Source organism: Stomoxys calcitrans, chromosome 1 (genome assembly GCF_963082655.1).
Source record: "Stomoxys calcitrans chromosome 1, idStoCalc2.1, whole genome shotgun sequence".
Lineage (NCBI taxonomy): Eukaryota > Metazoa > Arthropoda > Insecta > Diptera > Muscidae > Stomoxys > Stomoxys calcitrans.
The window spans coordinates 196929781-196999564 of NC_081552.1; the positions used below are offsets into that span (position 1 = coordinate 196929781).

General features: G+C 40.9%; 1 protein-coding gene across 2 annotated transcripts; it reads left to right on the forward strand.

Annotated features, from left to right (window-relative positions):
• The first annotated feature begins 4322 nt into the window (after window positions 1-4322).
• Window positions 4323-57406, forward strand: LOC106085782 (proton-coupled amino acid transporter-like protein CG1139). Of its 2 annotated transcripts, none has more exons than XM_013250195.2 (9): window positions 4323-4644; window positions 25559-25693; window positions 25763-25913; window positions 25987-26108; window positions 34471-34697; window positions 34785-34915; window positions 44467-44645; window positions 50140-50315; window positions 57136-57406. In XM_013250195.2, exons 1-9 carry the CDS (start codon window positions 4640-4642, stop codon window positions 57378-57380), a joined length of 1371 nt encoding a protein of 456 aa, XP_013105649.1. In that variant the 5' UTR covers window positions 4323-4639; the 3' UTR covers window positions 57381-57406. The 2 variants fall into 2 exon arrangements, with proteins under 2 accessions (XP_013105649.1, XP_013105650.1); XM_013250196.2 differs by lacking the exon at window positions 4323-4644 and adding an exon at window positions 25383-25463.
• Window positions 57407-69784: the final 12378 nt, after the last annotated feature.

Genomic DNA, 69784 nt, shown 5'->3' on the forward strand with positions numbered 1-69784 from the left:
AATCAACCTGCACTAATAAGAAGTATTTGTGCAAAATTTTAAGTGGATAACTTTACTCCTTCGACAATTAGCTTGCTTTCGACACACAGACGGACGGACGGACATTGCTAGATCGACTTAAACTGTCATAACGATCAAAAATATATATACTTTATGGGGTCTTGGACGAATATTTCAAGGAGTTACAAACAGAATGATGAAATTAGTACACCCCCATCCTATGGTGGAGGGTATAAAAAGTAATGTTACACTGTGACTAACCTCTATTCCGCAATTGATTCCATACTCATTGATTCCCAGAAGTGGTTTTCGTATGAATACATCAACACAACAACGTTTTCCGCACAAGAGACTACCATGTTATTGATGTAGAATGTCCTTAGAATTTGTACTATTTCCATTTTCACCACCACGCACTCAAATTGTATTCAAACATTTTATTTATTTGTCAATATTTAAGTACAAAGCTCAACAACACTTTTGGCGCTATGACAAGAATACAAATGTGACGCCATTTAGTCTTAATAGCATCCTTTGTCTCGGATTGAATTGATTCCAAATAGTATTAAAAATCTTTGCCAATGACGCGAACAAAATAATACCAGGTGGTATTGGCAAAGTACTGTCATTTTTCTATCAGTGTAGGGTCTGTTATGACTACGGTTCACTTCGGTCTATAACCTATTGCCTGATTGCTCCCATATAAACTGATCTCCCGATTTGAATTCTTGAGACCCTGGAAGGAAGCTGCAATTTTTGTCCGATTTGGCGAAAATTGAGCATGTAGTGTTCCGTTAAGACTTTACACAAGTGTGGTAAGTACGGTCCGGTAAGCACAAAGCTCAACAACACTTTTGGCACTGTGACAAGAATACAAATGTGACGCCATTTAGTCTTAATAGCCTCCTTTGTCTCGTATTGAATTGATACCAAATGGTATTGAAAAGCTTTGCCAATGACGCGAACAAAATAATACCAGGTGGTATTGGCAAAGTACCGTCATTTTTCTATCAATGTAGGGGCACAAAATTTTTTTTCATGAGTTCAGTTGATATGGGAGCTATATCTAGTTATGAACCGATCAATCAGTCACAAGAAAATTTCATCTCATTCAAAATTTTAGACAAATCCGATAAGAATTGCATCCTCTAGAGGCTCAGAATGTCAAGATCCAGGATTGGTTTATGTGACAGCTATATCAAAACATGGACCGATATAGCCCAGTTAAAATCGACCCACAATGTCAAGACGATCAAGAATATATGTACTTTTGTTGGGTCTCCGATCAATATTTCGATGTATTACAAACGGCATGACGAAATTAGTGTCCTGGGGGTATACTATGTTGGAGGGGGTTCCAATTTGATCTACGATTTACCATAAAGTGTTTTGTTTTGACTTCTAATAACAATCCAAGAATGGTCTAAATCGGTTCTTAGCGTGATATAGCTTCCATATAAACCAATCACCCGATTATAGTTCTTAAGCCTCCAGAGGACGCAATTCTTATCCGATATGTCTGAAATTTAGTATGAGGTGTTTTGTTATGACTTCCAACAACTATGCTTCGAATGATTGCTCAGTTCATAACTAGATATAAGTCTCATATAAACCGATCTCTGATCTTGAAATTTTGAGCCTCTAGAGGGCGCAATTTTTACCCGATTTGGCATATTTATGTTCGTCCGATTTGCAGTAATAATACAGTAAAATCGTGATTTGTTAATCGATTCTCTTGAAATTTGGTAGAAAGGATTTTCTCTTGACTCCCAATATTACTGATGAATTTCGTAGAAATCGGTTCAGATTGAGATATAGCTGTAGTATATATATATATATATATATATATATATATATATATATATATCGCCCGATTTTAAAGTGGATTTATTGACCAATCTTGCCAAAACTTTGCACAACGCGTTCCTCGACGACTACCACAATATCTGAGCAGTTTGCTCGAAATCGGTTCAGATTTGGATATAGCTCCCGTATATATGCTCGCCCGATTGTGAGAAATATTGCAATGAAGAGTTAATTTGTCAACCGATTCTCTCGAAATTTGGCAGGAGGGATTTCCTTATGATCTTCGACATTACTGGGGAATATCATAGAAATCGGTTAAGATTAAGATATAGCTGCCATATATGTATATCGCCCGATTTTAACTTCTAGAGCCACTGTAAGCTCATTCATTGACCAATCTTTCCCAAATCTTGTGCTACGCTTTTATCGACGACTACCACAATATCTGAGAAGTTTGCTTGAAATCGGTTCAGATTTGGATATAGCTCCCGTATTTATGCTCGCCCGATTGTGAGAAATACTGCAATAAAGTGCTAATTTGTCAAGCGATTTTCTCGAAATTTTGCAGGAAGGAATTCCTTATGACTCTCGACATTACTGGGGAATATCATAGAAATCGGTTCAGATTAGGATATAGCTCTCATATATATATCGCCTGATTTTCATTTCTAGAGCCACTGCAAGCTCATTCATTGACCAATCTTTCCCAAATCTTGTGCTACGCTTTCATCGACGACTACCACAATATCTGAGAAGTTTGCTTGAAATCGGTTCAGATTTGGATATAGCTCCCGTATATATGGTCGCCCGATTGTGAGAAATATTGCAATAAAGTGCTCATTTGTCAAGCGATTTTGTCGAAAATTTTCAGGAAGGAATTCCTTATGACTCTCGACATTACTGGTGAATTTCAGAGAAATCGGTTCAGATTAAGATATAGCTCTCATATATATATCGCCTGATTTTCATTTCTAGAGCCAATGCAAGCTCATTCATTGACCAATCTTAAAAAACTTTTTAGAATGTTTTTATCTAGAAATAGCTCCGATATATGTTTGTACGATTTTGAGAAATATTGCAATAAAGTGCTCATTTCTTAACCGTAGTTAGTACAGTTTGAACATATTTGCTCGTAATTTGATCCGGATTGTTTAGTACCATCCGCTGAGGTCCATCAAAATTGGTTCCCAATTTGATATAGCTCCCACATTGTACTTATAGGGTAGGTGTAGGGTATTATACAGTCGACATAGCCCGACTTTTTCCCTTCCTTGCTGGTTTTGTTGTCCAGAATTGGCTAAAATTTGATATGTGACGTAAATTTATGCCCTCCAACACCCAAACGAAACACCAGCACCATTTTAAAAACCAATTTCCTGATTGTAGTTCTTAAGCCCCTAGAAATTCCATATTTTGTCAGATATACCTGAAATTTGGTATATTGGGTAGACATATGACTCAAATAGCCTCAATATTTGCACATTTGGTCACACGCCCGTCAACACCCACACCAAACACCGCATAGATGTTCCATATTTTTGTAGCCAAATGTTTCTTTTTAAACCAATCAAATATTGGGTTGCCCAAAAAGTAATTGCGGATTTTTTAAAAAAAAGTAAATGCATTTTTAATAAAACTTAGAATGAACTTTAATCAAATATACTTTTTTACACTTTTTTTTCTAAAGCAAGCTAAAAGTAACAGGTGATAACTGACAGAAGAAAGAATGCAAAAAAATTTGTCAACGCCGACTATATGAAAAATCCGCAATTACTTTTTGGACAACCCAATAGATGACGCGTGTGTTTTCCTTCATAATTTGTCAAATATCCACAAGTATGTTATGAACATTATTGACACATTTACTTATTTATTAATTTAATGGCAATTATGGTGTTGTTAGGAATGTCAATATCAGCATTTAGTTTAGACAACAATGAAAACAGCTTGATTTGCGTATGCAAATGAGTGTCTCAAAAATACGAATATTTTCAAATATTTTCTAGGCTATTGCCCATTGGAATATTGCGGCATTCCCAAAGTGCTTTCAACTATAAAGACAAAGTTAAAGCCTAAACCTTCTACGACTCTCTGTAAGTTCGGGGAATTTGCAAAGACCCAAGCCAAGATAATAATTGGCTATTATGGTATTTTCAGTATTTTTTCTTTTTATCACAAACTGTTGGTGATAACATTTCTATTGTTTTTATAATTGCCCACATTTTTCTCGGACTGAGATTACAGAATGATCATAAAGTTTGAAAAAAAAAAATCACAAAAACAATCTAAAATACAAAAAATAACCAAAACCTCCACAATAAAAAGGTAAGGTATATAACATTTAAACGCGACTAACACATTTAGCCCAGTTTATAACGGCCATATTTATTTATTTATTCTATTCGACGCCCGTGCTGCTCCCCTGCCGCCCTTCGCATTTCACCTGACCCGCATTTCAGTGTGTCCACGCCGAGTGCCGTGCCATAAAAAGACTGATTAAAGTCAGCCGTATAGCATCGACAGTTTGAAATTTTTTTTAAGCATCACCACAAGCGACTCAGTATTAGCCCGAAACTGTAGCGGCACAGAACGGTTCGGTTCAAAAATACTGTTCTCGACAATCTCGAAGTCAGTGCCTTAGCGTTTTCTTTTTTTTGCAATGGAGTGAAACGGCTGCAAATATAATTTTCCTATACCGCATAAAAAAAAAGAAATTGTGTCTTATTGCGATTATTGCATTCCTAAATCAATGTCTATTGTTATGCAAATTAAGGTGTTTTGTATTTAATAGCAACAGAAATCAACAACAACAACACTAATAAAATCCAATAAAATGAAGTAAGTCCCTAGATTAAAAATGGCAAGTTTATGACATTGTAAACATGAAAATAAAGTGCGGCCAGAGAAAAAACAAAAATATTTTTTTTGTGTTGTTAGAAAATAAAGGTTAAAGTCGAAACGAATGACGCTTTAGATGTTTCTAGAAAAGTGAGGGAATGACAAGAGTCTTGTCTTGTCTCCTTTCTTGTGTATGGGACATAGTATGCTGAGGTTCCAATCATCGGGTATGCGTTCTTCTAGATGTGAAGATAAGCTGATGCATACGCCTTATCAGCATGTCGCCTCCGATCTTAAATAGTTCAGCGGGTAACCCGTCGGCTCCTGCTGTCTTGTGGTTCTTTAGTCGGGTCACTGCTACTTGGACCTCATTCTGACTAGGAGGTAAACATTCTATACCATCATCAGGGATTGGTTCTACGGTATCCTCTTCGCCGCCATTGTCGGACACTAGCAGTTGGGTAAAATGTTCTTTCCATATCCTCAGCATGTTATCTGTGTCAGTTACCAGATTTCCTTCTTTGTCTCTGCAGCAGGATGTGCCTGCACCAAAGACATCGGTTTGATGTTTAAAACTTTGGTAGAATTTCCGGACTTCATTCTGACTCCTGTATATCTCATCTAGACCTGGTGTCATAATTTTGAAATTCATTGCCCTTCGAGCCTGATCCTGAAGATCCTGATTCTGATCCTGCCAGTGACAGCAAGGCGGTAGACCTCTTCAAGTCTAGATTAGGCCACATAGTTTTGGAATGCTCACAGCCCACTCTTTGTGGCCATCTATCATTAGTTATCCTTCTGGCCTGGACCTGAAAACTTAGCTTACATGTCGCTAGAGGCACACCCACAGATTCTAGTTCCCCTGGAATGTGTAGGGTAGTTCCTAGTTTCGCAAGCTCGTCCGCTTTACAATTCCCTGGGATATCTCTGTGGCCCGGCACCCAGAACAAGTGAATTTTTAACTGCTCAGACATCTCGTTGAGAGATCTGCTACAGTTGAGGGTGGTTTTTGTGTTCAGAAATACGCTCTCCAGGGATTTAATGGCTGACTGGTTGTCTGAGAAGACATTTATGCCAATCGTCGTAATGACATTATATCTTAGCCATTCCACCACTTTCATAATTGCTAAGATCTCCGCTTGATACATACTGCAGGGGGCGGGTAACCTTCTCGATATGACCAGTTCTAGATCTTAAGAGTACACCCTAAAGCCCATCTGGTCGATTAATTTGAAACCATCCGTATAGAAGTCTATGTAACTTCTGTCACCAGGCATGTCGAAGTTCCAATCGGTTCTATCTGGAATAGTGGTACAGTAATTTTTATCAAAAAGTGGCTCAGGTAGGGTGTCATCCACACTGCCTGGAACACGAATGTCGAGTTTTACGCAGATACCTGCTATCACGGCCCAAACCTGCGAGGCCCAAGGCCCAAGGGTGAATACCATGCGTCTACCAACGCCCCCACATGTGGTAACCCACACATGAGTACCAATTTGATCCCACGTATTTGGACGTGTTCACCTCCTTGGTTAGGAGCGGAGCACTACCTAAAACTCCTTCCGATCTATGGGTCACGGCACCCGGTTGAAAACGCAACTCCACGCCGAGCTTATGCTCTACCCGCGATTTGGGTACAAACCACAGCCACCACGTTGCTCCCCACTGGGGCCTCACCATTGTCAGGCTGGAACCAAAGTTCCAGGGGCTCCTGACACCCGTGGTACCAGATTAAAGTCTCCGGTCAGACTTCGTAGCCTTAAAAGACTACTACCAGTTGAACCCCAAACAGTTCCGGACTGGTCACCTGAATGGGAGAAAATAACCCTACGCCGACCTCAGCCAACATACAAAAGTATGCATCAAACATACAGCCAGATGACACAGTGTGCGTTGCCGCCACATGATCAATGAGAAAACTCCCTTAACCTCGCGGCAGTGGTCGCGGGTAACCTTTTCAATATGACCATTCCAAATTCTTCAGAGTACACCACAAAGGCCACCCGGTCGTCTATTTAGGAACCATCGTATAGAAGTAACTTATGTAACTTCTATTACCAGGAATATCGTAGTTTCATATGCCTATTCTATCCGAAATAGTGTCACAGTACTTTCTTTTTTCAAAAAGCGACTCTTGCAGTGGTCGCAGCAATTTGTCTAGCCACGATGTGCAGAGGCATTAGGTGTAACATTAAATTCAGTGCATCAAAAGGTGTCGTTCGCAGTGTGGCTGTTATTCACAATCAAGCCATCATTTAGATCCGGCTGAGTATTGAACAGTGGGTGGACCTTTGAAGCGGCGTCCACCAGACCACAACACCATATAACACTAAAGGTCTGACAACTGCAGTACTTACCCACTACATGACACGCGGTTTAAACCCTCAACTTTTGCCAAATGCTCTCATGTTTTGATATGGCTGGAATATAGACCGATCATGGATTTTGACTTCTCGAGCCTCTAGACGACACAATAAGTGTTTTGCTACAGCTTCCAACAACTATGCCAAGTATGGTTCAAATGGGTTCATATAAACCCAACTCCCGACTATATTTCTTGAGCCTCTAGAGGGCGCAATTCTTATTCGATTTAGCTGAACTTTATCACATAGACTTCTTCTATGGTCTCCAATATCCATACCCACTACATTATACTCGGTTTAAGCCCCCAACTTTTGCCAATGCTCTCATGTTTTGATATGGCTGGAATATAAACTGATCATGGATCTTGACTTATCGAGCCTCTTGACAGCACAATTTTTATGCGTTTTGGGTGAAATTTCGTAAGAAGTGTTTAGCTACAGCTTCCAACAACTATGCCAAGTAGGGTTCAAATCGGTTCATAACCTGATGTAGCTGCCATATAAACCCAACTACTGATTATATTTCTTAAGCCTCTAGAGGGCGCCATTCTTATTCGATTTATCTGAAATTTATCACATAGACTTCTTCTAGGGTCTCCAATATCCATACCACTACATGACCCACAACATGACACTCGGTTTAAGCCCCCCAACTTTTGCCAATGCTCTCATGTTTTGATATGGCTGGAATATAAACTGATCATGGATCTTGACTTATCGAGCCTCTTGACAGCACAATTTTTATGCGTTTTGGGTGAAATTTCGTAAGAAGTGTTTAGCTACAGCTTCCAACAACTATGCCAAGTATGGTTCAAATCGGTTCATAACCTGATATAGCTGCCATATAAACCCAACTCTGGACTATATTTCTTGAGTCCCTAGAGGGCGCAATTCTTATTCGATTTAGCTTAAATTTATCACATAGACTTCTTCTATGGTCTCTAATATGCGAACCAAGTAACCTGTTATAGCTCCAATGGCATAGCAATTCAGGTCCATTATCCTTGGTTTGCCTATAGAGAGATACCAGGCAAAGAACTTGACGAACGCGATCCATGATGGAGGGTATATAACATTCGGCTCGGCCGAACTTAGCAAGCTTTTACTTGTTTGTAACTCATCGAAATATTCGTCGTCGTCGTCTCGACATTCCGAGTCGAACTAGCCATGTCCGTCCGTCTGTCGAAATCACGATAGAGGTCGAATGCGTAAAGCTAGCCGCTTGAAATTTTGCACAGATACTTAAAATTGACGTAGCTCGTAGAAATGGGCCATATCGGTTCAGATATTGATATAGCTCCCATATAAACCGATCTCCCGATTTGATTTTCGAGCGCCTGGAAGCTGCAATTTTTGTCCGATTTGGTTAAAATTTTACTTGCGGTGTGCTGTTATGACTTGCCACAACTGTGCCAAGTACTGTCTACATCGGCAAAGAACCTGATATAGCTCCCATATAAACTGATCAAAACAATTTATAACTTGATACATCTCCCATACAAACCGATAACCCGATTTGAAGTCCTAAGTCTTAACAAGACGCAACTTCTGCTCGATTTAGCTGAAACTGAGCATGTGGTGTTTTGTAACGATTTTCAATGACTGTGCCAAGTACCGTCTGGAGGTCACCGTAGCGCAGAGGTTGACATGTCCGTCTATGACGCTGAACGCCTGGGTTCGAATCCTGGCGAGACCATCAGAAAAATTTTTCAGCGGTGGTTTTCCCCTCCTAATGCTAGAAACATTTGTGAGCTACTATGCCATGTAAAACTTCTCTCCAAAGAGGTGTCGCACATTGCGGCACGCCGTTCGGACTCGGCTATAAAAAGGAGGCCCCTTATCATTGAACTTAAAAACTTAAATCGGACTGCACTCGTTGATATGTGAGAAGTTTGCCCTGTTCCTTAGTGGAATGTTCATGGGCAAAATTTGCGAAATTTGCAATTTGCCATGTACCGTCTAAATCGGTCTGTAACCTGATATAGCTCCCATATAAACCGATCTGCCGATTTGACTTCTTGAGCCCCTACAAGCCGCAATTTTTGCCCAATTTGGCTAAAATTTTGCATTAAGTGTTCTGTTATGACTTCCAACAACTGCGCTAAATATGGTCAAAATCGGTCTATAATGTGATATAGCTCCCATATTAACCGATCTCCCGATTTTATTTCCTGAGCGCCTGGAAGCTGCAATTTTTGTCCGATTTGGCTAAAATTTTGCATGTGGTTTTCCTTTATGACTTCCAAGAACTTTGCTATGTACGGTTCAAATCTGTCAAGAACTTGATGTAGCTCTCATATAAACCGATCTCCCGATTTGACTTCTTGAGCGTCTGGAAGCCTCAATTTTCTTCTGATTTAGCTGAAATTGTGCATGTGCTGTTCCCTTATGACTTACAACAACTGTGCCAAGTACGGTCCAAATCGGTCTAGAACCTGGGGTAGTTCCCATATAGACCGATCACGCGATTTGGCATCTTGAGCGCATGGAAGCCTTGATTTTCTTCTGATTTGGCTAAAATTTTGCATGTGGTTTTTTTTATGACTTTCAACAACTGTGTTAAGTACGGTCCAAATTGGTCTATAACCTGATATAGCTCCCATATAAACCGATCCCCCGATTCGACTTCTTGAGCCCCTGGAAGCCGCAATTTTTGTCCGATTTGACTGAAATTTTGCATGTGGTTTTCCTTTATGACTTCCAAGAACTTTGCCAGGTATGGTCCAAATCGGTCAAGAACCTGGGGTAGTTCCCATATAAACCGATCTCGCGATTTGGCATCTTGAGCGCATGGAAGCCTCGATTTTCTTCTGATTTGGCTAAAATTTTGCATGCGGTTTTCTTTTATGACTGTCAACAACTGTGCCAAGTACGGTCCAAAGCAGCCTATAACCTGATGTAGCTCCCATATAAACCGATCTCCCGATTTGACATCTTGAGCGTCTGGAAGCCTAAATTTTCTTCTGATATGGCTGAAATTTTGCATGGGGTGTTCTGTTATGACTTCCAACAACTGTGCCAAGTACGGTCCAAATCAGCCTATAACCTGATATAGTTCCCATATAAACCGATCTCCCGATTCGACTTCTTGAGCCCCTGGAAGCCGCAATTTTTGTCCGATTTGACTGAAATTTTGCATGTGGTTTTCCTTTATGACTTCCAAGAACTTTGCCAGGTATGGTCCAAATCGGTCAAGAACCTGGGGTAGTTCCCATATAAACCGATCTCGCGATTTGGCATCTTGAGCGCATGGAAGCCCCGATTTTCTACTGATTTGGCTAAAATTTTGCATGTGCTTTTCTTTTATGACTTTCAACAACTGTGTTAAGTACGGTCCAAATTGGTCTATAACCTGATATAGCTCCCATATAAACCGATCTCCCGATTCGACTTCTTGAGCCCCTGGAAGCCGCAATTTTTGTCCGATTTGACTGAAATTTTGCATGTGGTTTTCCTTTATGACTTCCAACAAATTTGCCAGGTACGATCCAAATAGGTCAAGAACCTGGGGTAGTTCCCATATAAAACCGATCTCCCGATTTGGCATCTTGAGCGCCTGGAAGCCTCAATTTTCTTCTGATTTGGCTAAAATTTTGCATGTGGTTTTATTTTATGACTTTCAAGAACTTTGCCAAGTACGGTCCAAAGCAGCCTATAACCTGATGTAGCTCCCATATAAACCGATCTCCCGATTTGACTTCTTGAGTTCGCAATTTTTGTCCTATTTGACTGAAATTTTGCATGGGATGTTCTGTTATGACTTCCAACAACTGTGTCAAGTACGGTCCAAATCAGCCTATAACCTGATATAGTTCCCATATAATCCGATCTTCCGATTTGAATTCCTGAGCCCCTGGAAGCCGCAATTTTTATCCGAGTTGGCTGAAATTTTGCACATAGTGTTGTGTTATGTCTTCCAACATTCTTGTTAAGTACGGTCCAAATCTGTACCTGTGGTAATTTCAGTAAATCGGGTGATAATTGCACCTTCTAGAGGCTCCAGAACTCAAATCTGAAGATCGGTTTATATGACAGCTTTATCAGGAGGTGAACCGATTTGAATCATACGAAAGACGAAATAAGTATACCCCGCTCCTATAGTGGATGGTATAACAATACTATATTGCTTTACAAATGGAAAAGGAAAGTCAGAGATGGCCACACACACGCGTTTCGTAATTTGGCTTTGGAATTCCTCATTAGTCATATTAGGTGTGAAGGCTTCATTCTACTTGTACAGAATTTATTGCGAATCGCCTCGCCAACTACTATGGGACGCGTTTCGTAATTTGGTTTATAATTACTCATCAGTCATATTAGGTGTGAAGGCTTCAAGGTCCGTACCTTGGCATGTTGTACTTGTACAGAATTTATTGCGAATCGCCTCTATGATACAAATACCACATTAACCACTCTCCACAACCCTGTCTATTGGCTGTACTTTTCCCAATGAACGTGCGCTTGTGCATTTGAATTTTTGAATCGTTCTCGCAATTTGTTGGCTTTGAAATGTTTGCGCAAGTAGTACACCATGTGATGGTGAAAGATAAAGTACATCACTCCAACCACCCTACACTAATTAACGTTTAATTGTATCATATCCAGAATCTCCATTTATGAACAGATTAAACAATTTCATAGATAGTTTCGTTTAATTTGCGATAACAGCCAGTATCGTATGAGTACTGTTATTATGATTTATAAACAACTTGGGAAAATTAGCAGCTGCAACTAGTGCTCGCAGTTTTGAGGAATGCGTTATACGTATTACCTCACATTTATGGCTATAAAGCTGATAATCAGCAGTTCGGCGAAGTTCATGTTCAACATTTGTTTTTAAAAACAGTTTTACTTGTATTGTAGAATAATTGGCTTGTTGTAATGGTTTTGAAATGGAAACTTTTATTCGCTTCGTTGTGAAGACAAGTGTAAACTTTGAGTATGTAAGCAAATAAAGTCGGGAGAAAAAAATTGGAAAAAATTCTTAATTTAAATCTAGTGAAAGTGATAATCCGAATTGAGGAAGTATCAAGATGTGGTGCTCTAGAAATTCGGTTAAGTCAGCAAATTAACTATGAATAACCAAAATAATATTCAAAGGCTAGATAAATGCGCTAAGTTCGGCCGGCTAGAATCTTGGATACCGATAACCATGGATTTTAAAACAATAAGAGTTGCATCGGACAAGAAATTGTCCGATTTGGTCTCGATCGGATTGCAGTTTGAGATAGACCAATTTTCTGAATTAACTTCTTGGTTGATCGTCGCGACATTCTGAGTCGATCTAGCCATGTCCGTCCGTCCGTCTGTCCGTCCGGGTTAAGCTACCCGCTTGAAATTTTACACAGATACTTCGTTGGGGATCCCAAATGGTCCATATCGATTCAGATATAGATATAGCTCCCATATAAACCGATCTCCCGATTGGACTTCTTGAGCCCCTGGAAGCCGTAATTAGGCTGAAATTTTGTAACAAAAACAGCGCATGCTAAATTTCAGCCAAATCGTACAAAAATTTAAGCTTGCAAGGACTCAAGAGGTCAAATCGAGAGATCTGTTTATATGGGAGCTATATAAGGTTATAGACCGATTTTGACCGTACTTGGTACAGTTGTTGGAAGTCATTACAGAACATCGCATGCAAAATTTCAGCTAAATACGACACAAATTGCAGCTTGTCATGAAGTCAAATCGGGAGAACGGTTTATATGGGAGCTATATCAGGTTATAGACCAATTTGAACCGTATTCGGCACAGTTGTTGCAAGTCATAACAGAACACTACATGCAAAATTTCAGCCAAATCAGACTAAAATTGCGGCTTGTAGGGGTTCATGAAGTCAAATCGGGAGGACGATTTATATGGCAGCTATATCAGGTTATAGACCGATTAGGACTGTACTTGACACAGCTGTTGGAAATTCTAACAGAACATCTGCAAAATTTCAGCTAAATCGGACTAAAATTGCGGCTTTCAGGGGTTCACGACATCAAATCGGGAGATCGGTTTATATGGGAGCTATATCAGGTTATAGACCGATTTGAGCCGTACTTTTCACAGTTGTTGAAAGTCATAACAGAACACTACATGCACATTTTTAGCCAAATAGGAAAAAAATTGCGGTTTCCAAGGGTTCAAGAAATCAAATCGGGAGATCGGTTTATATGGGAGCTATATCGGGTTATAAACTGATTTTGACCATACTTGACACACTTTTTGGGAGTTATAACATCACATTATGTACAAAATTTTAGCCAAATCGGATGAAAATTGAGGCTTTCAGGGGCTCAAGAAGTCAAATCGGGAGATCGGTTTATATGGGAGCTATATCAGGTTATATACCGATTTGGTACTGTTGTTGAAAGTCATAACAGCCAAATCGGACAAAAATTGCGGCTTTAAGGGCTCATGAAGTCAACTCGAGAGATCGACTTATATGGGAGCTATATCCAAAACTGAACCAATATGCCCCATGTGTGTTCCCTAAATACCTACCTCAATATAAAGTATCTGTGAAAAATTTCAAGCGGCTAGCTTTACGCTTTCGACCGCTATTGTGATTTCGACAGACGGCTAGATCGACTCAGAATATATATATTTTATGGGGTCTTAAATGAATATTTCGAGGTGTTACAAACGGAATGACTAAATTAGCATACCCCTATCCTATGGTGGTGGGTATAAAAGTCACAGTATGGTGCGGTTTATGGGCTGGTGGCATCATTGGGCTGTACTTCTTCAAAGATGATGCGACTCGTAACGTAACTGTGAATGCTGTTTTTTAAAACTTTCCTATAGCTCTTAAAAAATCACCCTTTATATGGGGTCGCCGATCAGCATTTCGAGTTGTTACAAACGAACGACTAAGTTAGTATTCCCCCCATCCTATGGTGGTGGGTATATATATGGTTAGGTATAGTGGTATAGCTATATATGGAGGCCACTAGCTCAGAGGTTAGCATGTCCGCCTATGACGCAGAACACCTGGGTTCGAATCCTGGCGTGAACATCAAAAAAGAATTTTCAGCGGTGGTTATCCACTCCTAATGCTGGCGACATTTCTGAGGTACTTTGCCATGAAAAACTTCTCTCCAAAGAGGTGTCGCACTGCGGCACGCCGTTCGGACTCGGCTATAAAAAGAAGGCCCCTTATCATTGAGCTTAAACTTGAGTCGGACTGCACTCATTGATATGTGAGAAGTTTGCTTCTGTTCCTTAGTGGAATGTTCATGGGCAAAATTTTTATTTATATAGGGTTACCCAAAAAGTAATTGTGGATTTTTTTAAAAGAAAGCAAATGCATCTTTAATAAAACTTAGAATGAACTTTAATCAAATATACTTTTTTTTACACTTTTTTTCTAAAGCAAGCTAAAAGTAACAGCTGATAACTGACAGAAGAAAGAATGCAATTACAGAGTCACAAGCTGTGAAAAAATTTGTCAACGCCGACTATATGAAAAATCCGCAATTACTTTTTGGGCAACCCAATAGTAGAGGTATATAAGTAGAGATATTGAGCTGAAACTTTGCACAGACCTTTTTTTGGTCCATACACAGAAACAAATAGAAATCAGTTTTAATCACGAAATTAATTGATCCAATTAATTTTGTAATTGAAACTGCTTCAATCACGAAAATGAGAATATCTATCATCGTTTTTATACCCACCACCGATGGATGGCGTCATTTCGTTTGCAACATATCGAAATTTCCATTTCTGACCCTATAAAGTATATATATTCTTGATCGGCGTAAAAATCTATAATGATCTAGTCATGTCTGTTGAAATCACCCTACAGTCCCTAAAAATAGAGATATTGAGCTGAAACTTTGCACAGATTCTTTTTTTTGTCCATAGGCAGGTTAAGTTCGAAGATGGGCTTTATCGGACTATAACATCATTTAGGCCCCATATAGACCGATACGCCGATTTAGGGTCTTAGGCCCATAAAACCCACATTTATTATCCGATTTTACTGAAATTTGAGACATTGAAATGTGTTAGGCACTTCAAAATCTCTCTGCAAATTGGTCCAGATTTGGATATAGCTGCTATATAGACCGATCTCTCGATTTGAGGCCTTGAGACCATAAAAGGCGCATTTATTGTCCGATTTTGCCAAAATGTACTATCCGATCTCGCCGAAATTTGGGACAATGAGTTATATTAAGCCAGTCGACATCCTTCTTCAATTCGGCCCAGATTGGTCCAGATTTGAATATAGCTGTCATATAGACCGATCTCTCGATTTAAGGTTTTGGGCCATAAAAGGCGAATTTATTGTCCGATGTCGCCGAAATTTGGGACAGTGAGTTATGTTAGTCAGTCGCCATCCTTCTTCAGTTTGGCCCAGATCGGTCCAAATTTAGATATAGCTGTCATATAGACCGATCTCTCGATTTAAGGACTTGAGACCAAACAAGGCGCATTTATTGTCCGATTTTGCCAAAATTTGGAACAGTGAGTTGTGCTAGGCCAGTCGACATTCTTCTTCAATTTTGCCCAGATCGGTTCATATTCGGATATAGCTGGGCACATAAAAGCCGCATTTATTGCCCAATGTCGCCGAAATTTGGGACGGCGAGTTAAGTTAAGTCCCTCGACATCCTTCTTCAATTTGACTTAGATCGGTCGAGATTTGGATATAGCTGCCATATAGATCGATCTCTCGATTTAAAGACTTGGGAGCATTAAAGCCGCATTTATTGTCCGATTTTGCCAAAATTTGGAACAGTGAGTTGTGTTAGGACAGTCGACATCCTTCTTCAATTTTGCCCAGATCCGATCATATTTGTATATAGCTGCCATATAGACCGATCTTTCGATTTAAGGTTTTGGGTCCATAAAACGGCGCATTTATTATTCGATGTCGCCGAAATTTGGGACAGTGTGTTATGCTAGCCCAGTCGACATACTTCTTCAATTCGGCCCAGATCGGTCCAAATTTGGATATAGCTGCCATATAAACCAATCTTTCGATTTAAGGTCTTGGACTATAAAAGGCGCATTTATTGTCCGATTTTGGCAACATTTGGAACAGTGAGTTGTGTTAGGCCAGTCGACATCCTTCTTCAATTTCGCCCAGATCGGTTCATATTTGTATATAGCTGCCATATAGACCGATCTTTCGATTTAAGGTTTTGGGTCCATAAAACGGCGCATTTATTATTCGATGTCGCCGAAATTTGGGACAGTGTGTTATGCTAGCCCAGTCGACATACTTCTTCAATTCGGCCCAGATCGGTCCAAATTTGGATATAGCTGCCATATAGACCGATTTCTCGATTTAAGGACTTGAGACCAAACAAGGCGCATTTATTGTCCGATTTTGGCAACATTTGGAACAGTGAGTTGTGTTAGGCCAGTCGACATCCTTCTTCAATTTCGCCCAGATCGGTTCATATTTGTATATAGCTGCCATATAGACCGATCTTTCGATTTAAGGTTTTGGGTCCATAAAACGGCGCATTTATTGTCCGATGTCGCCGAAATTTGGGACAGTGAGTTAGGTTATGTCCTTTGACATTCTTCTTGAATTTGGCCCAGATCGGTTCAGATTTGGATATCTGCCATATAGACCGATCTCTGGATTTAAGGTCTTGGTCCCATAAAAGGTACATTTATAATCCGATTTCGCTGAAATTAGGCTTTTCGACATCTGTGTTGTATAGGGTTCAGATCGGTCTATATTTGGATATGGCTACCAAAAAGACCAATATTTTGTTCTACAAAATTGAACACTGACTTGTACTTATTCGACCTCTTAATATCCGTGTCGAATTTGGTCCAAATCGGCCCATAATTCGATAAAGCTGCTATTGGGGTATAAATTCTGCATTTTTCAACGTATTATGACAAAAGGTGATTTACATATATACCGTTAAACCGTTTGGGGTGGGCGATGATGTATAATGAGCGTTCTGGTAGCTGAGTTGGGAACGAGCTCAGACTACCAGTGCGAGGATTGTGGCTTCGATTTCTAACAAAGATCTTGATCAGTCGAGTTCGATTTCAGCCTTAGTGTACAATATGTCATCAAATCGCTGTCTCATTATGAAAGGTCTCTTGTAGTCGACTTGGTCCCATTTCCAGTCGTTTCCTTTAAGTTAAAAAGACTTTTATTACGCTAAAAAATTATCTTATAATACAAATTGTAAGGGGTTTATTTTATTGCCACTATTATCATAAAAAGTTCATTCTCCTTATTCATAGGCAATTATCGTAAAATAGCAAGGCAGTGTTGATTGTTGAGGTAAATATGAAATTTAATTACAATCGATTAAATCATTATTGAGGTAGATAACCTGGTGCTTAACCATGTTGTCGATATGATTTGAGAATGGGATTGATTGAGGTGCTCATGTGATTATGATAACAATCACTGAGGTATGTGATCATAAAAGCGGCAGCAACCGAAGAGTCATTAATTTAACGGATAAGGTACTGGATCGCAATTATTTGTAGGATGACAAAGTAAGTTACTGGACTTTGGCTACTGGGGTGCATTAGCCTATTTACTATATCGCTTGTCCCTATAACATCCGCTTTGATAGGTAGGAGAAAAGTGCAGGATGTAAGAAATTTGAAAGCTCATAGGATTAGTATGGGGACATGAACAAGGGGTTGGAAATTTCCAAGTTAGGATGATGGTACATAAAGGTTGATTTTTTTTGAGCTATAGGAATGTTTTTCAAAAAAAAAAAAAACACACACACACATCAAATTCAGAAAAATGCCCGAAATCTTTATTTGAATCGATAGTAAGGTCCATATAATCGGGCCATGAATCGTACGGTCCATATAATTCAATGCTTGAAGATTATTTCATGCAAATGTTGACCGTGACTGCGCCTCAAATGGTCCATCCGCTTAGTCCAATTTTGGCATACTCTTTCCAACATTTCGGCCGTTATCTCACGAATAAATGCTTCAATGTAGTCTTCCAATGCGTCAATTAAAGCGGGCTTGTCTGTATGGACATGAGCTTTAACATAGCCCCACCAAAAGTTAGTCTAAAGGCGTTAAATCGCTCGATCTAGGTGGCCAAATAACCGGTCCCGAACGTGAAACAACGTGATAAGTCCATTTTTACGCGTGCTGTGTGGCATGTGGCAACGTCTTGTTAAAACCACATGTCATGCAAGTCAAGCTCTTGCAGTTTGGGCAAAAAAAAGTTGGACATCACCATTCACAGTTTCGTTACGTTACGCATCATCTTTGAAGAAGTACGGTCCAATGGTGCCACCAGCCCCTAAACCGCACCAAACTATGACATTTTCCAGATGCACTGGTAGCTCTTACAACCACATGTCATGCAAGTCAAGCTCTTGCAGTTTGGGCCAAAAAACGTTGGATATCATCTCACGGTAGCGCTCATCATTCACAGTTATGTTACGCATCATCTTTGAAGAAGTACGGTCCAATGGTGCCGCCAGCCCATAAACCGCACCAAACTATGACATTTTCCAGATGCATTGGTAGCTCTTACAATGCTTCTGGCTGATCTTCACTCCAAAATCGACAATTCTGCTTATTTACATACCCATTGAGCCAAAAACTAGCTTCGTCGCTGAACACAAGGAGCGCGCGATTAACTTTCTTAGCAGAGCACGCATTTTGATAATAAAATTCAATGATTTGCAAGCTTTGTTCGTTTGTAAGACGATTCATGTTTAAATTATAGACCAAACTGAAGATGTTTGACAGTGAAACAAGACACGAAACGTGCGTAAGCTGTTTAAACCAGCATTGCCAAAAGGATAATAGCTAGAAAAAACCCTTTACAAATTCAAGTTGTTAAAACAGAATATTGGTCTATATGGCAGCTATGTCCCAATATAGAAACCATCTGAAAAACATATGGCACGGGTGCCGAAAAGTCTAATATAGGTCACTATGCCAAATTTCAGCGATATTGGATAATAGGTGCGCTTTTAATGGGCCTAAGACCTTAAAGCGGGTGATCGGTTTAAAAAGCAGCTATATACAAACATGGAAGAGTATAACACAGCTCACTGTGCCAAATTTCAGCGAAATTGGGTTATAAACGCTGCTTTTATGGGCCCAAGGATTAAAACCGGGAGATTGGTATATACGACAGCTATATCGATATATAGACCGATCCAAACCATATTGGGCACAGAAGTCGAGAAATCCAAAATTGCTTAATTTGTCAACTTTCAGCGATATCTGATAATTCGTACGCCCTTTATGGGTCCTAGACCTAAAATCGGGTGATCGATTTAAATGGCAGCTATATCCATGTATGGAAAGATTTTGACCATATTGAACACAGGTATTGAAGACCCTAACACAGCTTGAAAATTGCAAATTATGCCCATTAACATTCCACTAAGAAGCAGGGGCAATCTTCTCACATATCAATGAGTGCAGTCCGATTCAAGTTTTAGGCTCAATGATAAGGGGTCTCCTTTTTATAGCCAAGTCCGAACGGCGTGCCGCAGAGAAGTTTTACATGGCATAGAACTTTACAAATGTTGCCAGCATTAGGAGGGGAAAACCACCGCTGAAAATTGTTTTCTGATGGCCTCGCCAGGATTCGAACCCAGGTGTTCAGTGTCATAGACGGACATGCTAACCACTGCGCTACGGTGGCCTCCTAACATAGCTTAATGTGCCAAATTTTAGCGAAATCGGGTAATAAATGCGCCTTTTATGTGCTCAAGACCTTAAATCGGCAGATCGGTTTATGTGGCCGTTATATCCACATATAGCCCGATCTTGACCATACTAAGTATGAATGTCAAGAAGACTAACGCACTACATTGGGCCAAATTTCAGCGAAATTGGATAATAAATGTGGCTTTAAAGGGTCTAAGACCCTAAATCAGAAGATCCGTCTATATGGGGGCTATATCAAGATGAGTCTCCTGCGCCCTGGTCGCCGTGGTCCTCATCGCTCCGCCTATTCGAAGACAACATATTGTCTGAACTTGTCCTATGGTCCTAACGTTGCACTTTCTCTCCATAGCGGTCCACCAAACTACAGAGGCGTAAGTTAGTATTGGTCTAATCACTCTTCTGTAGAGCCAGTGGACTATCCTCGGATTTAGGCCCCATTTCGAGACTATGGCCCGCCTACATAGTGCCCAATATCTGTGAGCCTTCTCAGTACGCTCCTGTATGTGACTCTTCCAATGCAGTTTCCTGTCCAAGATCACACCTAAGTATTTGACCTTGTCAGATATCGAAATCGTCTTATTGAGGAAACGTGGTGCTTTAAATTGGCCCCACCTTCGTCTTCCACGTGAACAGGCATATTTCAGTATTCTCTGAGTTAACATGGATACCTCTTGCTCTAACCCAGCCATATGCCATATGCAAGATCCTTTCGGTCCTTCTGCAAAGCGGGTTTGGATCCATACCCCTTAGGAGTGGCGTGCCTTGTGCCACTTTCTCCCTCATACTTATGTCATTGGCACACAATTTAATCACCTGTTCCTTAGCATATGGTTTCTCCAGTCTCTGGTCAAAGGATTGGATCAGTATGACGGTCCGCATATTGTTAAAATCCCCCTCGATGTCAATGCATACCGACAATGTGTACGTCTTGGTGTCGAAGGATTCTTCTATTTTATGCACAACTTCGTGTAGGGCAGTCTCCACTGACCGTCCCTTGACATAGGCATGCTGTTTGTATTTGAGCAGTTTGCTTGATCTCCTACTCTTTATCATGGTATCCACAATGCGTTCCATGGTTTTGAGTAGAAAGGACATAAGGCTTATAAGCCTGTTAGCCTTTGGTGTCGCATAACTTGCCTTGCCGGGCTTGGGTATAAACACCACCTTTGCCTTCTGCCAGGTTTTCGGAGTATATGCAAGTCCTAGGCACGATGTGAAAATAGTGGCCAGACAGTCTGCCTCTTTTTGTATTAACGCCGAAAATATTCCATCAGGTTCGGATGACTTAAATGGTTTGAAGCTCCTTAAGGCTTCCTTTACCATAAATTCTGTAATGATAAGCCTTCGATCAATCATCTCCGTGAGTCCCATCGTATAATGTGGAAAATGCATTTTCATCAAAAGCCTCAACATGTCCTCCGTTGTCTCTGCTCTCATTCCCACGTCGTCTGCTAAAGTTTTAGTTTGGACATGGGTTTTTTAGAGAAACTTTTTCGTCTAGGCGGCTTCATTAACGCTATCAACCTGTTCGCCGAAAAGCTTCCAGAAGGCACTTTTTGCCGCTCTGGTAATCTCATTGTATTCTTTGAGCCGTATGTAATACGCATCCCAATATACTTCCGCTTTTTTACGACGTGCTCTGTTATAAATTCTGCGGACCTCTTTCCCAATGTTGCGAATCTCCCCGGTCATCCAGGGTTTTTCTTGGGCTGATTTCCTTTCTTGGAGAGGACAAATATCTTGGAAAGACTCCACTAGTGAGGTCGTAATCCTGTTGACATTTTCATCAATCTCGTCTATGCTTGGACATTCTAAATTATGTTGCGCAAAGCTCCTTCTGAGTCGTCTTCCGAGTTCGGGCCAGTTGGTTTTTAACTGATTCTAAACTTATTGCTACATTAGGTTTAGAATAGCAGCTATATCTAAATCTGAACCGATCTGGGCCAAATAGAAGAAGCATGTCGAGGGCCTAACACAACTATCTGCCCAAAATTTCAGCAAAATCGGATAATAAATGTGGCTTTTATGGGCCTAAGACCCTAAATCGGCGGATCGGTCCATATGGAGGCTTATATCAAGATATAGTCCGATTTACTCCATCATCGAACTTAACCTACCAATGGACAAATAAAAAATCTGTGCAATCTGCGGGCCAAATGAAAGAAAGATGTCGAAGGCGCTAACACAACTCACTGCCCCAAATTTCGGCGAAATCGGACAATAAATGCACCATTTTTGGACCCAAAACCTTATATCGAGAGATCGGTCTATATGGCAGCTATATCCAAATCTGGACCGATCTGGGCCTAACACAACTATCTGCCCAAACTTTCAGCAAAATCGGATAATAAATGTAGCTTTTATGGGCCTAAGACCCTAAATCGGTGGATCGGTATATGTGAGGGCTTATATCAAGATATATAGTATATAGTCCATCTTTCAACTTAACCTACCTATGGACAAATAAAAAATCTATGCAATCTGCGGGCCAAATTGAAGAAGTATGTCGAAGGCGCTAACACAACTCAATGCCCTAAATTTCGGCGAAATTGGGCAATAAAAGCACCATTTATGGACCCAAAACCTTATATCGAGAGATCGGTTTATATGGCAGCTATATCCAAATCTGGACCGAATTGAGCCAAATAGACGAAGGACGTCGATGGGCCTAACACAACTCACTATCCCAAATATCGACGACATCGGACAACAAATGCTGTTTTTGTGGGCCCAAAACCTCAAACCGAGAGATCGATCTATATGGCAGCTACATCCAAATCTGATCCGATCTGGACCAAATTGAAAATGGATGTCGAGTAGCCTAACGCAGCTCACTGTCCCAGCAGAATCGGTTAATAAATGTGGCTTGTATGGGCCTACGACCCTAAACCGGCGGATCGGTCTATATGGGGACTTATATCAAGATATAGTCCGATATAGCCCATCTTCGAACTTAACCAGCTTATGGACAAAAAAAAGAAGCTGTGTAAAGTTTCAGCTCAATATCTCAATTTTTAAAGACTGTAGTGTGATTTCAACAGACAGACGGACGGACATGGCTAGATCGTCTTAGACAATTACGCTGATCAAGAATATATATACTCTATAGGGTCGGAAACGGATATTTCGATGTGTTGCAAACGGAATAACAAAATGAATAAACTTTAAATAAACTGTGCACTAGAGTTTGACAGAATGTTTTGTTCAACATAACTGTTGTTGGTTTATAAATATTTGTTGTTGATCTAATAACATCTGTGTGTTGATTCACTTGTATGAACGAATGTGGCCACTTTGTCAACGCTGTGCTTGATTTTTTCTATGGGTGTATGACATATTTTTTTATACCCTCCACCATAGGTTGGGGGGGTTTACGAACTTCGTCATTCCGTTGAAGTATTGATCTGAGACCCAATAAAGTGTATACATTCTTGATTGACTTGACATTTTAAGACGATTTATAACGGATCCGCTAGAGGGCGCAATTCATATCCGATTTGGTATTTATTTATGACTTCTAATAACTGTGCCAAGTATGATCTAAATCGGTTCATAACCTGATATAGCTGTTATATAAGTCGATCTGGGATCTGGACTTCTTAAGCCGCTAGAGGGCGCAATTATTATCCAAATTGGCTGAAGTTTTGCATAAAGTGTTTTGTTTTAGCTTCTAACAACGGTGCTAAGTAAAGGGTGATTTTTTTGAGGTTAGGATTTTCATGCATTAGTATTTGACAGATCACGTGGGATTTCAGACATGGTGTCAAAGAGAAAGATGCTCAGTATGCTTTGACATTTCATCATGAATAGACTTACTAACGAGCAACGCTTGCAAATCATTGAATTTTATTACCAAAATCAGTGTTCGGTTCGAAATGTGTTCAAATTTTGACAAATTTTGTTCAGCGATGAGGCTCATTTCTGGTTGAATGGCTACGTAAATAAGCAAAATTGCCGCATTTGGAGTGAAGAGCAAACAGAAGCCATTCAAGAACTGCCCATGCATCCCGAAAAATGCACTGTTTGGTGTGGTTTGTACGCTGGTGGAATCATTGGACCGTATTTTTTCAAAGATGCTGTTGGACGCAACGTTACGGTGAATGAACACATTTCGAACCGAACACTGATTTTGGTAATAAAATTCAATGATTTGCAAGCGTTGCTCGTTAGTAAGTCTATTCATGATGAAATGTCAAAGCATACTGAGCATCTTTCTCTTTGACACCATGTCTGAAATACCACGTGATCTGTCAAATACTAATGCATGAAAATCCTAACCTCAAAAAAATCACCCTTTATGTCTAAATCGGTTCATAACCTGAAATAGCTGCCATATAAGCCGATCAGGGATCTTGTATCCTTGAGCCGCTAGAGGGCGCAATTACTATCCAAATTGGCTGAAATTTTGCATAAAGTGTTTTGTTTTAGCTTCTAACAACTGCGCTAAGTATGGTCTAAATCGGTTCATAACCTGAAATAGCTGCCATATAAGCCGATCCGGGATCTTGTATTCTTGCGCCGCTAGAGGGCGCAATTCCTTTCCGATTTGGCTAAAATCAGGTATTTTATTATGATTTCCAACAACTGTGTTAAGTATGGTCTAAATCGGTTCATAACCTGAAATAGCTGCCATATAAGCCGATCTGGGATCTTGACTTCTTAAGCCGTTAGAGGGCGCAATTACTATCCAAATTGGCTGAAATTTTGCATAAAGTGTTTTGTTTAAGCTTCTAACAACTGCGCTAAGTGTGGTCTAAATCGGTTTGTAACCCGATATAGTTCCAATATGAACTAATATCGGATCCTAACTTCTTGAGCCTCTAGAGGGGGCAATTATTATCTTGAGCCGCTAGAGGGTGTAATTATTATCCGATTTGGCTAAATTTTGCATGAAGTGTTCTATTTTAACTTCTTAAAACTGTGCTAAGTATGGTCTAAATCGGTTCATAACCTGAAATAGCTGCCATATAAGCCGATCAGGGATCTTGTATTTTTGAGCCGCTAGAGGGCGCAATTATTATACGATATGGCTGAAATTTTGCATGAAGTGTTCTATTTTAACTTCTAATAACTGCGCTAAGTATGGTCTAAATCGGTTCATAACCTGAAATAGCTGCCATATAAGCCGATCTGGGATCTCGATTTCTTGAGCCGCTAGAGGGCGCAATTATTATCCGATTTGGCTGAAATTTTGCATGAATTTCAGCTGAAATTCATGCAAAATTTCAGCCAAATCGGATAATAATTGCGCCCTCTAGCGGCTCAAGAAATTGAGATCCCAGATCGGCTTATAAGGTGTTTTGTTGTAACTTCTTCTGTCAAATTATCTGCTAGGAGTAGAGTTGCTATCAGTGTGACTTTTGTTATGCTCTACAAGAGAGAATTAAGTTTTTGGGCAAGCTTTTGAAGAGAACCAGAAAAAAAGTTTGAAAATCCCTGTCCACATTACAACAATTTACTTTATTTACAACTGAAAATGCATTTAGTTTTAACGGTTGGTAATCTAGTACATTTTAATGTCTATTCAAGAGCATTTCAAAATAATGATAGATAATAATGATAATGAAAACAAAAAAAATTGTTTTGTGACATTTGTTTGTTCGATCCGCTGTCGCAGAAGCAGTGGCATGGAGTGTGTCTAATCACCTCAACTGAACCACAATCGTGTAGTGCCGATTTATCGCATTGCCATAAAATACCAACACAAAAAAGTATTCCCTAGGAAGTGTTTTTCAAACAAATTATTCTCTCTTTCGTGATTTACGAGTCAATCATAAATTAAAAGTCATAAACCAAATTCAAAAAGCCTCGGTGATAAGCATTTGACAAAGCACATAAATTATTTGTGTTTTACGGTTTTTGTTTGATTGTTATTTTCTTTTTTTTTTCTTTGTTTTTTGATTTAGGTCTGCATCAAAACAAAATATCATAGACTCTACGTCTTCGCTGGGTGATTTGTCAGGTAAAGAGTTGGATTCCAGCCCAAAATATGACGACAACTATGACCCTCATGATCATCGCAATGTGAAGAATCCCACTACGTAAGTTATCCTGAAATGGAATTCTACAGATAAGAAGAGACATGGTGAATTAATTTCTTTGTTTTGCAGAAATTGGCAAACATTTACTCATTTTCTGAAGGCCAGTATAGGCACTGGGGTGCTGGCCATGCCCAGTGCCTTTGCCAATGCCGGTTATGTGAATGGTTTTGTGATGACAGCAATTATAGGATTTCTAGCCGTACATTGTTTGCATATATTGGTAAGGGGTTGAAGACTGTTGAGCATTTTTGATGATTTTTTTTTTCAAATTCTATGTTTCACATATGTTTCAGATTGGCTCCATGTATGAACTGTGCAAACGAAAACGAGTACCGTATTTGACATTTTCAGAGGCCATGACATTGGGATTCCGCGAAGGACCTCCGTTTTTTAAGTGCATCGTACCTATTGCCACGTAAGATATTGCTAGAATGTTAACAAGTAACATGTAAGAGCGTGCTAAGTTCGGTTGGGGCGAATCATGGGAAACCCACCACCAAGGATCGCATTTGTCGAGTTCTTTGCGCGTTATCTCTTTTAAGGCAAACAAAGAATAATAATAATAATAGGAACTGTGTTGCTATAGCAAGTTATAGTCCGATTCGGACCATAAATGAATTGAAAGCTGAACATTGTAGAAGTCATTGTGTAATATTTCTGTCCATTCGGATAAGAATTGCCCATTGTAGGGGATCAAGAAGCAAAATCGGGAGATCGGTTTACATGGGAGTTGTATCAAACTATAAATCGATTCAGACCATATTAAACACGTATGTGGAAGGTCATGGGAGGAACCGTTGTACTAAATTACTGCCAAATCGGATGACAATTGCGCCCTCTAGAGGCTCACGAAGTCAAGATCCCATATCGGTTTATATGGCAGCTATATCAGGTAATCTACCGATTTGCGTCATACTTAGCACAGTTGTTGGAAGTCATAACAAAACACCTCATGCAAAATTTCAAACAAATTGGATGAGAATTGCGCCCTCTAGAGGCTCAAGAAGTCAAGACCCAAGATCGGTTTATATGACAACTATACCAGGTTTTGAATCGATTTGAATCATACTTAGCACAGTTGGAAATCATAACAAAACCTAAGGTGCAAAATTTCAGCCAAATTGGATTAGAATTGCGCGCTCTGGCGGCTCAAGAAATCAAGATCCAAAATCGGTTTATATGACAGCTATACCAGGTTTTGAATCATACTTAGCACAGTTGTTGGAAATCATAACAAAACCCAAGGTGCAAAATTTCAGTCAAATTGGCCCTCTAGAAGCTCAAGAAGTCAAGACCCAAGATCGGTTTATATGGTAGCTATATCAAAATATGGACCAATTTAGTTAATTTACAATCCCAATCGACCTACACTAATAAGAAGTGTTTGTGCAAAATTTCAAGCGCCTACTTTTACTCCTTCGAAAGCTAGAGCGCTTTCGGCAGACAGAGGGACGGACATGGCTAGGTCGACTTAAAATGTCATGAATATATACACTTTATGGGGTCTTAGACGAATATTTGCAAACGGAATGACGAAAATAGCATACCCCCACTCCTATGGTAAAGGGTATACAAATGTATTAAAAATATCCATGTGACTGAAAATCAGCCGAATTTTGTATATGGAAGCTATATATACATCTGAATTTCTATCAAAATTCACAGCTTTTGTCATTGGGCTAAAATAGTCAAAAGGCAAATGCCATCTCCTTCCCCTGACTTCAAAAAAAAAAAAAACAACAGACAGACAAATGGTACTGAAAACATACGCAGACAGACGAACATTGCTAAGCCGAATCAGGAGAAATTCCTGCATTTGGTCATATCCACAGCTTTTACACCCACCACTATAGGATGGGGGTATACTCGTTTAGCAACACCTGGTAATATTGATCTAGGACCCTTTAAGTATATATATTCCTTCGCCGTATGATCGTCTCGACGCCCTGAGTCGATCTAGCCATGTCTGTCCGTCCGTCCGTCTGTCGAAATCATGATAACGGTCGAACGAACGAGGATTGAAAATGGGCTACATCGGTTTTGATTTAGATATAGCTCCCATATAAACGGATCACCCGATTTGACTTCTTGAGCCTCTGAAAGCCTCAATTTTCATCCGATTCAGCTGAAATTACGGTTTAAATCGGTCTGTTTTGATTTGTCTTCCAATACCAGCCAGCTATGGTCCAGATCGGTCTATAACCTGATATAATAGCTCCCATATAAACCGTAACCCAATTTGATTTCTTGAGCCCTTACCAGCCTAATTTTTTGTCCGATTTGGCTGACATTTTGGCATGTGCGGTCCAAATAGGTCTATGACGTGATATAGCTTCCATATAAACCGATTTCCCGATTTCCCTTTTTGAGCACTTACAAGCCGCAATTTTTGTCCTATTTGGCTGAAATTGGACTCTCAACAATTGTGCCAAGTACGGTTCAAATCGTTCTATAATATATATATATAGCTCCCATATTTTAGCAGAATCCATGGTGGTGGGTTCCCAAGATTCGGCCCGACCGAACTTAGAGCACTTTTACTTGTTTTTTTTTTTTTTGCGGGTCAGGATGGGAAAATGCTTTACGCATGTAACGAGCGCGTCTCTCGCCTTATGCGGGACTCCGTTATCAACAGTACTGGCTAAAAACCCACCCTGTGTCACCCCTGGGGATTAATTCCACAGATCCGCAGCTTTCACATTACTTTGAGGACCCCATAGCTGGTGATTTTCCAAATCAAAGCTCACTGTGCCAAATTTCATCGAAATCCAGACGCCTCTTATGAGCTCAATACTCTATATCGGAATATCTGTCTGTATGGTAGCTATATCCAAATATGGTCCGATCTCGAGCCTATTCAACAAATAGTCGGAGGGGTCTTCCAGAACGAAATCGGATGAAAAATTTTCCTTTTATAGGCTCAATACACTATATCGGGAGATCGGTCCATATGACAGCTATATAGAAATATGTTACGATCTGAACCACATTTGACAGGAATGGGTAGGGGTCTACCAGAACTCACCGTGCCAAATTTCATCGAATTCGGGTAATAAATAGATATTTTATGGCCTTAATACCTGGCATCGGACCACACTTCATAGAAATAGGAAGGGGTCTACCAAAACTCACAGCGCCAAATTTCATCGAAATCGGATGAAAAATTACCAATTTATTGCCTCAAGTCTTTAAGTCTGGAGATCGGTCCATATTTATAACCAAATTCCGATTTTATGAGCTCAGAAGATCAGGTTTATATGCAAAGAATGCGAAAGCGTCGAAAAATTTTCGGAAAATCTTTTATGCTCAAGATATCTGCATAACTATAAATACCCAGATTTTGGGTATATATGGGTAAATCCCCAGATTTTAGGTATGGGTAAATACCCGGGTATTTACAAAAACCCGAATACTTTCCCAATCTACCGGGTAAGTACCTTTTAGGTATTTGCCCATCGCCCATCATTAACCATGGCCTGTCTACAGCTGTGTGAATTAATAGTTGACATCGCTAAGCTTCCTATCTCTCCACATCCGAACATCGCGTATTAGTCGTCACGTCCACCTACGACCCGATTTTCATTCGTTCACCTTTGTTGCCTCTCGCATGGCCCGTGTATGATCCGTTTGAATCTCACCCTATCTGGTTATCGGGATTCGCGGTGTATAGCCTGGCGCGCTCCATGGCCTATAGGTCAATCGGAACCATTTTGGCTATTACAAGGGCTGCGGGCTCCACCACTGTCCGCTAGAATGATATAACTCTAAAAACCGCCGTCCTCTGTACCGAGGTCAGGGATTTTGCTCTGCATGCTGTCTGCAGTGTCTGGCCACATATTTTGCTACCATAGAGCAGGATGATGTAGCATGTCTCCATTAAGAGTATGCGCCTATTCAAAAAAAAGGCCCACCTATGTTTGCCATCAGTCGACTGAGTTGCGCCGTTATCCTCGCGGCCTTTGTTGCCTGGATATAGGTCAGCTATGGATCCAGTCGGATCCCTAGATATTTGACCAATCTCTTGGCCTTCACTAGTATTTCGTCTATGCGCATATCCACTTCCACTGTCTTCAGCATCGCAAGTTGTAAGCCTTGAGAGTCCAGTCAGTACATTGCACTTTGCATCACCTGCGTAGTTTTGGCTCTGCAAATTCCGTGTCTCTTGCCGTGAGAAAGGTTCCACCTGGCATTTCTGTGCTTAGTATTCCATCATTTCTGTGCATATTATTCCCTCATTCGCCACAAAGGCGAAAGATTTTCGTCCTATTAGTATGTCATCCTTAATGCTGAAGACTCGTGAGAGGTTGATAGAAACATGTCTTAGGGCAAAAATCCCTGGAGATCGCCTGTCGTAAAGGCGCCTATGCTGATGACGTGGCACTAGCGGTTAGGGGAAAGTTCCCCACCACTCTAAGAGATATACCGAAAGTGGTCTAGATATAAATCCGTGCAAGACAGAAGTAGTTATTTTCGGCAGGAGATACAAGTTGCCTACAGTGGAACCTGTCTCCTTGGGTGAAGAGAATGTTCCATTTACAGAAAGCGCAAAATACCTGGTTGTTTTGCTGGACAGGAAATTGAACTTCAAATCAAACATTTTGGAAAGGGCAAGAAAGGCCACTCTTGCCCTATACACCTACAGGAGAGCCATTGGCAGAAGTTAGGGGGATTAGACCGCGTGACATGCATTGGGTATATACTGCAGTTGTCAGACCTATAATGCTATATGGTGTTGTGGTCTGGTGGACGGCACTTCAAAAGTCCACCTACTGCTCAATACTTAACCGGATCCAAAGGTGGCTTGTTTGTGCATCACAGCCGCATTGAGGACGACACCATCTGATGCACTGAATGTAATCCTACATCTTATGCCTCTGGACATTGTGGCCACCCAAATTGCAGCGATCACTGCCGTGAGGTAAAGGGAGCATTCTCATTGGTCATGTAGCAGCTCCGTGCACTCTGTTATCCTTGATACAAAATCCGATGTTCCAGGCAGTGTGGATTACACCCTACCTGAGCTGCTTAGAACCGATTGGAACTACGATATCCCTGGTAATAGAAGTTACATATATATGGATGCTTCCAAACTAAACGGGCTTTGGGGTATACTCTAAAGATCTAGAACTGGTCATAGCGAAAAGGTTACCCGACCACTGCAGTGTGTATCAAGCAGAGATCCTTGCAATTGAGGAAGTGGTGGAATGGCTAAGATATAATGTCATTACGACGATTGGCATAAATATCTTCTCAAACAGCCAGGCAATCCCTGTTGTTGTTGTTGTTGTTGTTGTAGCAGTGTGTTGTACACCGAGACGGCAGCCCTTGCCGATGGAGGATTCCATCGGGTCAATCCGGTACGTGCAACCGGCTGCCATGGGATTCCTGTAGAACGTAATTCTGAACACAAAAACGCCCCTCGACTGTCGAGATGGCTGAGCAGTTCAAAATTCACCTGTTCTGGGTGCCGGGCCACAGAGATATCCCAGGGAACTGTAAAGCGGACGAGCTTGCGAGACTAGTAACTACCCTACACATTCCAGGGATACTGGAATCTGTGGGTATGCCTCTAGCGATATGTAAGCTAAGTTTTCAGGACCAGGCCCGAAGGACAACGAATGATAGATGGTCACAAAGATAGGGCTGTGAGCATTCCAAAACTATGTGGCCTCATCTAGACTTGAAGAGGTCTACTGCTTTGCTATCATTGGCTAGAACAGACGTCTCAGTCATTGTGTCCGTCTTGACAGGTCACTGTCTAATCGGAAAACACCCTGACAGACTGAAGGTTGCCTGCAACGACTTTTGCATAAGCTGTAGGGACATCGAGGAAGAAGAGACTATAAAACACCTTTTGTGTGTGTGTCCCGCACTAGCAGTTAGAAGGAGTTCCACTTAAGGTTCTCATTTCTTTGAGAACGTGTCTGATTTAGCGGATGTGAACATTCGCAAGTTATTGGTAGGAACTAGAAGGCATCTTCCTTCTTCTGTTCCAATGGACGAAAACGTCTGCGTGAGTCTGATGGCAGACTGCCACTTAAACTTTACCTATTCCATCATAACTGGCTTTCCAATGATGGAGCCATGCGCCGCACCTGATGTGACCTCATATTCCCTCGTTCCATCCTAAAAGTTATAGATAAGTACCCTGTTATGCAAGTAACTTCTCATTATTCTCATCAGATACGCTGGTATATGAAAGCCCTCTCTGAATGCTTGGGGACGTCAGACCATCTGAGGGTATTAAATGTGTTTTTCACGTCCCGTGAGGCTAAGAGGAAAATCGGCCTAGAGTAGTGGTTACATTGCCTAGCCATCTTTACTATCTCTGCCGCAGCTCTTAGAGCTCCGTTCGTCGAAATTCCTACACGGAAGCCATGTTGTCTCATTGAGAGCCACCTTTCTTAATGATAACTGTGGCTTTATAAGTCCCTCCAAAAGCTTGCCGCCCGTATCCAGCATACAAAGTGGTCAGTATGGGGATAGGGATGTTGGATCGCATTGTCCTTGCTTATGAGCACCAGCTTTTGTCTCTTCCATTAAAAAACCATTTCAAATAGGCATTGGTTAAACATTGCTAGAGACACATCCACAGAGGTGGTAGTTCATGTTTTAATATTAAATGTCACGTAAAAGTTTAGTTTGTTTACCAACTTCATGCTAGGACCTAAAATATTCATCGCCTCCTTAGAGAGCACCACATCAAACTTTGAACGTCCTATCGACACGGGTTATCGTAAACATTATGGTCCGATTTGGACCAAATTCGGCACGGACATTGAGTGGTCTAATAAGTCACTGTCAATTTTATAGAACAAAATATTGGTCTTTTTGGAAACTATATTCAAATATTGACCTATCTGAAGCATATACGACACGAATCTCGAAAGGCCTAATATAAGTCTCCGTGTCATATTTCAGCGAAATCGGATTGTAAATACACCTTCTATGGGGTCAGGACTTTAAATCGAAAGATCGATCTATATGGCAGCTATATCCAAATCTGAACCGATCTGGGCCAAATTTAAGAGGGATGCCGGAGGGCCTAACACAACTCACTGTCCTAAATTTCGGCGACATCGGACAATAAATGCGCCTTTTGAGGGCTCAAGACTTTAAATCGAGAGATCGGTCTATATGGCAGCTATATTCAAATGTGGACCTATCTGGGCCAAATTGAAGAAGGATGTTGATAGTCCGAACACAATTCACTGTCCCAAATTTCGACGATATCGGACAATAAATGCGCCTTTTGTGGGCCCAAAATATTAAATCGTTAGATCGGCCTATATGACAGCTATATCCAAATCTGAACCGATTTGGATCAAATTCTAGAAAAGTGTCGAGAGGCCCCACACAACTCACTGTTCCAAATTTCGACATCGGACAATAAATGCGCCTTTTATGGGCCCAAAACCTTAAGACGAGAAATCGGCAGCTATATCCAAATTTGAACGGATCTGGGCCAAATTGTAGAAAAATTTCGAGGGCCTAACACAACTCACTGTCCCAAATTTCGGCGATATCGGACGATAATACCACCTTTTATGGCAGCTATATCCAAATCTGAATCGATCTGGGCCAAATTTTAGATATATGTCGAGGGGCCTAACACAAACCACTGTCCCGAATTTCGGCGATGTCGGTTAACAACAGCGCCTTTTGTGGGCCCAAGACCTTAAATCGAGAGATCGGTTTATATGGCAGCTATATCCAAATCTGGACCGATCTGGGCCAAACTGAAGAAGGATGTCGAGTGACGTAACACAACTCACTGTCCCAAATTTCGACGACATCGGACAATAAATGCGCCTTTTATTGACCCAAAACCTTAAATCGAGGGATCGTTCTATATGGCAGCTATATCTAAATCTGTACCGATCTGAGCCAAATTGGAGAGGGATATCAAGTGGTTAAACACAACTTACTGTTCCAAATTTCAGCAAAATCGGATAATAAATATGGCCTTTATGAGCCTAAGACCTAAAATCGGCTGATCGGTCTATATGGGGGCTATATCCAAATCTGGACCGGTCCGCTATAGCCCATCATTGAACTTAACTTGCCTATTGACAAAAAAAGAATCTGTGCAAAGTTTCAGTTCAATATCTCTATTTTGAAAGACTGTAGCGTGATTTCAACAGACAGACGGACGGACATGGCTAGATCGTCTATGGTTTTTATGCTGATCAAGAATATATATACTCTATAGGGTCGGATATTTCGATGTATTGCAAACCAAATGACAAAATGAATGGGGGCATATCCTTCGGTGGTGGGTATAAAAATCGTAAGAGAATCAGTGAAAGTGGGTAAATGGAGGTAAAGTGGCAATAAATGGAGATAAGAGATAAAACACTTCGTGCACCATTTCGGTCACGTCGGATGAGAATTGCGCACTGTAAAGGCTCAAGAAGTCAAGATCCGCTATCGATTTATATGGCAGCTTTATCAGAGTATGATCCGATTTGAACCATACGTAGTAGAGTTGTTGAAAGTCACAACAAAATGCTATGTTCAAAATTTCAGCCAAATCGGATAAGCATGGCGCCCTCTGGAGGCTCAAGAAGTCAACATGTGAGATCGGTTTATATGGCAGCTATATCAAAACATGCACTGATTTGGTCCATTTTGGTCCGTCTGTCCCCGTATACTTTCTGTTCTGTTTGTCCCTCTGTAGTTTTTGCATAGGCTCCATAATCCATGGCCCAGTTTAATGACACTTCAACATGGTCTAAATCTTCTATGATGTAAATCTTTCACTTTTTTTCTTGCAGTCCCTTTGTGGATGGTTTCTTAGCCTTTTATCATTTCGGCATCTGCTGCGTCTATGTGGTCTTCATTGCGGAGAGCATCAAACAAATTGTCGATGAGCATTTGGCCGTCATCGATATTCGAATCCATATGTGTTTCGTATTGGTGCCATTGTTCCTGATATTCAGCATACGAAATTTACAATTATTGGCCCCATTCTCTTCGTTTGCCAATATCCTTTTGCTGGTCGGTGAGTAGCGAGAGGGGGGGTGATTTTATGCCTCACCGTAGTTTGTGGGCGGCGACAAAAATGTCTTAATCGTGTTATCCTTGGCAGGTTTTGGTGTGATTTTGTATTACATCTTTGATGATTTGCCACCATTGTCGGAGCGTAAACCAGTCGAGGCAATATCCAAATTGCCCATATTCTTTGGAACAGTGCTGTTTGCTTTGGAGGCTGTTGGTGTGGTAAGTAAACGTGCCAAACTGTATAAAGGCGAGAAGCTTAATCTAATAATTGTGGCTTATTGCTGTGGTTTATGCTATTTGGTATTGTTGTTGTTGTTCGTTTTTGTTGCTCTGAATGTTTGTGAAAATGGATTTGTACCCATATTGCTCTGTTGTTGTGGTTGTGGCCGCCAGGCAAGGCTCAACCAAACGACAAGGACAAACAATAATTAAGGCCAAAAATAAAGTAAACGGCATGGGATGTTTATTTGTCGTTGTTCTTTTTACAGTCCTCGCTGCTATTCGGTACAATTTTAATTTATTTGCTTTAGTAATTTGTACCCAGAGGGATGGATGGATGTACAGGGTGGCTGATGAATATTGCTACAATGATGAATATTGCTACATTTTTTTTTCGGTGTATGGAATACATTTTTCTTTTATTCATGTTAAATTAAATTATTAAATTAATTATTAAATTATTATTAATTAAATTAATTAATTAATTAATTAAATTAATTATTAAATTATTATTATTAAATAGAAAAAAAGTTATTACATTTTTTTTTGGTAGCGGCTTTCATCAGCCACCCTGTATGTATGGATGAAAGGAACAACGGACGGACGGATGGATGAACGGACAGATGGTTGGATATTTCTCCCTGTCTTTTTTGTGGTTATTTTTTCAAAAGATTTACTTAGCTCTTGTAGTTGATGCCGCTGCTGGTTGTCGCTTTAACCCAAATGCTTAATTTGAAGTTTTAAATGGAATCGCGCCCTTTGAAAGTTTCAAGTTTATGTTTAAATGAAATCCTTAAAAGGACTTTTAAGTCGAACAAGTAAAAACGCGTTAAGTTGGGCCGGACCGAACTTTGGGTACCCACCACCTCGTTTATATATGTTAACCAACTTTCCTCATAGTCCGGTGAAAAAATGCATCATTTAAGAACCCATAGCCATAGCCATATGGAAATTTGTTACGATTTGAGCCAAACACAATACGGACGATGAGTGGTCTAATAAATACAAATTCATGTTGGTAAAACAGAATATTGGTCTAGATGGCAGCTTTATCCAAATATAGACCTTTCTGAACCATATAGGGTACGGATGTCGAAAAGCCTAACATAGGTCACTTCAGCGAAATCGGATTATGGGCCCAAGATCTTAAAACGGTAGTTCGCTCCATATGGCAGCTATATCCAAACATAGACCAATGGGGGCCATTTTGAACGCGGATGTCGAAGCGCTTAACACAGCTCACTGTGTGACATTTCAGCGAAATCGGGTAATAAAGGCGGGTTTTTATAGGCCCCAGGACTAAAAACGCTTTTTATGGGCCCCAAGACCTTAAAACGAGAGATTGCTCCATATGGCAGCTATATCCAAACATAGACCAATGGGGGCCATTTTGAACGCGGATGTCGAAGGGCGCTGTGCTAGGCTCACTGTGTGACATTTCAGCGAAATCGGGTAATAAAGGCGGGTGTTTATGGGCCCAAGTACTAAAACCGCCTTTTATGGGCCCAAGACCTTAAAACGGGTGATTGCTCCATATGGCAGCTATATCCAAACATAGACCAATGGGGGGCCATATTGAACGCGGATGTCACAGGGCCTAACACAGCTCACTGTGTGACATTTCAGCGAAATCGGGTAATAAAGGCGGGTTTTTATAGGCCCAAGGACTAAAACCGCCTTTTATGGGCCCAAGACCTTAAAACGGGTAGTTATATCCAAACATAGACTAATGGGGGCAATTTTGAACCCGGATGTCGAAGGGCCTAACACAGCTCACTGTGTGACATTTCAGCGAAATCGGGTAATAAATGCTTTTTATGGGCCCAAGGACTGCAACCGCGAGATTGGTATATAGGACAGCTATATCAATATATAGACCGATCCAAACCATATTGGGCGTAGACGTCGAGAGTCCAAAATAGCTCCCCTTGACAAATTTCAGCGAAATCTGATAATTCGTGCGTCTTTCATAGGTTCAAAACTTAAAATCGGAAGATCGGTCTAAATGGCAGCTATATTCATATATGGAATGATCGGGGCCATACTGAACACGGGTATTGTAGACCCTAACACAACTTAATGTGCCAAATTTCAGCGAAATTGGGTAATAGCGGCGCATTTTATATGCCCAAGAGCTTAAAACAGGAGATCGGTCTATGTGGCACTCATATATTGGGTTGCCCAAAAAGTAATTGCGGATTTTTTAAAAGAAAGTAAATGCATTTTTAATAAAACTTAGAATAAACTTTAATCAAGTATACTTTTTTTACACTTTTTTTCTAAAGCAAGCTAAAAGTAACAGCTGATAACTGACAGAAGAAAGAATGCAATTACAGAGTCACAAGCTGTGAAAAAATTTTGCAAATATAGCCCTATCTTGACCACACTTAGTATGAATACCAATTAGCTTAACCCAATACATTGTGTCAAATTTCAGCGAAATCGGATAATAGTTGTAGCTTTAAAAGGCCTTAGACCCTAAGTCCGTAGATCGGTCTTTATGGGGGCTATATCAAGATATAGTCCGATATAAACCATCATCGAACTTAAGCTGCCTATAGACAAACAAGTAGGTTAGGCTAGGTAAGAGTGGCAGTCCTTTACAGACTCACTTAGACAAATTTAGGTCTCACAATGTGATACCACAATAGCGACAGACCAAAGCTTCTGGCGGGAATCGAACCCACGACCCCTGCACTGGTAATACAAGCACTATACCAACTCGGCTACCGGGGCGCCTCAACGACAAGACACGCTACCAACTCCGATTTGAACCGTACCGTCAGCCAAATCGGATGAAAATTGGGGCTTCCAGGGGCTCGAGAAGTCAAATCGGGAGATCGGTTTATATGGTAGTTATATCTAGTTATAGACCAATTTGAACCGTACTCGGCGCAGTTGTTAAAAGTCAGAACAGAACACTACATGCAAGATTTCAGTCAAATCGGATAAAATTGCGGCTTCCAGAGGTTCAAGAAGTCAAATCGGGAGATCGGTTTATATGGAAGCAGTATCAGGTTATAGACAGATTCAAACCGGTTATAGACAAACAGTTATTGGAAGTCATAACAGAACACCTCATGCCAAATTTTAGCCAAATTGGACAAAAAATGAGGCTTCCAGGGGTGCAAGTAGTAAAATCGGGAGATCGGTTTATATGGAAGCTATATCTAAATTTGAACCGATTTGGCCCACGGGGATAGTGGGATAGTAAGAACCGCAAAAAAACCAGTACTAGTAGTAAAAAACATGCCGTGTGACAACGGGTAGAGATAACTCTTTAAAATTTGAAATGGTTAAAGCTTAGGTCCTATCGAGATCATGTACAAAGTTCCAAGGCCCTGGGTTATCCGGGCGCCTTTGAGTACGTCTCTAAAATCTGTCAACTCGGTATTTCGAAAATTTATTGGTGTTGCCAACTCTTCGTTTTTGGCCCAATTTCCGATTTTTTTACTGGATAGTGCTTAAAAATCGCAACAAACAAGTCCGCTCGAGGTTTGCAATATCTCCACTGGTTTGGGGAATATACGAGTTTTAATTTTTATTTGTAAAGGGTGATTTTTTTGAGGTTAGGATTTTCATGCATTAGTATTTGACAGATCACGTGGGATTTCAGACATGGTGTCAAAGAGAAAGATGCTCAGTATGCTTTGACATTTCATCATGAATAGACTTACTAACGAGCAACGCTTGCAAATCATTGAATTTTATTACCAAAATCAGTGTTCGGTTCGAAATGTGTTCATTCACCGTTCAGCGATGAGGCTCATTTCTGGTTGAATGGCTACGTAAATAAGCAAAATTGCCGCATTTGGAGTGAAGAGCAACCAGAAGCCGTTCAAGAACTGCCCATGCATCCCGAAAAATGCACTGTTTGGTGTGGTTTGTACGCTGGTGGAATCATTGGACCGTATTTTTTCAAAGATGCTGTTGGACGCAACGTTACGGTGAATGAACACATTTCGAACCGAACACTGATTTTGGTAATAAAATTCAATGATTTGCAAGCGTTGCTCGCTAGTAAGTCTATTCATGATGAAATGTCAAAGCATACTGAGCATCTTTCTCTTTGACACCATGTCTGAAATCCCACGTGATCTTCAAATACTAATGCATGAAAATCCTAACCTCAAAAAAATCACCCTATACATAATTTTTGGCCAAGATTGGCTTCGTATTTGCAATTTTCGGACGCATTTGTGGTTAGATTTTGATTTCATTGCAGCAAAAATTGTCAACATGTGATTATTCAGATAAAAGTTAAACCAATTTTCCACAGGATATAAAGGGACTCACGGAGACACTGGAATCTTCGAATAATGACGTTGATCAAAGGTTTAAAATAACGGAATTCATGGTGAAGGAATTCTTGAGGAGCTTCAAACCATTCAAGTCATCCGGACCTGGTGGAATATTTCCGGCGTTACTACAGCAAAAGGCAGACTATCTGGCGCCTCGTCTGACCAAAATTTTCACAGCGTGCCTAGGATTTGCATATACTCCGAAAGCCTGGCAGGAGGCAAGGGTGGTGTTTATACCCAAGCCCGGCAAGGCAAGTTATGCGACACCAAAGGCCTACAGACCTATAACCCCCGTTGTTTCACTCAAAACCATGAACGTATTGTGTACACCATGTTAAAGAGTAGGACATCCAGTGAACTGCTCAAATACAAACAGCATGCCTATATCAAGGGAAGGTCGGTGGAGACTGCCCTGCACGAGGTTGTGCATTAAATAGAAGAATACTTCGATGCCAAAACGTAGACCGTGGCGGTATGCTTTGACATCGAGGGGGCTTTTAACAATGTGCGTACCGACACACTGATTCAATCCTTAGACCAGTACCGGGTGGATCTGGTTCTTAGAGACTGGAAAAACCAAATGCAAAGGAACAGGTGGATAAATTGTGTGTCGCATGGCATAATTATAAGGGGGAAAGAGGCACCGGGCAAGCCACAGGGGGGCATTTTATCGCCACTCATATGGGTGAGCACCATAAATGACCTATTACGGATGATGACTGAGGAGCGGTTTGAGCCCGTCTGCTACGCAGACGTTGTTATATTGCTTCCAAGGGCTAAGGATCCGAACGAGTTATGCAGAAGGGCCGAAAGAATCTTGCATATGGCATATGACTGGGCTAGACCCAGAGGTCTCAATGTTAACCCAGAGAAGATTGAAATATGCCTGTTCACGAGGAAGACAAAGGTGGGCCAATTAAACGCACCACGTTTCCTCAATAAGATGATTTCGATATCTGACAACATCAAATACTTAGGAGTGGTCTTGATAGGGAACTGAATTGGAAGTGTCACATTCAGGAGCGTACCGAGAAGGCCCACAAATGTTGGGCACTATGTAGGCGGGCCATAGGCTCGAAATGGGGCCTGAATCCAAGGATAGTCTTACTTACGCCTCAGTAGTTTGGTGGACTGCTGTGGAGAAAAAGAGCAATATAAGGACCATTCAACAGGTTCAGAGAACGTGTTGTCTTGGCATAGGCGGAGCGATGACAACCACGCCCACTCGAGCACTGGAGGCTATTCTAGATATCCGATCCACTTAGGCTATGAGTCTTAAGGCGATGGGAGAATGGATTGAGGATCGGAGCAGCTCATACCATCGTGGTATAATCGAGGCGACGATGGAAACCTGGAAGGAAGGGAAGAGATTTCCGATCGGATACCTGAAATGAACCTTGAAGTCGAGTGCGAGGCACTGCTGCCATCGGCACAGTCTTGGATTGACGGAACCCTAATGTTGCCATCTAGAAGATCATGTTACACGGATGGATCAAAGCTAGAGGACAGAGTGGGTCTGGGGATTTACATTGAGAACCCAGGGACTGAGATCTGTTTTAGACTGCCTGACCATAATACGGTCTTGCAGGCGGAGATCCGGGCGACCACAGAATGCGTGAAGTGGTGTGGTGCTAACGCGAGGATGTTGAGTGTGAACATCTTTACCGACAGTAAAATAGCCATAAGGGCAATAACAGCCAGGACGGTAAGCTCACGAACAGTCTTGCCATGTAAGAAGGAGAATAATGCCTTCTCTGAGGATGGCAAAATCCGCAACGTTTGGGTACCGGGCCAAAATGGAGTAATGGGAAATGAAAGGGCAGACAATTTGGCGGTGAAGGCCAGAGGACTGCCGTCAATAAACTTGGTTAACCCGAAGCCTTTCGGGTCGACGCAGACCGAGTTAAGGGAGTGGGCGATGAATGAGCATGCACCATTGTGGAACAGCGAAACGGTCGGTGGGACGGCGAAAATCCTATGGGGTATCCGGATGGTGAGAAGACGAGGCTATTACTGAAAGGAAACAAGAAGGAGGTCAGTATAGCTATTGGTATCGCAACGGGATACATAGGACTACGAGTAAAATCAATGCGGCAAGTGATAGCATGTAAAGGGTGATTTTTTTGAGGTTAGGATTTTCATGCATTAGTATTTGACAGATCACGTGGGATTTCAGACATGGTGTCAAAGAGAAAGATGCTCAGTATGCTTTGACATTTCATCATGAATAGACTTACTAACGAGCAACGCTTGCAAATCATTGAATTTTATTACCAAAATCAGTGTTCGGTTCGAAATGTGTTCATTCACCGTTCAGCGATGAGGCTCATTTCTGGTTGAATGGCTACGTAAATAAGCAAAATTGCCGCATTTGGAGTGAAGAGCAACCAGAAGCCGTTCAAGAACTGCCCATGCATCCCGAAAAATGCACTGTTTGGTGTGGTTTGTACGCTGGTGGAATCATTGGACCGTATTTTTTCAAAGATGCTGTTGGACGCAACGTTACGGTGAATGAACACATTTCGAACCGAACACTGATTTTGGTAATAAAATTCAATGATTTGCAAGCGTTGCTCGTTAGTAAGTCTATTCATGATGAAATGTCAAAGCATACTGAGCATCTTTCTCTTTGACACCATGTCTGAAATCCCACGTGATCTTCAAATACTAATGCATGAAAATCCTAACCTCAAAAAAATCACCCTTTATAAGGCATGAGGGGAAGATAATGAGACATTGGAATATTGCCTTTGTCATTACCCGGCTTTCGCGTCTAACAAATACCGGCACATATGTGGGGAACCGCGAAATGGTCGGTAGGACGGCGAAAATCCTATGAGGGGATCCAGATCGTTGAGAAGACGAGGCTATTACTGAAAGGGAGCAAGAAGGAGGTCAGTATAGCTATTGGTATTGTAACGGGACACATAGGACTACGAGTTCACTTATGTAAAATCGGTGCGGCAAGTGATAGCATGTGTAGGGCATGCGGGGAAGATGATGAGACGTTGGAGTATTTCCTTTGTCATTGGCCGGCTTTCGCGGCCAATGGAAACACAATATCAGACATGAACCAACTTAGGGGAGTGGTATTGAAAACAATTGAGGATTTTGTACGTAGCACGGAATTCCTAACTTAAAATTTTCTTTTTAGAGATTACTTTATAGTTTTTAGAGCGAACAACAAGCCGATTACTGGCTTAGGTGTATGTCCATAGTGGCATGGGACGGATTAATATCTACACCCTCTTTTCAACCAACAAATATGAAAAAAAAATGTATTTTATACCCTCCACCATAGGATGGGGGTGTAATAATTTCGTCATTCTGTTTGTAACTACTCGAAATATTCGTCTGAGACCCCATAAAGTATATATATTCTTGATCGTCGCGACATTTTATGTCGATATAGCCATGTCCGTCCGTCCGTCTGTCTGTCGAAAGCACGCTAACTTCCGAAGGAGTAAAGCTAGCCGCTTGAAATTTGGCACAAATACTTCTTATTAGTGTAGGTCGGTTGGTATTGTAAATGGGCCATATCGGTCTATGTTTTGATACAGCTGCCATATAAACCGATCTTGGGTCTTGACTTCTTGAGCCTCTAGGGTGCGCAATTCTTATCCGATTGGAATGAAATTTTGCACGACGTGTTTTGTTATGATATCCAAAAACTGTGCCAAGTATGGTTCAAATCGGTCGATAACCTGATATAGCTGTCATATAAACCGATCTTGGGGTCATGACTTCTTGAGCCTCTAGTGGGCACAATTATTATCCGATTTGAATGAATTTTTGCACGAGGTATTTCGTTATGATATCCAAAAACTGTGCCAAGTATGGTTCAAATCGGTCCAAAACCTGATATAGCTGTCATATAAACCGATCTTGGGGCCTTGACTTCTTGAGCCTCTAGAGGGCACAATTATTATCCGATTTGAATGAATTTTTGCACAAGGTATTTCGATATGATATCCAACAACTGTGCCAAGTATGGTTCAAATCGGTCCATAACCTGATATAGCTGTCATATAAACAGATCTGGGGATTTGACATCTTGAGCTTCTAGAGGGCCCAATTCCTATCCGATGTGGCTGAAATTTTGCATGACGTAGTTTATACTTACTTTCGACAACTGTGCTAAGTATGGTTCAAATCGGTTCATAACCTAATATAGCTGCCATATAAGCCGATCTGGGATCTTGACTAGAGAGGTCGGATTGCCTAAAATTTTGTACGACGGATCCTCTCTTGACCATCAACATACGTGTTTATTATGGTCTGAATTGGTCTATAGCCCGATACAGCTCCCATATAAATCGTTCTCTCTATTTTACTTCTTAAGCCCCCAATGGGCGCAATTCTTATTCGAATTAGCTGAAATTTTACACAGTTCTCCAACATATAATTTAATGTGGTCCGAACCGGGCCATATCTTGATATCGTTCTAATAGCAGAGCAAATCTTTTTTTATATCCTGTTTTGCCTAAGGCGGAGGGTATATAAGATTCGGCCCGGCCGAACTTTTTTTAATTTTTTTTGTCAAAAAAAGTATTTTCATTGATTAGTCTCTATTGGAAAAAGTTGCCTTAATACCTTTATACTCATGGATCGGCCTACGGACCCACTAGGGTCCCCAAATTGTATATACAATACTTATCGTATTGCAAAACACCTCAACATTGACTATGTAAAGTTTCGTGTACATGTCTCTATCCATTCGAAACTTCTAAAATTATTTCCAAAATTTTTCGATTTCGCAACACTGTGCATCGCTGCTCAAAATCTTTTCTAATATTCTTATTTTTTTTATGATGACATGCTGTTTTTCCATAAATTGTGTTTCTATCATGCCACGGAGGCCACCGTAGCGCAGAGGTTAGCATGTCCGCCTATTACGCTGAACGCCTGGGTTGAATCGTGGCGAGACCATCAAAAAAACTTTCAGCGGTAGTTATCCCCTTCTAATACGGCGACATTTGTGAGATACTATGCCATGCAAAACATCTCTCCTAAGAGGTGTCGCACTGCGGCACGCCGTTCGAACTCGGCTATAAAAAGGAGGCCCCTTATCATTGAGCTTAAAACTTGAAGCGGACTGCACTTATTGATGTGTGAGAAGTTTGCCCCTGCTTCTTAGTGGAAGGTTCAAGGGCAAAATTTGCCATTTCATTCATTTTGTTAATATTTTATTTTTAGTTTTATTTTTTTGTTTTAATTTTTGTTTTTGTGGTTTTGTTTTCTTTACTTTAGATATTGGCAATTGAGGAGAATATGGCTACACCTAAGTCATATGTCACACCGTGTGGTATTATGAATATAGGCATGACCATTGTGTTGGGTTTATACATCATCTTAGGATTTTTTGGCTATTGGCGCTATGGCGATGGTGCACTAGGCAGTGTAACTTTAAATATTCCACAAGAAGAAATGTAAGTATATGTGAGCTCAGCTGACATTCAAAGGTTTGCAGAAATTACCAAAGGCTATTTGTGGCATTTGAGATGAAAGATGTTTTGCTGTTATTGTTTTTACAAGGAGGTCAAAAATTCTAGAATGTCATAGTAGCTCCCTTAAATAAATTGGTAAACAATTCAAAAAGGACTTTTGTATTCGTAAGACCATCCCACGCTTTAAAAGTGGCAAGTAAAAGCGTGTTAAGTTCGGCCAGACCGAATCTTGGGTACCCACCACCATGGATTCCGCTAAAAAAGGTACACCTTTATTAACTGAGTTTGTATTTGAATTATTTTGGTCTCAAGAAGACATGTTGGTACTTAGGGGGGCCTATGTGATAATATTGACCGATTTCGATAAAACGTGCCACTAATGTTGTCATAGGATAGGTTTTTGTTCCAAATTTCAGCCAAATCAGATGCAAATGGAGGCTTCTAAGGGCAGAAGAAGTCAAATCCGGGGATCGGTTTATATGGGGGCTATATCTGTTTATAGACCGATTCGGATCATCCTAGACATGGGTGCTGGAAGTCATAGCAGAAGTCTTTGCTCCAAATTTCAGCCAAATTGAATGAAAATTGGGGTTCAAGAAGCCAAAACCGGGGATCGATTTATATGCGGGATATATCAGGTTATAGTCCTATGCAGATCATACTTGGCATGGATGTTTGAAGTCGTAACTCAAGTATTTGTTCCAAATTTCAGGGAAATCCAATGAAAATTGAGTATCCTAGGGGCTCAAGAAGCCAAATCCGGTGATGGGTTTATATGGGGGCTATATCTGTTTACAGACCTATTCGAATCATACTTGAACTTGATGTCGTAGCTCAAGTCTTTGATTCAAATTTCAGCCAAATCTGATGAAACTTAAGGCTTCTAAGGGCTGAAGAAGTCAAATCCGGGGATCGGTTTATATGGGCTAGATCTGGTTATAGACCGATTTGGATCATACTTAGCATGGATGTTGAAAGTCGTTAGGTTAGATTAGGTTGAAAAGAGGGTGCTGATATTAATCCGCCCCATGCCACTATGGACATACACCTATGCCAGTAATCGGCTTGTTGTGCGCTCTTAAAAAGTATGAAGAAACCTCTAAAACGAAAATTTTAAATTAGGAATTTCGTGCTACTCACAAAATCCTTAATTGTTTTCAATACCACTCCCCTAAGATGGTTTATGTCTGATATTGTGTCTCCACTGAAGTGTCGGCAATGACAAAGGAAATGCTCCACATGCCCTACAGATTCTATCACTTGCCGCTCACATAAGTGAGCTCGTAGTCTTATGTGTCCCGTTATGTTACTGATAGCTATACTGACCTCCTTCTTGCTTCCTTTCAGTAATAGCCTTATTTTCTCACGATCTGGATCCCCCCATAGGATTTTCGCCGTCATACCGACCATTTCGCTGTTCCGCAGCGAAATGTCTGATATTGTGTCCCCACCAATGTGCCGGTATTTGTTAGACGCGAAAGCCGGGCAATGACATAGGCAATGTTCCAACGTCTCATCATCATCCCCGCATGACTTATACATGCTTTCACTTGCCACATTGATTTTACTCGTAGTCTTATGTGTCCCTTTATGTAACCAGTAGCTATACTGACCTCCTTCTTGCTTCCTTTCAGTAATAGTCTGGTCTTCTCACGATCTGCATCCACCCATTGGATTTTCGCCGTCCTACCGACCATTTTGCTGTTCCACAATGTTGCATGCGCATTTGTCGCCCACTCCCTTTACTCGGACTGCGTCGACCCGAAAGGCTACGGGTTAACCAAGTTTATTGACGGCAGTCCTCTCGCCTTCACCGCCAAATCGTCTGCCCTTTCATTTCCCCTTACTCCGTTATGGCCCGGCAACCAAACGATGTGGATTTTGCCATTCTCAGAGAAGGCATTATTCTCCTTCTTACACTGAAAGACTGTTCGCGACCTTACCGTCCTGGTTGTTACAGCTCTTATGGCAATTTTACTGTCGGCAAAGATGTTCACACTCGACTTTAGCATAACACCAATTCACGAATTTCGTGATTGCCCGTATATCCGCCTGCAGGATCGTATTATGGTCAGGCAGTCTAAAACAGATCTCAGTCTCTGGGTTCTCAATGTAAACCCCCAGGCCCACTCTATCCTCTAGCTTTGATCCATCCGTGTAACATGATCTTCCAGATGGCAATACTAGGGTTCCGTTAATCCAAGACTGTGTCGATGGCAGCAGTGCCTCGCACTCGACTTCAAAGATAATTTCAGATATCCGATCGGAAACCTCTTCCCTTCCTTCCAGGTTTCCTATCGTCGCCTCGATCATACCGCGATGGTATTAGCTGCTCCCATCCTCAATCCATTCTCCCATCGCCTTAAGTCTCATAGCCGCAGTGGGTCGAATATCTAGAATAGTCTGCAGTGGCCTAGTGGGCGTGGTCCTCATCGCTCCCCCAAAGCCAAGACAACATGTTCTCTGAATCTGTTCTATGGTCCTTATATTGCACTTTTTCTTCATAGCAGTCCACCAAACCACTGAGGCGTATGTAAGTATTGATCTAATAACGCTCCTGTAGAGCCAGTGGACTATCCTCGGATTCAGGCCCCATTTCGAGCCTACGGCCCATCTACATAGTGCCCAACATCTGTGAGCCTTCTCACTACTCTCTTGAATGTGACACTTCCAATTCAGTTTCCTGTCCAAGACCACTCCTATTTGATCTTGTCAGATATCGAAATCGTCTTGTTGAGGAAATGTGGGGCGTTAAATTGGCCCACCTTCGTCTTCCTCGTGAACAGGCATATTTCAGTCTTCGCTGGGTTAACATTGAGACCTCTGGGTCTAGTCCAGTCATATGCAATATGCAAGACTCTTTCGGCCCTTTTGCATAGCGTGTTCGGATCCTTACTCCTTAGAGGTATTATAACATAGTCTGCGTAGCAGACGGGTTCAAATCCCTCCTCAGTCAGCATCCGCAATAGGTCATTTATGGTGATCACCAATAGGAGTGGCGATAAAATACACCCCTGTGACTTGTCCTGTGCCACTTTCTCCCTTATATTTATGGCATGCGACACACAATTTATGCCTTAGCATATGGTTTATCCAGTCTCTAAGGACCGGATCCACCCGGTACTGGTCTAAGGATTGGATCAGTGTGTCGGTACGCACATTGTTAAAAGCCCCCACGAAGTCAATGCATACCGTCAGGGTGTACGTTTTGGCATCGAAGGATTCTCCTCGATGTCAATTCATGCCGCCAGGGTGTACGTTTTTGCATCGAAGGATTCTTCTATTTTATGCACAACCTCGTGCAGGGCAGTCTCCACCGACCTTTCCTTGATATAGGCATGCTGTTCGTATTTGAGCAATAGGCTGCATGTCCTACTCTTTATCATGGTGTTCACAATACGTTCCATGGGTTTGAGTAGAAAGGATGTAAGGCTTATGGGTCTGTAGGCTTTTGGTGTCGCATAACTTGTCTTGCCGGGCTTGGGTATAAACACCACCCTTGCCTCCTGCCAGGCTTTCGGAGTATATGCAAGTCATAGGCATGCCAGATAAGGCTCCAGATAGTCTGCCTTTTGCTGTAGTAACGCCGGAAATATTCCATCAGGTCCGGGTGGCTTAAATGGTTTGAAGCCCCTCAAGGATTCCTTCACCATAAATTCCGTAATTATAAACCTTCGATCAACGACATTATTCCAAGATTTCGGTGTCTGGTGAAGTCGTAACTCAAGTCTTTGGTCCACATTTCAGCCAAATCGGATGAAAATTGAGGCTTTAAAGGGCTGAAGAAGTCAAATCCGGGAATCGGTTTATATGGGGGCTATATCTATAGATCGATTCGGGTCATACTTGCCATGGATGTTGGAAATCCTAACTCAAGTCTTTGTTCCGAATTTCAGCCAAACCAGATGACAATAAAGGCTTCTGAGGGATCAAGAAGTCAAATCCGTGGATCGGTTTATATGGGGGCTATATCTGGTTATAGACCGGTTCGGATCATACTTGGCATGGATGTTGAAAGTCATAACACAAGACTTTGTTCAAAATTTTAACTAAATCGGACAAAAATTGTGGCTTCTAAGGGCTCAAGAAGTCAAATCGGGAGATCGATTTATATGGGGGCTGTATCAGGTTATTGACCGATTTGGACCGATTTGGACCGATTTGGACCATACTTGACCCAGTTGTTGAAGTTTATAACAGAATACTATCTGCGCAAAATTTTAGCCAAATCGAACAAAAATTGCGGCTTTCAGGACCTCAAGTTGTCAAATCCGGGGATCGGTTTATATGGGAGCTATATCTGGTTTTAGACCGCTTTGGACCATACTTGGCATGGATGTTGAAAGTCATAATACAAGACTTTGTTCAAAATTTTAGCTAAATAGGACAAAAATTGTGGCTTTCAGGGGCTCAAGAAGTCAAATCGGGAGACCGGTTTATATGGGAGCTATATCAGATAATAGACCGCTTTGGACCGTACTTGGCACAGTTGTTGGAAGTCATAACAGAGCACTATCTGGATAAAAACTGCGGCTTCCAGGGCCTCAAGTAGTCAAACCGGGAGATCGTTTTTATGAGAGCTGAATCTGAAATCTGAACCGATATAGCCTATTTTGCAATCCCTATCAACGGTAACGAGCGGAGTCTCAGTGGGAGGTCGGGTGGCACTGGCCCTTATACAAATACTGGGTGCCTTGGATGCTCCATATTACAAGGTGAGTTATTGGCGCCTTTAAATAAACAATGACCACTCTGTTCCCGCGGCTATCGGTCCTTTGGACCGGAACGAGCTTGCTCAGCTACAGGAGTTTGACGAGGATCACCACCTCCAGATGAAAATGTGGTAACAACAACCTACATCAAGCGGCTAGCTTTACGCGTTCGAACGCAATCTTGATTTCGACAGACGGACTCGGCTACATCGGCCCAGAAAGTCGAGACGATCAAGACTTTTAGTCTTTTATGGGGTCTTAGATGAATATTTCGAGGTGTTATAAACGGAATGACTAGTTTAGTATATCCCCATTTTATGATGGTGGGTATAAAAATGTTTTTTGCAGTTAAGGAAAACGTATACCCTTCGTTTTTCCCATTTTGTATTGGGATCAAAAGGTAAAATAGGACGTTCGGTTAACGATAAGCAGTGCCGACACGATGTGCAAAGTTGAAATTTGGGGATTTTTGGTCCTAGCATGAAATACGTAAGCAAAGTAATAAAAATTTATATGGAATGTATGCTTCAAACATCAACTGTGGTCAACTGAGCCATGACTGATTGCAATAAAATGTAAGGTTTGACTCAGACTACCTCTACCTGATTCGGCTTAACTATGTCCATCTATTCGTGTATCCTTTCAGTACTGTTTGAGGAGATCACATTTGTACATAATATACTCTTACACACTTCTATATAAATTTAAAATATTTTTGTCCTTAAATTTGTACAATAATTTTTCGTTTTCAATTTTTTTTTTAGTTTGGCTCAAGTCACAAAAATTCTTTTTGCCGTTACCACTTGGATATCCTATGCACTGCAGGGTTATGTTACAGCCGATATCATTTGGAATAAATATCTCTCGAAACGCGTAAGCGATACATCGAAACATACGCTTTATGAATTGCTCATACGAGCCCTCATTGTAGTGTTAACATGTAAGTAAACACCATATTAAAGCGAAAAATCAAGTCGATAGGTAAAAAGCAAAATATACTAAATAACAAAAAATTGAAAATTAAATGCACTTTGATAAAATTCATTAGTAACTATTAATAGACCTTATTGGTGTTTTGATTGATTGTCTATTTGGCTATTCCCAATGTATGATAATTCAATTGGAACTTAGGCTAGATGGTAATTGAACTATACACCTGCCAAACAAAAGTAGAAGTGTAAATGCTGGTAATGCATATGGAAATAATGAAATATAACGCAAGTCAACCACAGTTTGTGCTCAGGAAATAGTGATAAACAAGTAAAAACGTATTAAGTTCGACCGTGCCGAACTTTGGATACCCACCACTATGGATTCCACCTAAAGTTTACCCTTATTAACCGAGTTTGATCTGAAGAAGTCATATGGTCTCAAGAAGTCATACGGGGATATCGGTACTTTGGGGGGGCTATATAACCATATTGACCGATTTGGATAAAACTTGGCACTGATGTTGTAAGTCGTAAGATAGGGTTTTGGGACAAATTTCGGCCAAATCGGGTGAAAATTAAGGCTTCTATGGGCTGAAGAAGTCAAATCCGGAAATCGGTTTATATGGGGGCGATATCTGTGTATATACTATCATACATGGCATGGATGTTGGAAGTCATAACATAAGTCCTTGTTCCAAATTTCAGTCAAATCAGGTGAAAATTAAGGCTTATAAGTCAAATCCGGGGATCGGTTTATATGGGGGCTATATTTGTTTATAGACCTATTCGGATCATACTTGGCACGGATGTTGGTAGTCTCAACTCAAGTTTTTGTTCCAAAATTCAGCCAATTCGGAATGAAAATTTAGTCTTCTAAGGGCTGAAAATGTCAAATCCGAGGATTAGTTTAAATAGGGGCTTTATCTGTTTATAGACCGATTCGGACCATCCTAGACATGAGTGCTGGAAGTCATAGCAGAAGTCTTTGCTCCAAATTTCAGCCAAATCGTATGAAAATTGAGGCTTCTAGGGGTTCAAGAAGCCAAATCCGGGGATCGATTTATATGGGGGCTATATCAGGTTATAGTCCTATGCAGATTATACTTGGCATGGATGTTTGAAGTCGTAACTCAAGTCTTTGATCCAAATCGGATGAAAATTGAGGCTTCTATGGGCTAAAGAAGCGAAATCCGGTGATGGGTTTATATGGGGGCTATATCTGTTTATAGACCTATTCGAATCATACTTGGCACGTATGTTTGATGTCGTAGCTCAAGTCTTTGATCCAAATTTCAGCCAAATCTGATGAAAATGAAGGCTTCTAAGGGCTGAAGAAGTCAAATCCGGGGATCGGTTTATATGGGGGCTATATTTGTTTATAGACCTATTCGGATCATACTTGGCACAGATGTTGGGTGTCTTAATTCAAGTTTTTATTCCAAAATTCAGCCAATTCGGAATGAAAATTTAGTCTTCTAAGGGCTGAATATGTGAAATCCGGGGATCAGTTTAAATAGGGGCTATATCTGTTTATAGCCCGATTCGGATCATACTTGACATGGATGTTGGAAGCTTTAACTCAAGTCATTGTTCCAAGTTTTAGTCAAATCGGGTGAAAATTGAAGCTTCTAGGGGCTCAAGAATTCAAATCCATGGATCGTTTATATGAGGGCTATACCCAAATCTGAACCGATATGGGCCATTTGCAATCCCCAACGACCTACATCATTTTGTTTTCGACCGCTATCGTAATTTCGATAGACGAACGGACGGGCGGATATGGATGTATCGACTCAGAATGTCGAGACGTTCCAGAATATATATACTTTATGGGGCCGCAGATCACTATCCCAAGGTGTTACAAACGGAATGACTAGATTAGTATACCTCCCATCGTATGGTGGTGAGTATAACAAGTAAAAATGTATCAGGTTTGACCGTGCCGAACTTTGGATACCCCCCACCATGAATATATCATTATCAATGTATTTCATTATAACTCGACTACTTTTTGATGAACAATTAGGTCTAGGTTGTTTGTTTTTATACCCTCCACCATAGGTTGGGGGTATACTTATTTCGTCATTCTGTTTGTTACTCCTCGAAATACTTATTATTGGTATAGGTCGGTTGGGATTGTAAATGGCTATATCGGTCCACGTTTTGAAATAGCTGCCATATAAACCGATCTGGGATCTTGACTTCTTGAGCAGCTAGAGATTACAATTCTTAACCAATTTGGCTGAAATTTGAATGAGGTGTTTTGGTATGACTTCCAAGAACTGTGCTTAGTATGTTTGAAATCGGTCCATTACCTCATATAGCTGCCATATAAACCGATCTGGGGTCTTGACTTCTTGAGCCACTAGAGGACGCAATTATTATCCGATTTGGCTGAAATTTCGAATGAGGTGTTTTGTTATGACTTCCAACAACTGTGCTAAGAATAGTTCAAATCGGTCCATTATCTGATATAGCTGCCATATAGACCGATCTGGGGTCTTGACTTCTTGAGCCACTAGAGGACGCAATTATTATCCGATTTGGCTGAAATTTCGAATGAGGTGTTTTGTTATGACTTTCAACAACTGTGCTAAGAATAATTCAAATCGGTCCATAACCTGATATAGCTGCCATATAAACCGATATGTGATCTTGACTTCTTGAGCCTCTAAAGGGCGCAAGTATTATCCGATTTGGCTGAAATTTTGTACAACGGATTCTCTCATGACCTTTAACATACGTGTTGAATGTGGCATGAATCGGTCTATAGCCTAATATAGCTCCCCTACAAACTGATCTCCCTATTTTACTTCTTCAGCCCTAAAGTGCGCAATTCTGACAAGATTTGACTCAAATTATACACAATGACTTATACATACACTTCCTATCAGTCTAGGTCAGTTGGGATAGTAAATGGGCCATATCGATCCATGTTTTGATATCGTTAGGTTAGGTTTAAGAGGGAGTCTGCCTTCAGACACACTTAGACGTTTTCGTCCATTGTGATACCACAGAAACAGAAGAAGAAAGATGTCTTCTAGTTCCTACCGTTGAACCATCCAGATCGCTTTAAAAAGCCCAACAACTTGCGAATGTTCACATCTGGCAAATCAGGCAGGTACTCAAAGAAATGAGAACCTAAAGTGGAACTCCTTCTGACTGTGTGTGCAGGACACACTCACAGAAGGTGTTCTATTGTCTCTTCTTCTTCGATGTTCTCATAGCTTCTACAAAAGTCGTTGCTGGCAATCTTCAGTCTGTCAGCATTCTTTCCGATTAGACAGTGACCTGTCATGACGGACACAATGACTGAGTCGTCTGTTCTAGACAATGACAGCAAACCGGTAAACCTCTTCAAGTCTAGATTAGGTTACATAGTCTTGGAATGCCCACAGCCCCCTCTTTGTGACCATCTGTCACTAGTTGTCCTTCGGGCCTGGTCCTAAAAACTTAGCTTACATGTCGCTAAAGGTATACCCACAGATTCAAGTTTCCTTGAAATGTGTAAGGTAGTTCCTAGTCTCCTCGGATATCTCTGTGGCCCGGCACCCAGAACAGGTGAATTTTGAACTGTCTGCGACAGTTGAGTGCAGTTTTTGTGTTCAGAAATTCGTTCTCCAGGAATTTAATGGATGCCTGGCTGTCTGAGAAGATATTTATGCCAATCATCGTTATGACATTATGTATTAGCCATTCCACCACTTTTTTAATAGCAAGGATCTCCGACACACTGCAGTGGTCGAGTAAACTTTTCGATATGACCAGTTCTAGATCTTTAGAGTACACCCCAAAGCCCACCTGGCTGTTTAGTTTGCAACCATCCGTATTGAAGTCTATGTAACTTCTATTACCAGGGATATCGTAGTTGCAGTCGGTTCTATCAGAAATAGTGTCAGGCAGGGTGTAATCCACACTGCCTGGAACATCGGACATTGTATCAAAGAGAACACAGTGTCCGTAGTCGCCACTTGACTAAAGAGAAAGCTCGTTTAGCCTCACGGCAGTGGTCGCAGCAATTTGTCTAAGTACACTGTCCAGAGGCATTAGATGCAGCATTAAATTCATTGCATCAGTTGGTGTCGTCCTCAGTGCGGCTGTGATGCACAAACAAGCCATCCATTGGATCCGGTTGAGTATTAAACAATAGGTGGACTTTTGAAGTGCCGTCCACCAGACCACAACACCATATAGCATTATAGGTCTGACCATTGCAGTATATACCCAGTGCATGACGCGCCATCTAAACCTTTAACTTTTGCCAATGGCTCTCTTGCAGGGGTATAGAGCAAGAGTTGCCTTTCTTGCCCTTTTCAAAATGTTGGATTTGAAGTTCAATTTCCTGTCCAGCAAAACACACTGGTATTTTGCGCTTTGTCTAAATGTAACATTCTCTCCTCCCAAGGAGACAGGTTCCACTGTAGGCAACTTGCATCTCCTGCTGAAAAGAACTATTTCTGTCTTGCACGGATGTATACCTAGACCACCTACCGTAGCCCACTTTGCTGTTGCACTTAGACTTCCTGAAACTTTCCCCTAACCGGAATTCCACCGTCTTTAGTATACGCTACCACTTTTACGCTTTTTTCTTCCAGAGACAATAAAAGATTGTTAATTGCTTTATTTCAAAGTAGAGAAACACCTCCTTGAGGTGTTCCTCTGCTTACCTATCTTTTTAGATCCACAGATCCCAAGCCTGCCGTAATGCACCATTTAGTAAATAAGTTATTAATGAACTTTCTTAAGGTAGAGTCAGTTTTTCAATAATTTAAAGCATCTTCAATGTGAAGAAATGCTACCTTTGTATATTCCTTGACAGCGAGAGAACGCTCTATGTAGTCGACTATGTCGTGAAGGGCTGTTCCAGTGGACTTGCCTTTACTATATGCATTCTGCTACCTGGGCAGGGTACCTCCTTGGATCTTTGCCCTAAGATATGTTTCTTTGTGTCCCTCCATCCCACAGGTATATATGCCTTGCTGATACAAGCAGAGCATATCTCCCAAAGCCGGGAACCAGTCTATCAGACACAGCTTGTAATTCAACCAGTGATATAGCATCAGGGCCTGGCGACTTAAAGGAGCCGAAACTTCTTATCGCCCAAAGGATTGACGGCTCAGACACAATTTGATACAAGCAAAGTATATCCCCTTAAGTCAAGGAACCCGTCTATCAGACACAGCTTGTAATTCAACCAGTGATACATTATCAGAGTCGAAACTTTTATTGTGTTGGTTGGTCTGGAGGGAAACATAGGCTATATAATTTTTTTGATATCGGGAGGGGGGCGGACCCGCCCCCTTACCCCAAAAGTACTACCGAAAAATAAAAGTGGACCAATCGGGACAATATGGGATTGAAATGAAAAGTATTCAAGAGTAGAATACGAATTTCATAATAAAAGTTGGGTCCAAGTACCTGGGGAGCCACCCAGCACCAAAACCCCTTAAAATAGGTTTATTTGTCGATCATGACAATATGGGACTCAAATGAAAGGTATTCGAGAGAAGATTACGAATATGGTCAGGAAGCAGGAATAGCCTTTATAATTTATAGATAACGGAAGGGGCGGACCCTCCACCGTTACCTTAAAACCACCACCCAAATTCAAAAGTTGACCGATAAGGACAATATGGGTATCAAATGAAAAGTATGCGAGAGTAGATAACGGCATACAAATTCATGTCGAAGTATAGGGGGACCCCACACCCCACCCCACAAAAACGCCCAAAATTGGCACATTAGACAATCACGGATTTATGGGACTCGGCTTGTTACTTCCGTATAGACTGAAAAGCGGTAGAACCGATTTTCTAGAAATTTTCGCAAATTGTGTAGGTTGGTCTGAAAGGAAATATAGACTAAATAATTTTTCGATATCGGAAGGGGGACGGACCCTCCCCCTGATGCCAAAAACACAACCCAAAATCAAAAGTGAACCGATCGGGACAATATAGGTATCAAATGAAAGGTATTGGAGAGTAGAATACGAATATGGTATTAAAATTTGAGTCTAAGTACCCATCGGGCCACCTCAACGCCAAAACTCCCCCAAACAGACATATTGGACGTTCATTTCAATATGGGGCTCAAGTGAAAGGTATTCGGGAGTAGATTTCGAATCTGGCATGCAAAATCAGATCAAAGTATGGGGGGTCACGCCACCCCACAAAAACGCCATTAGACCCTTATGACTGTGTGATACTTGGCTGAGCCGATTTTTTTAAAATCTTCATAGATTTTGTACGTTTGTCTGGAAGGAAACAGAGGCTATATAATTTTTAGTTATGGGGTAGAGGCGGACCCTCCCCCTTATCCCAAAAACGCCACCCATATCCGAAAGTGGTCCGATGGGCACAACAAGGGTATCAAATGAAAGGTATTGGAGACCAGAATACGAAAATGGTATTAAAATTTGGATGGAAGTACCCAGCGCCCCCCAGATTTGGAGATAGTTCCCATATGTATGTATCATCCGAATTTCACTTCAAGATCGTATGACTGTGTAGGTGTATGGAATATGGTCAATGGCGGCTTAGATTTAAATAAAGATCCCATATACGTATGTAAAACGTTTACCAAAGGATTTTTAAATTTGGCAAATTATCAAGCTGGTGTTAATCTAATCTGCTGAAAATCTTATCATTTGATGAGTCATTTCATTGGTATTACATTATTCTTTCAAGAAAATATATGCCTGTTGCAGGGTATCATTTGCAGAAACCAACCTACAAATAAATTGAGAAAATTCCATGCAGTTGTATTCTTTTTTTTGTGCTGTTTGTTTCCGTTGATAATTTTTTTGTGTTTTCCCTTTTCTCATTGCAGTTGGCTGTGCCGTGGCAATTCCAGATTTATCACTTTTCCTTTCGCTGGTCGGCTCGTTCTGTTTGTCGATATTGGGTTTAATATTCCCAGCCTTGCTGCAAATTTGCGTGCAATACCGCACCGGCTATGGACCATGGAAGATAACATTAATGAAAAATTTATTTTTGGTGGCATTTGGTGTGCTGGGCGGTGTGGTGGGAACGTATGTTAGCATTACGGAAATTGTTGACGCATATAAAAAATAAAACCAGAATAAAAGCCAACAAAGCAATTCGAACAAATCTTTTAATTTTTTTCACATTTACAGTTGTTATGGCACATTTACAGTAGTTCTCCGTGGAAGGGAGGGGGCAGGTTGGCTTTGCTAGTTTCGCTCTCAGCCCTGACCCATATTTAAGCTCACTCATACTTAATATCTCAATTATCTACTCGATTGCCCTTGATACATTGCACATTATACAAGTTGCAGTTGCAGTGGCAGTGGCAGTAGCAGGGGCCCCACATTCTCTCTTTTGGTTATTGTTCCAGCATTGGTCGACAATATGGCAGTTAAGGATTTTTATTAACATTAAGGTCGCTGTCAGTGAATGCGATTGGTGATGGTGTGTGTGTGTGTGTGACACGGTGTAAGGCCATTAGCAGACTAGCATAACTCAGATTAAGTCGAATGCATTTTAATACCCTCCAACATAGGATGGGGGTATACTCACTTCGTTATTTCGTTGGTAACTCATCGAAATGTTAAACTGTTCTTGATCGTCTAGACTTGCTAAGTCAATTAAGCCATTTCCGTCCCTCTATACGTCCTTCGCTAGGACGTATTGGGGGAGTAAAGCTAGACACTCGCAATTTTGCACAAATATTTCCCATTAGTGGGGTTCGGTTGGTATTGTTAATGGGTCAAATCGCTCCATGGTTTGGTAGAGCTGCCATTTCACAGCCAAATCGGATGTTAACTGCGCCCTCTAGAGGCTCAAAATTTCAACTCAGCAGATCACGGTTTATATGGCAGCTATATCATGTTATGAACCTATTTAGACCATACCTGGCACAGTTGTTAGAAGTCAAAAAAAACCCCGTGATGAAAATTTTTTTTTTAGCTGAATCGGAGAGAAATTTGGCCCTTTAGATTTTCAAGAAGTGAAAACCCAGTGTCGGTTTATATGGCAGCTTTAACCATACTTGCAACAGTTGTTGGAAAACATCTCAAGCAAAAAGAAAACATCTCAAGCTAAATTTCACCTAAATCGGATAGAAATTACGCCCTATGGGTTCTCAAGAAGTGAAGACCGATGATCGGTTTATATGCCAGCAGAACCGATTTGGAACACACTTAGCACAGTTCTGGGAAGTCGTAGCAAAACACCTTGTACAAAATTAAAGCCAAATCAGATAAGAATTTGGCTTCTAGATGTTCAAGAAGTCAAGATACGAAATTGGTTTATAGGGCAGCTATATCAAAACATGCACCGATATGACATGTACACGTATTGTACACGTATTAGGACAAAAAAAACATCATAAAGCAAGTAAGAGCGTGCTAAGTTCGGCCGGGCCGAATCTTATGTACCCTCCACCATGGATCGCATTTGTCGAGTTCTTTGCACGGTATCTCTTTTAAGGCTAACAAAGAATAATTGATAAGAGCTCTATTGCTATTGGAGTTATATCAAGTCATAGTCCGATTAGGACCATACATGAACTGAATGCTGAACATTGTAAAAGTCATTGTGTAAAACTTTAGTCCATTCGGATAAGAATTGCGTCTTGTAGAGGGGGCTCAAGAAGCAAAATCGGAAGATCGGTTTATATGGGAGCTGCATCAAGCTATAGATCGATTCATACCATATTGGACACGTATGTTGAAGGTCATGAGAGAAGCCGTTGTAGACATTTCTGCCAAATTGGATATGAATTGTGCCGTCTAGAGGCTCCAGAAGTCAAGATCCCAGATCGGTTTATATGGCAGCTATATCAAAACATGGACCCATATAGCCCATTTACAATCCCAACCGACCTACATTTATAACAAGTAGTTGTGCAACATTTCAAGCGGCTAGCTGTATTCCTTCCAAAGTTAGCGAGCTTTCGACAGACAGACGGACGGATGGATGGACGGACAGACTGTTTTTTATAGCGCTTGTGAATCAAGTCGACTTAAAGAGCCCTGTTCAAATTCAGATGTGTGCTTTACAACTTACTCTAGTTGGAATGGTTGTAAAGCACCATGATCCATTTGAGAGCTGCTGCTGATGATTTTTCTTGGTCGAAAATGAATCACGATACAGGAAACCAGTCAAATGCTTCTAGCAACAACACACTCTTTGCTTTGCTATTAAATGTTTTTTGCTATACTATTCTTTGTATATAAAGCATTAAACAATGGTCTAAAATACCATACAATTCTTAAAATACTTTATTTCAGCCGATATTCTCATGACGTCTGATTTAGGGGTGTTTTCGGGGGTGAGGTGGTCCCCCAGACAGTTGGCCCTGAAATAATATCAGCATCGCGTTGTTCTCTCAAATACCATTTATTTAAACAAACATATGGCCCCAAGAATGGTTATCAAATTTGTTTTCTAATTTCAAATACCTTTCATTTGAGCCACATTATGGGGGGGGGGTGTTTTGGGGAAGGGGTGAGGCCTAAAATAAAAGATCCTACACTAGGATATCAAATTCGTATTCTATTTGTGGGGTATTTTGGGAAAATTTGTACCCAAAGTAGGTATCAATTCTTGCTCTACCCCCCAATTCCTTTCATTTAAGCCCCACATTTAGGGGTGTTTTGGGGAGTGGGGTGATCTCCTAAGCCCTGAAAATACATCAGCAATATGCTCTATTCCCATATATTAGAACCCCATATTGCCATTGACCTCAAAATTCGATATCAACTAAGTTCTCAATCTCAAATACCATTTACTTAAACCCCTTATTGAAAAAGCCAGCAAATATGTCCGGTTTGGGGTATGGGCCCTAAAAACTATGAATATCGAGCTCCACTATTCATGAAGACTCAAATTGTCTTGTGAGCAAATATATCCTACTTGGAGGTTGTTGTGGTAGTAGGACCTCCCTAGACAGTTGGTACCGAATGTTGATGTCATGATTCATGGTCTACTCCAAATACTCTTGATTTGAGCTCCATTTTTCCATAGTCGGCAAATATGTCCGGTTTGGGGGTGTGTTTTGGGGAATGGGGCGGCCACTCAGTGACTTGGCTTTAAAACGATATATCAGATTCGTGTTCTACTCTAAAATACCTCTTATTTGAGCCTAATATTGCAATGGTCAACAAATACTTACTATTTGGGTGGTGTTATGAGGTGGTAGGGTGGCATCATAGACACTTTTCCCGAATATTGATATCAAATTCGTGCTTTACTCCCAAAGACCTTTCATTTGAGTCGTATATTGCTATGGTCGTAAATTTGTCTTCTTTGGAGGATGTTCTCGGGGATGGGCGGACCCCCTTCCCCAAACACTTGGTCTCATATTTGGATATCAGATTCGTATTCTATACTCAAATACCTTTTATTTAAGTCTCATATTGCCATGATCAGTAAATTAGTCTTGTTTGGGGGTTTTTGGGTAAGGGGTGGACCCCCAGAACCGTGGTCCCACATTTGGATATCAGATTCGTATTCTACTCGCAAATACGTTTCATTTGAGTCCCATATTGCCATGGTCGGTAAATATGCCCGATTTAGGTGTGTTTTTGGGCTTGGGGTGGTCCCCCTAGCACTTGGTCCGACAATTGAATATCAGATACGTTTTCTTATCCTAAATACCTTTCATTTGAGTCCCATATTGTCGTGATTGCTCGAAATATATGTATGGTAGGTTTCAGGGTGGGGCAGGCCGCCCAGGGTACCCCATCCGAAATTTGGAAACCAAATTTTTATTTTTAGGGTACTATATGAGAGCACACAAAATTTCGCTTAAATCGCACCACCCATCCCCGAGATCTGGCGTTTCTGAAAATTGAGGTAAGGGGGAGGGTCCGCCCCCCCTTCAGATATCAAAAAATTGTAGTACCCTATTTTCACCACGGGGTTATTATGCACCATCTGTGAAAATTTGAAGATAATCGGTTCAGCCGATTCTGAGTCTATAAGGAACACACAAACATACAAACAAACAAACAAACCTACAAGCAAACACAAATTGATTTTTATATATAAGATTACTGCAAATCGGACGAACATATATATGGGAGCTACATCCAAATGTGAACCGATTTCTATGAAATTCACTACTAACATCAAGAGTCATAAGAAAATCCTTCTTGCCAAATTTCTAGAGAATCGGTTAACAAATGACCATTTTATTGCTGTATTACAGCAAATCGGACGAACATATATATGGGAGCTATTTACAAATCTGAACCGATTTCTATGAAATTCATCAGTTACATCGGGAGTCATAAGAAAATCATTCCTGACAAATTTCGAGAGAATCGGTTAACAAGTGACCATTTTATACCTGTATTACAGCAAATCGGACGAACATATATATGGTAGCTATATACAAATCTGAACCGACTTCTATGAAATTCACCAGTTACATCGGGAGTCATAAGAAAATCCTTCCCGTCAAATTTCCAGAGAATCGGTTAACAAATGACCATTTTATTGCTGTATTCCAGCAAATCGGACGAACATATATATGAGAGCTATATCCAAATCTGAACCGATTTCTATAAAATTCACAAGTTACATCGGGAGTCATAAGACAATACTTCCTGTCAAATTTCGAGAGAATCGGTTAACAAATGATCATTTTATTGCTATATTACTGCAAATCGGACGAACATATATATGGGAGCTATATACAAATCTGAACCGATTTCTATGAAATTCACCAGTAATATCGAGTGTCATAAGAAAATCCTTTCCGCCCAATTTCGAAAAAATCGGTTAACAAATGACCATTTTATTGCTGTATTCCAGCAAATCGGACGAACATATATATGAGAGCTATATCCAAATCTGAACCGATTTCTATAAAATTCACAAGTTACATCGGGAGTCATAAGACAATACTTCCTGTCAAATTTCGAGAGAATCGGTTAACAAATGATCATTTTATTGCTATATTACTGCAAATCGGACGAACATATATATGGGAGCTATATACAAATCTGAACCGATTTCTATGAAATTCACCAGTAATATCGAGTGTCATAAGAAAATCCTTTCCGCCCAATTTCGAAAAAATCGGTTAACAAATGACCATTTTATTGCTGTATTACAGCAAATCGGACGTATATATATATGGTAGCTATATACAAATCTGAACAGATTGCTATGAAATTCACCAGTAATATCGAGTGTCATAAGAAAATCCTTTCCGCCCAATTTCGAAAAAATCGGTTAACAAATGACCATTTTATTGCTGTATTACAGCAAATCGGACGAACATATATATGGGAGCTATATACAAATCTGAACCGATTTCTATGAAATTCACCAGTTACATCGGGAGTCATAAGACAATACTTCCTGTCAAATTTCGAGAGAATCGGTTAACAAATGACCATTTTATTGCTATGTTACTGCAAATCGGACGAACATATATATGGGAGCTATATACAAATCTAAACCGATTTCTATGAAATTCACCAGTAATATCGAGTGTCATAAGAAAATCCTTTCCGCCCAATTTCGAAAAAATCGGTTAACAAATGACCATTTTATTGCTGTATTACAGCAAATCGGACGAACATATATATGGGAGCTATATACAAATCTGAACCGACTTCTATGAAATTCACCAGTTACATCGGGAGTCATAAGAAAATCCTTCCTGTCAAATTTCCAGAGAATCGGTTAACAAATGACCATTTAATTGCTGTATTCCAGCAAATCGGGGAACATATATATGATAATCGAGAGATTGGTTTACATGGGAGCTATATCGACTAAAGACCGACTTGGCAAAGTTGTTGGAATTCGTTATAATACTACATGCAAAATTGCAGACGAATCGGGCAATAATTGCGATTTCAGGGTTCAAAATATAAAATCGGGAGATCGTTTTATAGGGGAGCTATATCAGGTTAAAGGACGATTTGGACCGTACGTGGCATAGTTATTGGAAGTTGTAACAGAACGGCCATATCGGCTTCATGCAAAAAAAAAAATCAGAAGATCGTTTTATATGGGAGCTATACCCAAATCTAAACCGATATGACCCATTTGCAAATCCCAACGACCTACATCAAAAAGAAGTATCTGTGCATCCCTTTACAAGTTTGACCGCTATCGTTATTTCGGCAGACGGACGGACATGATCAATAATATATATTCTTTATGGGGTCTCAGATCAATATTTCGAGGTGTTACAAACTTAATGTCTAGATGGAGGCCACTGTAGCGCAGAGGTTGGCATGTCCGAATCCTGAACGCTGAACGCCTGGGTTCGAATCCTGGCGAGACCATCAGAAAACATTTTCAGCGGTGGCCTTGCCCTCCTAATGCTGGCAACATTTGTGAGGTAATATGCCATGTAAAACTTCTCTCCGAAGAGGTGTCGCACTGCGGCACGCCGTTCGGACTCGGCTATAAAAAGGACGTCCCTTATCATTGAGCTTAAACTTGAATCGGACTGTACTCATTGATAGGTGAGAAGTTTGCCCCTGTGATCTAGACAAAAAATGTCTAGATCAGTATAGCCGCCATCTATTGGTGGCGCGCATACCATTTTCATTTTCTAATAAGTTTGTTGTGCCAGTCGAAGCATGCACTTACTAACGATTATCCTAGCAACACTTGCAGTAATAGCCGCCAGTGTCAATGCCATAGTCATGGGCGGTAATTGTTTTTTTTTAAGCTTCTACCAGGGTAATCTCATATTTTGTAAATGCTGCTACATTATTCTGCGAATCCTTGCATAGATGATGTTCGCTCTTCCTTACGTGCACATTCACACGTTACCATGTTATTGCAGCTGTAGCTGCGTTAAGGATAATCGTTGAGCTTCCATAATGGCTTTAATGCTTTGGAAAATAACCGTAATTTTCAATGATTATTTTTATGGAAGCATACGTGGCTGTGTACTGGAAAATAAACAAAAATGATTACTTGGAAACGGAATCATAATTTAGCTGCGGTTTTTCTGCATCATCATCATCATCATCACTCACTCAATTGCGAAACAATTTTCAACTTGCCTTTTTAAATTGAGCGACAAGAGAGTTGATAAAAATTTGAAAATTTTGCAGGATTATTCAGTTATGGAGTAAATTTAAAAACCCAACTGAATGAGGTTGCACATTGAAGTGATTTTGAAAAACTATATCAAGTTGTCAAGTAATTAATTTATGAGTTATATCCTTTGATGTGTATGTATGTGTGTATTAGTTTAAGCAATAAATAATGGCGGCTTAAAGTAAACGGTTGAAGGGTTTGGGGGTAGCAGGCACATGCCATGTTTGGAACTGCCAAAATAGAGCCATAAAATGTGTATTTACTGCATATTGGTAGTTGTGAGATTCTTCGGATGTCGAACGCCACTCTCGGGATTATGGCCATTGAGCATCGAACAGTGGAATAGAAACGAAGCGTACTAAGTGCGACTAGGCCGAATCTTAAAAACCCATCAACATGAATTCTGCTAAAAATTTCTACAAACTAAATTTAGTTGAAGGGCATTATTTTATTCTACACTAGCTGACCCGGGCCCGCTCGGCTGCGCCTTCTTTTACTTTATATGGGACAAAAGTTTCCTTGGAATACTTATTTTCGACAATTAAAGATCTTTTAGTGAAATACCATGCTACGAAAATGGTATATCGCTTGACAAATGAATCCCATATGATCTTTATTGGTCTACGAACTTAAGTTTGGATGTAAAGTGTAGTCCATTCTTAAAATACTTCATTTCAGCCCGATATTCTCATGATGTCTGATTTAGGGGTGTTTTCGGGGTTGAGGTGATCCCCCCGACACTTGACCCTGAAAAAATATCGCAGCATCGTGCTGTTCTCTCAAATACCATTTATTTAAACCCCATATTGTCATTGGTTTAAGGGGGGTTTACAGGATGAGGCGTCCCCCAAACACATGGCCCCAAAATAGGTTATCAAATTCGTTTTCTAATCTCAAATACCTTTCATTTGAGCCACATATTGGCATGGTCGAAAATTTTTTTCCCTTTGGGGGTGTTTTGGGAAAGGGGTGATGCCCTAAATACATGAACCTACATTTGGATATCAAATTCGTATTCTACTCCCAAATACCTCTAAATTGAGCCCCATATTGCGATGGTCAGTAAAAAAATTGCTGTTTGTGGGTTATTTTAGGTTAGGGGTAGACTCCCAGAAAATTGGTTCCGAAAGTGGGTATCAAATCTTGCTCTACCCCCCAAAACCTTTCATTTAAGCTCCACATCGACATGGTCGGTAAATATGCCCGATTTAGGGGTGTTTTGGGGATTGGGATGGTCCCCCAAACACTAAGCCCCGAAAATATAACAGCAACGTGCTCTATTCTCATATATCTATATATGATTTATTTGAACCCCATATTGCAATTGGCCTCAAAATTGGATATCAAATTCGTTTCCTTATTGCAAAAGTCAGCACATATGTCCGGTTTGGAGTATTGACCCTAAAAACTATGAATATTGAGTTCCCCTCTCTTTAAGACCCAAATTGTCTTGGTGAGCAAATACGTCCTATTTGGGGGTTGTTATGGTGGTGGGACGTCCGCTAGACAGTTGGCCCCTAATGTTGATATCAGATACGTGGTCTACTCCCACATACCTTTAATTTGAGCCCCATATTTCCATAGACGGCAATAATGATCGGCTTGGAGGGTTTTTTGGGGGGTGGGCGGCCACTCAGTGAGTTGGTCTTGAAAATATATATCTGATTCGTGTTCCACTTTAAAAACCCTTTTATTTGAACCTCATATTGCAATAGGCAGAAAATACTTACTATTCGGGTGGTGTTGTGGGGGTGGCGTGGCCCCACAGACACTTTCCCGAATATTGATATTAAATTCGTGCTTTACTCCCAAAGACCTTTCATTTGAACTCCATATTGCTATGGTCGTAAATTTGTCCCCTTTGGGGCATGTTTTTGGTGAGAGGCGGCCCCCCAATAACTTGGTCCCATATTTGGATATCAGATTCGTATTCTACATTAAAATACCTTTTATTTAAGCCCCATATTCCTAAGGTCAGTAAATAATTCCTGATTGGGGGGTGTTTTGGGGAAGGGGTGGACCCCCACAAACGAGGTCCCACATTTGGATATCAGATTCGTATTCTACACGCAAATACCTTTCATTTGAGTCCCATATTGCCATGGTCGGAAAATATGTCCGATTTAAGGTTGTTTTGGGGCTTGGGGTGGTCCTCCTAGCACTTGGTCCGACAATTCGATATCAGATACGTTTTCTTATCTTAAATACCTTTCATTTGAGTCCCATATTGTCCTGATTGGTCTAAATATGTGTTTCGTAGGTTTTGGGGTGGGGCAGCCCCCCTTGGTACCCCATTCGACATTAGGATACCAAATTTTCTTTTTAGGGTACTATATGAGAGCACACAAAATTTCGCTTAAATCGCACCACCCATCTCCGAGATCTGGCGTTTCTGAAAATTAGGGTAAGGGGGAGGGTCCGCTCCCCCTTCAGATATCAAAAAATGTAGTACCCAATTTTCACCACGGGGTCATTATGCACCATCTGTGAAAATTTCAAGAAAATCGGTTTAGCCGTTTCTGAGTCTATAGGGAACACACAAACACACAAACACACACAAATTCATTTTTACATATAAGATTCCATTCATACATCTGCATCGTCTTTTGATATTATATTGCTTTCTAATTTGTTGGCCATTTTTGGTTTGTTTTTATACCCACCACCCCACCACGTTTGTAACACCTCGAAATATTGATCTGCGATTGATTTTCACGGATTGTGTAGGAAGGAAAACATAGGCTATATAATTTTGTGATATCGGGAGGGGGGCGGACCCTCCCCCTTACCCCAAAAACACCACCCAAAATCAAAAGTGGACCGATTGGGACAATATGGGATTCAAATGAAAGGTATTCAAGAGTAGAGTACGAATTTCATAATAAAAGTTGGGTCCAAGTACCTGGGGGGACGCCCCAGCTCCAAAACCCCTTAAATAGGTTTATTTGACGATCATGACAATATGGGACTCAAATGAAACGTATTCGGGAGTAGATTGATCAGAAAGTAGGAATAGGCTTCATAATTAGTTGATAACGAAAGGGGGCGAACCCTCCACCGTTACCCCAAAAACACCACCCAAAATCAAAAGTGGACCGATAAGGACAATATGGGTATTAAATGAAAGTATTCGGGAGTAGATAACAAATCTGGCATACGAATTCATGTCGCAGTATAGAGGGACACCCCACCCCACAAAAACGCCCAAAATTGGCACATTAGCCAATCACGGATATATGGGACTCGGTTTGTTTGTTCCGTATAGACTGCAAAACGACAGAACCGATTTTCTTGAAATTTTCGCATATTGTGTAGGCTGGTCTGGAAGGAAACATAGGCTATATAATTTTTCGGTATCGGATGGGGGACGAACCCTCCCCTCCCCTCCCCTTTTACGCCAAAAACACAACCCAAATTCAAAAGTGGACCGATCAGGACAATTTAGGTATCAAATGAAACGTATTGGAGAGTAGAATATGAATATGGTATAAAAATTTGAGTCTAAGTACCCATCCGGCCGCCCCAACCCCAACACTTCCCCAAACAGACATATTGAACGTTCATTTCAATATCGGGCTCAAACGAAAGGTGTTCGGGAGTAGATTTGGAATCTGGCATAAAAAATCAGATCGAATGATAGGGGGTCGAGCCACCTCTCAAAAATGCCATTAGACCCATTATGACTATATGATACTTAGCTGAACCGATTTCCTTAAAATTTTCATAGATTGTGTACGTTTGTCTGGAAGGAAACATAAGCTATAAAATTTTTAGATATCGGGTGGAGGCGGACCCTCCCCCTTAACTCAAAAATGTCAACCATATCCGAAGGTGGTCCGATGGGCACAATTAGGGTATCAAATAAAAGGTATTGGAGACCAGAAAACGAAAATGGTATTCAAATTTGGGTCCAAGTACCTAGCGGCCTCCCCCCTCCCCCCCCCAGATATATTCGAAGTGCACGTCAATATGGGACTCAAATGAAAAGTATTAGGGAGTACATTGCGAATATGACATTGAAATTTGCGCTCAAGTCTAGGTGGCGATTTTCCTCCTAAAGATATCTCAAATGGGTTATTTGACCCATTATGACAATATGGGACTCAAATGAAAGGTATGTAATATCCAATTTCCGAGCCAATTGTTTTTGGGTATGCACTAAACACCCCCTAAGCTAAACTTCATTTCAGTGCAAAGTGCCGGTGGCTGCCCCAGTTCCAAAACACCCTTCAAAAGGTTCATATTCACCGGCCATGCCAATAGGGGGCTCAAATTAAAGGGATTTGAAAGTGCAGCACGAATTTGATATCCATATTTGAGTCGAAATGTTTGAGGGGCCATCCCTCCCCTCACCAGGAACCGAGAATGTCAAATTCTCACACATCAATGAGTGCTTTCCGATTCAAGTTCAAGCTCAATGATTAGGGACCTTTTTTTATAGCCGAGTCCAAACGGCAGCCCGCAGTGCGACACCTTTTTGGGGAAATTTTTTTAAATGAACCATGCATGGCATTGTACCTCGCAAATGTCGCCAACATTAAGAGGGGATAAACACCGCTTAGTCCGATGTTCTCGCCAGGATTAGAACGCGTTCAGCGTCATAGGCTACAATGGCACGAATTCGATATCCGCATACAGGGCGAAGTGTCCCCACCCTAAAAAGATATTAGAGAGTTAAAGAAGGTGCAGCGGAGCGGGCCCAGTTTGGCTAGTAGCTCCCATATAAACCGATCCAAAGTGGTTGAAATTTTGCATGCTGTGTACTGTTGTGTTGTGGAGGCCACCGTAGCGCAGAGGTTAGCATGTCCGCCTATGACGCTAAACGCCTGGGTTCGAATCCTGGCGAGACCATCAGAAAAAATTTTCAGCGCTGGTTTTCCCCTCCTAATGCTGGCAACATTGTGAGGTAAAATGCCATGTAAAAGTTCTCTCCAAAGAGGTGTCGCACTGCGGCACGCCGTTCGGACTCGGCTTTAAAAAGGAGGACCCTTATCATTGAGCTTAAAACTTGAATCGGACTGCACTCATTGATATGTGAGAAGTTTGCCCCTGTTCCTTGGTGGAATGTTCATGGGCAAAATTTGCAAATTTGCATTGTACTGTTTTGACTTCCAAAAACAGTGACAAGTACGGTTGAAATCGGTCTACAATATATATAGCTCCTATATAAACCGATCACCCTATTTGACATTTTTTGCCCCTGGAAACCGCAATTTTTGTCTGATGTGACTAAAATTTTGCATGCGGTTTACTGTTGTGGCTTTCAACAACTGTGCTAAGTACGGTCGGTAAATCGGTCTATAACCTGATATAGCTCCTATGTAAACTGATCTCCCGATCTGACTTAGTGAGCCCCTGGAAGCCGCAATTCTTGTTTGATTTGCTTAAACTTGACAGATGGTGTTCTGTTATGACTTTCAACAGCTGTGCCAAGT

What these genes read in the sequence shown, in the direction of transcription:
- LOC106085782 (XM_013250195.2), top strand. An exon ending in TGCATCGTACCTATTGCCAC is followed by an intron (nt 26,109 to 34,470) that starts GTAAGATATTGC and finishes TTTTTCTTGCAG; the next exon opens with TCCCTTTGTGGATGGTTTCT. An exon ending in AATATTCCACAAGAAGAAAT is followed by an intron (nt 44,646 to 50,139) that starts GTAAGTATATGT and finishes TTTTTTTTTTAG; the next exon opens with TTTGGCTCAAGTCACAAAAA.